Below are 60,948 nucleotides of genomic sequence, written 5' to 3' on the forward strand. Positions count from 1 at the left end.
TACGTTGATGATGATTGGAATTTGATTATTTCATGTGGATTTTTTAAAGGCTAATTTTGCAAATTTATTGCTTTTACTATTTTTTTAAGGTTTGATGTTATCGAATGTATTTTGTTAACATTTGTGTTTGGGATTTAGAAACCACTAAAATCCACTAATTACATACCAATGCAGGATTAATGAAATTTATAAATTCACCATCCGGTGGGTTTCGTAATAAAAAATAATATTTGCCCTAGGCATGGACAGGTTTGGAACTTCATTTAGTGAACCTGAGTTTGGTATTAAGCGCAAACCCGTACCAAACCTACTTGTTACTAATTATTATAAAATACGAATCACGTTTAAATGTAAGCAGCGGCGGAGCTCAAAATAAAACTCCTAATTTTTATTATTTTTATTCATTTATACATGATTTTATTTTGACATTAATGTTCGTAGGACTTACAAAATGACATTTTAATCCAAATATGAAGTTATGAATTAAGTGTGCGAAGACCAATTTATAATTTTTATACTAACTTTTCGTATTTTATATAAAAACTCCAAATTTTTTTGCCAACTCTGCACTCTGCAGTATCGTTGCACCCTTTACCTATATGCTTCCTCCGTCTTTGAGTGTAACTGAGCCAAAATAATATAAAACGCCAATCGGCAATGGACCGATCAACTCGTCAAACATACAACAATAATTGAGAAAAAAAAAAAGAAACTAGCCTGAGGTTATTTTCAATAGAATTTAGGCTATGTAGTTGTATATAGTGATAAGGTCAAGTGATCATATGTATGTACGTAAATTCTTGTTTTTGGATTAATTATTTGATGCAAATCCAAAGAGATTAATATAAAATAAGAAAATTCATAGAAAATTGAAGGCATAATTAATATAGAAATCCAATACAATAACAAAAGACATTACTCTTAACATACATAATATATGTAGTTGCCGATGGGCTTATTGATTTGCCTTGCAATATTAGAAACCGGCTATAATAATTAATAAGACGTTATTAATATTAATTAATTTACTATAACTATCACCCAACCAGAATTTACGGGGGACTGGATTCTTCATCAGCACCAGCTTCTGCTTCAGGTTCAGGTTCAGCTTCTTCGGCATCACCAGCACCTTCTTCAATCGGATCACCGCCTTCACCAGCGTCGATCTTGGGCCTTTTCGGCGCCTTGGGCTTTTTGCACGCTTTGGGTGATTTGATTTTGCATTTCCTTCCCTTACATTTCAAAACTTGGCCACCGCCTATTGGAACTTTCATTTTTGGCGCCTTCCTCCTCCCTATCTTTTTCTTTGCTTCAGCGACGTCCGATACAAGGGCCCCTATAACGAGGATGAGAATCAGAAAAGCCTTTACAACTCTTGCCATTTCTTGGATATTGGACTCCCTTAGGTCTCAAAGCTTAGTAGCTAGCTTTATCGAACTTATAGCACCACATTTTCTAGTATAAGAAAGTCATAATAGATTTTAATTAACGCCACTTTCGGTGTGGCACATACTCTAGGCAAGTATCATTTGTTTGATGGAATTGGAGTAATGCTAAATTTTGAGGCAACCATGAGGATGGGAACGCGAGAACATATCATGAGACATGAAATTAGAAGTAATTAAGATAGGGTTAATTAGGATTCATATTGAGTCCTTGATGCCCTTAACTAACCTAAAAAATAAATACAAAAAATCAACTATGTTAACAACCATAGAAATTGATAAAACATGCATGGCTAAATGGATTAACTCAATTAATTTGTTACTTTTAAAAAATAAAAAAAGATGTTTGATCAAAGTCATAATGTGTTTGATGAAATGCCTGTTGGACAGAACATAGAGTGATCTCAAGCTTCTGACCATATCTTTGTTGTGAATAAGCTGTGACTCACCAAGAAAGTGATGATTCAGCACTAGCATTGCAATCACCAGTTAGAATGAAAACAAGTGTAACAGTTGCAGGAGGGGAGGATCCCAGCACACCTTCTACATCAAATTGTGTGGCCATATGATTAACTTCTGAATTAATATATAGTTGTACCTAGTACTTCGTTAATTTCTTGAGTAGAAAGAAATGTTTCACTATATAAAATGCAGTCGCATATTCATGACAAAACAACAATAATGATTTAACTACTGCTTGCTTCCACGGAACTGCTCAAAATACATTCTAATAAAACTTTCACAAGTACGAGTGCATATTGCTTGGCTAATGCAATGACATAAATGGTTTCATGATCAAACACCCAAAATAGTTCATGGAAAAATTTGGGATGACAAATTTAAATTGGCTTAATTTTGCCGCCAACTCAATAGTACTCGTCCTGGCAGATTTATAGTCCTCAATTTTCCTGTACAACGCCTGCCATCTTATTCCAAGACAATGATCTGGACTACAAGGATCCATAACTAACTTCAAAGTGTAGCATTCTCAAGAAAGTCTGCCAGAAATTCAACATTCCAGCTGTATACTATTTGAAGCCAATCAAATCAGCAACCCTAAGCTTTGGTTCCAGCGCTATTAGTTTGAAGGGAGCCTATATAGTGATGGACAAGCTTCCAAGAAAGCAGCACAAGCAAGAAAGCAATATTCACTTCTCAAGGTCGAGAAATCTAAATGCTTGAGATTTGGTATTTCAGGAAGACTATCGATGAGGACACTCTCAGGCGCGGTGCCGGTCACCAGCCCTATCCTTAGCCACCCAAGAACACTAGGAAGCCGGTATAGATTGCATACAAAGGTACGACAACAATGGCCATCTTTCGACATCTCAGCAAGACTTGGAACATGTTCAAGACAAACACTTACAGAATATTAAAATAATATGAGATTCGCTGCATAAAGTTCAAGATGCTTTAAGTTGCACAAAGACTTCAACTCTTAAGTACTTCAAAAGACCAGAAACTCGGATGCGTGTCGGACTTCTTATCCCCTTAAAGCTTAACACCTCAAGAAAGGGACAGTAACACAACAATTTTTCAAGAGCCTATTTACTAAGTTAGATGGACCTCCGCTAAACGAAGGGATGAAAGGGAACCGAAGCTGGAGCTAATATCAAAGTAGTGATGGAAAATTGTAAGCGTTGTCCACATTCCACAGTACCGGGTAAGAAAAGTCCAATTCAAGCCTTTGAACTCTCTTTTGAATGCCAAATTTAACCCAACTATCAACATCACAGTCCGAGCCTATATTGGAACAAATCTTTAACTCCTCTAGAGATTGATTTTTAAGTGATCCCAACACAGGCCAGCAACCTTTGCTTTCTAATTACATCCCCTTGGGGAGCATAAGGTCTGTTGTGCGTGAAATGCGGAATTAAGCGCACCAACTAATTACCAAAAAATAAAAGACACAAAATTTAACATGGTTCGACAGCATGCCTACGTCCATGGGAGCAAGAGAAAAATAATTGTATTACTAACAATTATTTATAACAATTATTTGAGTACAAATTTGAGTAAAGAAACCGCACTTTTCCAAAACTCAAATACATCCAGTACTCTCACACACACTCTCCAATTGCTCACACTCACAGAACTCTCAAAAGCTTAAAAACTTATAAGCTTAACAAATTTTTGGGATTCTTAACAAATGAAAAACTCCCTCTATTTATAGGAAGTATTTTGCACTATTACAAATTCGGCGCTCACCAACAATTTGTCAAATTGTCAAAGTTGTTGTGAATTTGTCAAATTGTCACATAATTCACCAACTTATTCGGCTTCATTTTCCATGATTCCATCCACATGCTTCCAACATTGCAGCCAGAAGGTTATGCATGTCAAAAAGTTGTTTTGACTTTTCAACATAAGGTCCTCATATCGATCACATCATTCAAGTCCAAAGAACCAGCGAAATATGTCCACAAATATCTCCATCTACTTGAAAAAATGCTGGTTTTGGCAGCCTCTTTAATTGTTGAGCGAGGGAAAACATATATCAGAATGTCGTCGTGTAATTTAGTGATTTGCTTATACCATCTTCTAATTCCATCTTTTTTCTTTTTTCCTTGGAAGAGCATTTCCGCTGCTGCAACTGCAGTTCCTTTCAAGTCGGTTTTCATTGTCTGATCTTGATAGGCTTCTAGGGTTTGATTAGAGAAATTAGGAGTGACGAGAGGAAGAATGTAACAATTCAGAAGATAAAAGAGAAATTCAATAGCGAATTGAAATTAATTTTATTATTACTTGTTAAAAAATATGATGTAAAACTAATTATTGATAGTAGCTCAACATTATCATAATTCTAATCTAATTATAACCTAAATCCGAATTGAAATAAGAAAACCCACTAAGAAAGAAATTAAAATAGACTACGTAACAACATGTTATTATTTTCTTTTAAAAGAACAATAAAACTTCAAAAAAAAAAACGAATGATCCATTTAATTTTTCGGATTCTGCAATTTGCTTTCCTAAGAGATCACGGCACGATATATCACTTTCCTTTAGTTGAAAAATAAATTACTAAACCCTATAGTACTCTAAAAGGAAAAAAAAAAAGTAGAACTCAAGAATAATTAGCTATCAATATCTCTCTCTCTTTTTTTTTTTTTACCGTATTGAAAATAGAAAAATCCTTGTGCTCCATACAAACTCTATTTATTCATATATTAGGAATCTCCAACCTTTGTCCAGGTTTATTTGTGTTTCATATAGTACGTAGAGAGGGGTGAACACAGTTAACAGTTATCAAATAACATAACTACGGAACAAAATCAAATAACATATCTAAGGACTATAGTATAAAAGACATGTATGTATTATATGTAGCTTCCGATAGGTTTATTTACCTTATAACGTACGAAACCGTTTATTATTCAAGACATTATTATATATATCAATTCATTAATTACATCATCCAGCTATTTTTTTTTTCTCTTTTTTCACTCGACACTTTCTTCTTCACCGCCTGCAGCTTCAGCTTCAGCTTCTTCACTAGTTCCACCACCTTCTTCAGCTTCACCAACTTCACCAACGTCCTTCGAAGGTTTACTTGGCGGCGGTTTGGGTGTTTTGAGGGCTTTGCCTTTAGCCGGCTTTTTTGCTTCAACAATGTCCGATACAACGGCCATCAGAACAAGGCTGAGGATCAGCATCACCTTGATAACTCTTGCCATTTCTTCTATGTCGATGCTAGCTTTTCCTTTCTTTGTTACACAGTGAGTACCAACTAGCAATTTCCGTCCTTCTTATAGCACAACATTTTCTAGTTTAAGAAAGTGTCAGTGGATTTTAGTTAACGCCATTTATGGTCTGGCATATACTCTAGGCAAGCATCATTTGTTTGATGGAATTAGAGTAATGCTAAATTTTCAGCCAACCCTTAAGGATGGCAATGCCAGAACATATCATGAGGCATGAATTTTGAAGTAATTAAGATGTAGATATCGTATTGGTGTTGAGTGTTGAGTCCTTGACGCACTTACCTAGTCGAAAAACCAAATATGTTAGCAGCCCTACAAATTTCTAAGACTTAGGGTATATTAACTCAATCAATAACATGTTTCCATTCTTTCGTATACAATTAATTTTTCTCACTAATTCAGATCTACCACTAGTTCATGTAGTCTATAAGTAGGTTCATTATCGGATTGATGTCATGCACGAAATTTAAAATTAACGTGAAGAAATGAAGTGCTTGATATGAAGACGCATTTCTTTTACGAGAAGTGAAAACCGTTAAGAGAATTGGAACATTTCGTTTCCATGTAAAACTCCTCCTCAATTCGTTCCACATCAATATAATCGATAACTACCTTCTCCAACTGTGTAGCACTCTCGAACAAGTCTATCAGAAATTCAACATTACCTGTATGCAGCTCGAACCCAACTAATTCAACGACCCTAAGGCTTAGATGTGGATGATGCTTCTTGATCTTCCGTTCGTATGGAGATAGTAAACACCGTGAACTCAATGTGAGTGTATATAAAAAAGGGCATACTCTCAAGAAAGCTGCACAAGGAAGGAAGCAATCTCTACTTATTGCAAAGAAGATATCCAAATGCGCTCGAGATTTGGTAATTCAGGAATACTGCAGAGGATACCCTGATCAGGCTCATCGCCACGCTCTAATTTTAGTGTCCTTAGTTGAAAAACAACATCAGAAAATCGGAATAGATCAGGCAAAAGGGATTCACAACAATCGCCCTCTATAGAATATTCAAATGTTATGAGATTCGGTGCATCAATTTCAAGTTCCTCCAAGTTGAGAAAAGAATTCAACTCTTAAGTAAATCAATTTGAGTGAAGGCCCAAAAATTCGGATACTAAATAGACTCTTTATCCACTCAAGACTTAACTCCTTAAGAACGGGACAGTAACATAACAAATTTTCCAGAGCCTCTGTTCTTAGTTTAACCCCAGCAAAATGCAGAGATGTAAGGTAACCAGATTCAAAATGTGATGGAAAATTGTACCGATTAAACCTATTTATATGAAAGTCCAATTCAAGCCTTTGAACTCTCTTTTGAATGGTAAATTTCATCCAATTATCAAACATCACAGCTCGAGTCTAAATCGAGAGAAATCCTTAACTCCTTTAGAGATTGATCCTTAACCTTTATTGATCCCAGAACTTTATCTATAGAACCCAGCAACCTTTCTCTTCTTACATACCATGGCAAATCGAAGCACCTCATGTCAGCCAAATCGTCAAAGTCTAAAGCACCGGTAAAATATGTCCACAAAAATCTTCATCTACTTGATAAGAAGCTAGTTTTTACCGCCTCTTTAAAGCTGCCATAAAAGCTGCCCTTCTGTGAGGCTGTCACAATAACACACCCGCAGTATTGGCTTTAATCCAGCAAGACAAAGTGGGGAGCCCCAACACAGGAGTGACCCTAAGGCGCCCTTCAAAAGATAACCTGGACGCCAATAGGTTTAAAATTGTCCATATTAGATAGCGAAAAAACGAAGCCTGGACAAGAAGGCCAGGAAGCTGAAGACGACCACGACAATTAGAAATAATATTTGGCATCCAAGTTAAAAAGTTTCCATAGATCACATCTTTACGAGCCTTCCAAAGACCAAGCAAAATACACAAACCACCAAGCACCCAAACATTAGGTTACTCTGTCACCATTAAGACTAAAAACAAGCTCGATGCAAGAGGACAGATGGATCAGAGAACAGCCATTGGATCAAATTGCAGCCATATATAAGATTAATACGAAAAAGTTGCATGTAGTGTACTTTGTATTTTTTTTTTTTTAAGAACCCTAGTACTTTGTATGTTGAGTAGAAAGAAAATGTTCAAATATCAGATGTAATGACACGGTTAGTAAGATTAAACTTTCATAGAACTGCTCAAAATATATAGCTTCTGATAAAAATTTCATAAGCAACAGTTATGACTAGTGCATATATTTGTTAGCTAATGCAAGAACATATGGTTTTTCATGGTCAAACAGCCAAAATAGTTGAAGAAAATTATGGGATCACAAATTCTAAATGAGGGAATTTTGCTGCCAACTCAATAGCACGCGTCCTGGCAGATTTATACTCCCATGAGTTTTTCCTGTAAAACTTCTCCCCAGGTTTTCCCAGAAGATAAACTCTACCGGGATCAATAATTATCTTCTCCAATAGTGTAGCACTCTCAAGCAAGTCCAACAGAAATTTAACATCATCTCTAAGCCACAAGAACCCAACCAATTCAGCAACCCTAAGGCTCAGATGTGGACTATGCTTCTTGACCTTCCGTTCATACGGAGATATAGAACGTGTTGACTGCACTGTGAGTTTATATAACGAAGGACATGCTTTCAAGAAAGCAACACAAGGAAAAAAGCCATATGTATATATATGAAATGAGATATCCAAATGCTTGAGATTTGGTAATTCAGGAATACTGTAGAACACAGCCTCAGGCATATTGCGAATCTCTAATTTAAGTGTCCTTAGTCGCCCAAAAACATCGTCAGGCACAAATGATAGACTAAAACAGCCCTCTCGAAGCATCTCATCAGCAAGAATTGGAACTGGTTCAAAGCAGGTAGTACTTAAACCAAATCTGGTCTCTTCAAATGATATGAGATTTGATACATCAACTTCAAGATGATCCTTTAACTTGACCAAAGAATCCAACTGTAAGTAGTTCAGTTTGAGTGATAGACCAGAAACTCGGATACTGGTCAAAATTCTTATCTTCTCAAGAGTTAACACCTCGAGAAAGGGACAGTGACATAACAAATTTTCCAAACCCTCTTTATTTAGATAAACCGATGCTAAACGTAGGGATGTGAGGGAACGAGATACAAAATGTGATGGAAAATTGTACCACGCACTCTTACATAGCCGCAATTGTAAGTCAAGCCTTTGAACTCTCTTTTGAATAGCAAATTTGAGCCAACTATCAACATCACAATTCGGGTCTATATCGAGACAAATCCTCAACTCCTCTAGAGATTGATCCTTAACCTTGAGTGACCCCAAAACTTGATCAATACAACGCAACGACCTTGGGTCTCTTCCATCCCCCAGCGGACCGAAGCTCTTCATGTAGACCAAATCATTGAAGTCTAAACAACCAGAAAAAAATGTCCACAAATACCTCCATCTACTTGCTAAGATGCTTGTTTTCGCAGCCTCTTTAATTGTTAAGCGAGACAAAATACATATCAGAATATCGTCCGGTAATTTACTGATACCATCTTCTGATGCCATCTTTTCTTTTTTTCTCTGTAAATCTCTTTCCACTGCTGCCATTGTTATTCCTTTGGAAGTATGTTGTTCTTCTTCTGATCTTTGCATTTGGAGTACCAATTTTTACTTTTTTAGGGTTTTATTATTATTATATACAGTTGTTTTATTTTTCTATTTTTTTTAAATTATAGTTTTTTTTATAATAAACATTTTAATATTATAATTCGATTTACATAAGCCCATAGAATACACAAATAAGCCCCAAAAATAAATTCCATATAATACACCCTATCACTCAAACCTATCTTTAATTTTTCTCTCTCTCTATATATATATATATAACCAAAAAAAAAACTTGAATGATTCATTCTTTTATTTTCTTTTCAATTTTTTTTGTATTATTACATAACTGTAACCATGCTTGAAAAAAAAAACACACAACACTACCTTAAAATAGGGATGGCAAAATCCTCAACGGTTTAGGCTCAATGGGATCCCACCTTAAATAGGATGAATTTTAAATAATTTTTAAGAATGAGAAATAACAATCCTCAAATTCTAATAGGATGGGGTTTGGTTTTGTACTCCCCAACACATTCCTCATTATATGTAAATATTTTTTTTCCAATTACAATGTTAATTAATAGATTTTATGTTTATTTTACCTAATATAAATAGGATATAACTAAAAGAAAATCCTATAATATAATTATTGTTTATCAAAATATTTTTATAGTTTTGATATCATTTCAAGTTATTATTTCAAACTCTTAGAAATTTCTTAATAATTTAAAAACCTTATAAGAATTTTTCCATAAAAGAATTCTCAACTGATGCTATTCTGATATCTTCCCATTATTCAATCTGTGGAGCAAACAAAGCATCAAGACTTGGACTGCCTCTCACTTTCGATGGTGCATCTATTGCTGAGTTTTCTCAGCCTAGTTTGTAATGAATTTCATAGTTATAACCAAGTAGTTTAGCCACCTACTTTTGTGGTAGGCTTGATTGTTAGCTGCAGCAAGTTCTGGGAATTTCGTTTCCACTTTAGAGGGTGGAGTCCTCCAGAAATAGAAGGGTAAAGAGTAGAGACTAGAGAAATTAGAGAAATAGAGGATTTGTATTTTTGGATTCAGGGAACTCCCTTTTTTTCTTGTTCATTCATTTCCTTAAATACTCCTCCAAGAGAGCTACAGACAAAACATATTCACAGCACAAACTTTACAGCACAATATTTTCTTCAACAAACTTGACAGCACAATATTCTTTCTAACAAACTTGACAGCACAGCAAAGCATAATTGCAATAATAGTAAATAACAAATTCAGCATAATATCTTGAAGAGTATCTAAGTGCTGTAATCGGTTGCACCATCATTCCCGCATAAAATCTTGAAGCTTGAAGGGAATTTTAGGCTGTCTCTTAGGCCTAGCTTGAGCAATCGGCTGTGCAGTGGTTGTATCATTACCACCCTCATGGAAATGAGCCTTGTCCTCAAGGCTAATATGAGGAAAAGTGGCGTGGAAAGGTTCCCAATTCTCCCATGTAGCTTCATCAGGTGTCGTGTTAGACCACTGCACTAAGACTTGCTTGACCCTTTGCTTATTTGTCTTGATAGTTCGCTGGTCCAAAATGTATAGAGGTATGGAATAAGGTTCTGCAGTTGGTGGTGGGTGGGCGGGAATAACTTCAGCAGGGTTTGGACATAACTTGAGGATTGAAATGTGGAACACGGGATGGATACGAGATTCAGGTGGTAACAATAAGCGATATGCAACCTTTCCAACTCTTGCCGCTATTTGGTAAGGACCATAATACTTCTTGGCAAGCTTGTTACTTAGACGGTGAGCAAGAGAAGACTGTCGATAACGTGGAAGCTTAACATAAACCCAGTTACCAACCTCAAACTCCTTATCGCGACGATGACGATTTGCTTGGATGCGCATTCTTTCCTGTGCTCTCTGAAGGTTCAGCTTGACAGTAGCCAATAGAGCTTCTCTATCCAATAATGCAGAGTTTAAAGAATCAATAGGGGTGTCTTCGCCGGAATATCCTACAAGAGGTGGTGGGGGCCTGCCATAGACAACTTGGAATGGTGAAAATCCTGTCGAGCTGTGTGTACTGGTATTGTACCAATATTCGGCCCATGGTAAAGCTGCAGACCATCTATTTGGATAGTCTCCAGTAAATGCTCGCAAGTATGTCTCGAGACAACGGTTGACCACTTCGGTTTGCCCATCAGTTTGCGGGTGATAAGCAGTGCTAGGCCGTAACTCCGTTCCCTGCAATTTAAATAGTTCTCGCCAAAATTCACTAATGAACAGAGGATCACGATCAGTAACAATGGATCTAGGGAATCCATGAAGTCGAACGTACTCACGAACAAAATATTCAGCCAATTTCGGTGCAGTAACTCCCTCCGGCAAGGCACAAAAATGACTATACTTGGACAGTCTATCAACAATGACCCAAATAATTGTCTTACCGTTTGATTGTGGTAAAGAAGTAATGAAATCCATTGAAATGTCTTCCCAGACTCTGGATGGTATGGGCAGCGGTTGTAAAAGCCCCTTGGAACAAAAGTTTTCTGGTTTGGTTTGCTGACAAATTGAACATTCACGAACATGTTGCTGTACCTCTCGGCGCATTTGCGGCCAATAAAAATTTGCTGATAATCGAGCATAAGTCTTTTGTTCCCCAGAATGCCCGCCAATCACCGAGCCATGGAATAGGTTTAGAAGGCGTTTTCTGAGCTTCATACTGTTAGGAACAAAAATTCTACCCTGATGGTAAAGTAAGTCTTGTTGAATAGAAAAATTATTATCTGTGCAAACCCCTTTCTCAATTAACTGCAGAAGTTGTTGGGCCGTGTCGTCCAAAGCAAGGGCATCTCGAATTTCAGTTAGGAAAGTGCTAGTAGTGACTGAAATTGACATCAGATTACCTTGTGCTTCACTTGTCCATCGTGAAAGAGAATCGGGTCCACTATTTTCCACCCCGGCCTTATGCTCAATTGTAAATTCAAACCCTAACAGCTTTGTCAACCAAGTTTGCTGCTCTGGTGTCTGTATCGTTTGTGTAAGGAGTTGCTTAAGGCTTTTATGATCAGTGAATATGGTGAAAGGTCGGCCCAAGAGATATGGTCGCCATCGTCGAACTGCTGCTGTGATTGCATACATCTCACGACTATACGCAGATGCAGATTGAAGTCTTGGTGGCAACTTCTTACTGAAATAAGCTATTGGATGTCGATTTTGGGAGAGAATCGCACCCACAGCGAGGCCAGAGGCATCCGTTTCCACTGCAAAGACTTTGGAAAAATCTGGTAAGGCTAAGATAGGAACTTCAGTCAGAGCACGTTTGAGACGCTCAAAAGCTAAGTCAGCTGCTTCACCCCAGTCAAATCCGTCCTTCTTAAGCAAATCAGTTAATGGGCTTGTAATTTGGGCATACCCCTTTACAAAACGTCGGTAATATCCTGTGAGTCCCAGGAAACCCCTCACAGCAGCAATTGTTTTTGGTTTAGGCCAATTTAAGACAGCTTGAATTTTGGTGGGATCAACACTCACTCCTTGGGCTGAAACAAAATGGCCGAGATACTCTAGTTTAGCTTGGCCGAAACTGCACTTGGATAACTTAGCGTACAATTGGTTTTGATGGAGCAGCTGGAGAACAATTTTGAGATGGTAAAGGTGTTCCTCATGGGATCGGCTGTAAACAAGAATGTCGTCAAAAAAAACTAGAATAAACTTACGAAGATAAGGTTTGAAAATAGAGTTCATTGTGGCTTGAAATGTGGAGGGGGCATTGGATAGCCCAAAGGGCATTACGAGAAACTCGTAATGACCTTCATGTGTTCGAAATGCAGTTTTTGGAATGTCGGGTGGGTGGATTCGAATTTGGAAATACCCACTCCGTAAATCAATCTTTGAAAAGATGATGGCCCCATGTAATTCATCTAGTAATTCATCCACTGTAGGTATTGGAAATCGATCCTTGACAGTGATGGCATTTAGAGCTCTATAATCGACACAAAATCGCCATGTCCCATCTTTTTTGCGAACCAAGAGGACGGGTGAGGAGAATGGGCTGGTGGAAGGTTGTATAATTTGATCTTGAAGCATTTCTTGAACTTGCCTCTCGATTTCATTTTTTTGGTAATGTGGGTAGCGGTATGGTTTAACATTCACAGGAGTAGATTGTGGGAGAAGAGTGATTTTGTGGTTGAGGGGTCTATTAGGTGGAAGGCCTTTTGGGATGCTAAAAACAGCTGGATATTGGCTTAGTAGTGTTAGGAAATCTTGGTGAAGAGTAGAATCCATGGATTGGTGAATATTTTGGGTCGAAGGTGGACTGCCTGGTTCGAGTTCTAAACGGAAGTACTGAGCTATTGAGGTAGTCTGTTGTAGTCTTTTTAGTTGGTGGAAGGATATAGGAATGGGGTGGGGCCGAATGTTTTGAGCTCCTTCAAGTTTAATAGGCTGCCCTTTATATGTAAATTCCATAGTTAGGGCTTTGTGATCAGTGATAATTTTCCCCAACTTCTCCAGCCATTGTACTCCTAAAACAGCATCAGCTCCACAAAAATCTAGTATATGAAAGTCAGCTTTAAATTCAACACCCTGCATCTCGAATTTAACTTTCGAACAGTGACCCTCGCTACGAATCCGTTCCCCATTGCCGACAGCTACCAAAAACGTCATTGTCTTCTCGATAGCCAAATAAAGGAAGTGAGCCAACCGCGGGTGGAGGTAATTATGTGTACTCCCAGTGTCAATTAATACTGATAAAGGTTGATTGTTAATTTTAGCACTGAGTCTGAAGGTTTGGGGACCAGTTGTTCCAATCAAAGCATGAAAAGAAATTTCGGGGCTTGGATTTGCTGTTTCTTCGGTAGACACCGTATCCTCCACCAATATTTCTTCTTCTTGAAAACTTTCTGATGGTTCCTCTGTCAACAATAACAGAAAAGGGCGAGTGCGACAACGATGACCGGGCTTGAATCGTTCGTCGCAATTGAAGCACAAGCCTTGGGCACGACGGGTTTGCATTTCGGCGGTCGTGAGACGACGAATAGGAAGGGCTGTCTTTGGTGGGTTTGATGGGTTTGGTGGTGGGAGGGGTAAAAGTGGGGGCCGTGGGTCTGGCCGTATATTTGTTTCGTTGCGTGTAGGTATGGGTATTGGTGTATTGGATGATTTCCATGAAATGGGTTTTTGGTTATAGGACAGCAATTTATCTTCAATCAATTTGGCTAAAGCAATTGCATCAGGAAGGTTAGAAGGTTTGTGAATAGCTAACTCATTCTGAATGGTTGGTTTTAAACCTGAGATGAAGCAATCTAAAATGGCATCTGGGTGAAGGTTGGTGACTCTGTTGCAGATGTTTTCAAAGGCTGATTGGTAAGCCTCTACAGAGCTTGTTTGGGTAAGTTTGAATAAAGTGGCTCTGTGATTAATATAGGAGGAAGGGCCAAACCTGCTTTCAATAGCTCGGGTGAGAGCTGCCCAAGAAGATAATTGTTGATTCTTGTGCATCCATTGGAACCAAGAGAGTGCTTGGCCAGTCATATAGAAACTGGCGATGTCAATCCGCTGCTCCTCTGGGGTTTCATAGAAAGAAAAGTATTTTTCAGCTTGAAATATCCAATCTAAGGGGTTAGATCCATCAAATGTTGATAGATCACATCGTATAGATCTTGTGCTTTGTGTGGGTTGTAGTTGAGCTTGTATAGGTGGTGTGTTTTGTGGCGTAGGTGGTGCAGAGGCTGGTGGGTTTGTGGAGGACCCAATCTGAGAGGGTGCCATCATGGTAACTCTGGCAGCAAGCTCTGCTATAGAGTTTTGTAGTGCTTGCTGTGCACCTTGTAGGTTTTGTTGTGAACTTTGGTTAATCTGCTGCTGTTGTATTATGATTTGGCGTAGGTCTTCAAGGGATTTTTGGGTCGATTCTTTGAGTTGTGTAACCTGTTCTTCAAGGGCTCGATATCGTGTTTGCATACCCTCGTTTGCCATCTCTCAACGAAAGCACCAAATGGTAGGCTTGATTGTTAGCTGCAGCAAGTTCTGGGAATTTCGTTTCCACTTTAGAGGGTGGAGTCCTCCAGAAATAGAAGGGTAAAGAGTAGAGACTAGAGAAATTAGAGAAATAGAGGATTTGTATTTTTGGATTCAGGGAACTCCCTTTTTTTCTTGTTCATTCATTTCCTTAAATACTCCTCCAAGAGAGCTACAGACAAAACATATTCACAGCACAAACTTTACAGCACAATATTTTCTTCAACAAACTTGACAGCACAATATTCTTTCTAACAAACTTGACAGCACAGCAAAGCATAATTGCAATAATAGTAAATAACAAATTCAGCATAATATCTTGAAGAGTATCTAAGTGCTGTAATCGGTTGCACCATCATTCCCGCACAAAATCTTGAAGCTTGAAGGGAATTTTAGGCTGTCTCTTAGGCCTAGCTTGAGCAATCGGCTGTGCAGTGGTTGTATCATTTTGTTGTTTTGGTGTTGTGATGGGCTGCTCCAATAAAAACTTGATGCTTCATTGGTCTGTTTGAATAAAGAATTTATGTCCCAATAAGTAAGGACGCTAAGTTTGTATAGCTTGGACAATAGCAAGCATTTCTTTGGCATATATGGAGCATGATCGTTTAAACACTCCCAAAGCTCGTCTCATGAATACAATCGGTTTGCCTTATTGAGTGAGGACCGCACCTATCCCTTCACCTAAAGTATATGGTTCAATCACCAAGGGTTTATAGAAGTTTGGCATACCTAAAGTTGGAGTTGAAGTCATGCCCTACTTAAGAGCATTAAAGGTACTTTCAGCTTCCTCAGGCTATCCAAATTGGTCTTTCTTTAACAAGTTGGTGAATGGACAGGCCAAGATGCCATAATTGCGAACAAAGTTCCTGTAGTAACTCGTGAGACCTAAAAATCCACGTAGTTCTAAAACGTTAGTAAGTCTAGGCCAATTGAGCATGGCCTTGATTTTTCCTTGACCCACTTTTACTCCCTCGGAAGTAACAATATTACCCAGGTACTCTAACTCCTATTGCCCAAATGGACATTTACCGACTTTAATAAAAAACTAATGATGCCTCAATATTTCAAAAGCTTGTTTAACATGTTCCAGATGCATGGTCCAATTAGGGCTATAAATCAATATGTCATAAAAAAGAAAATTAATACAAATTTGTGAAGGTATAGGCGAAAAATGACGTTTATAATTACTTAAAATGTAAGTGGGGCATTGTAAAAACCAAAAGGCATGACTAAATATTTATAATGACCATTGTGAGTAAGAAATGCTATTTTAGGAACATCTTTAGGATATACATGTACCTGATGGTATCTGACTCTGAGGCCAAGCTTTGTAAAATAGGTTCCTCCATAAAGTTATCTAATGTATCATCAACTGTAGGTATGGGAAATCCATCCTTCCTGGTTATGGCATTAAAGGCTCTATAGTCAACATAAAAACACCATGTGCCATCTTTTTTTTAACCAATAAAACAAGAGATGAAAAGGGACTAGTCCTTGATCTTATAAGCCCCAATTTTAACAAGTCATGAACTAGTTTTTCAATTTCGGCTTTTTGAAAATAGGCATACTTGTAAGGTGACACATTCATGAGCTCTAATCCTTCTTTGAGCAAAATGTGGTGATCTATTTCTCTTGGTAAAGGTAATTGTTTAGGTTCGGCAAAAATATCAACAAAGGATTCTAACAGGCACTGCATATTTGGATGGGCATCTTGTTGTATTATCTCTTTAGATGGCTGTACACAAATGGTGAAGATAGAACTTTCTTGCCTAAGTTCCTTCGAAATTGCTTTCAAGGATGTAGCTTGAATGGGTTGTTCATTGACCCTTCGTAACCTTTGAAATTGATTCTGTCATTGGAACTCCATAGCCATTTGTTTCCAGTTGCACACTATAGTTCCCAATTTTTCTAACCATTGCACGCCTAGCACCAAGTCTAACCCGGTTAATAGTAGAGAGTATAGTGTAAGAGAAACTAAAATGCTTTGAAGTAAGATTTGCACATGCTCAAATCTCCTTTAACATTTTAATGGGCTACCGTTAGCTACTCTTACATTGAAAGGCTCAGTAGGTATAACTGGCAGTTGTAACAAGTTGGCTATTTTCTCACTGATAAAGTTATGTGTAGAGCCACTATCAATTAATACCACGACTTTATATTGCCTAATTCTAGCTGAAAATCGCATGGTTTTAGAGGTGGTCCATCCTATTAAGGCAAGTAAAGAAATTTTAGGTTTAGGCGGAAACCTAGTTGGTGCTGCATCAATTATATCCCCATCTTTCCCGTCATCCAAAGAGTTTTCTTCTGGCAATAGAGTTGTGGTCTTTAACACTTATGTCCTATAATAAACATTTTGTCATAGTTAAAACAAAGACCTTAAGACAAAGACCTTAAGCATGCCTTCTTTGCATTTCGTCCCAAGATATACGTTTCGATGGAGTTGCTAGTTTCGTTTTTGTTAGGGCTGGTAGCTCCAGTGGTGATCAGTTGGATGATAGTGGCCAAGTGATTTTTTATTGGTGAATTATTTGCTCATCCCATATGCGAGCAATGTTGATTGCCTTCTTTAGAGAATTTGGATTGAACATCCTTATATTCTCAGCAATTTCTGGTTTGAGCCCTCGCATGAAAGTCCCCATCAATTCCTTTTGTATCCACCCTTGAACACGATTACCTAGTTTTTCAAACTCCTTTTGGTAATCCCATAGTGAACCATCTTGTTTTACCCTCACACTCGAAAGGTCTAAATCGTGCATAATACTTCCTCAAAATTAACCCATGTCACCACTTTCCTTTTTTCTTTTTTTTTGTAATCTCTGTAACCATTGTCACCATTGATTAGCCTCTCCTTTTAGGTGAAATGAAGTCAATAAAACTTTTTATGTCTCTGTGATACCTTGATATTCAAAGAATTGATTAACTCGGTTGAACTAGGCTATTGGGTCATCAACCGAATATCATAGGAACTCAACTGAAGTTTGGCTATCTTGGATGAGAACATCTATCGACTTCCTTTCGTACCTTCTCGATGTCTTCCTTGTTGCTACTGAATTGGCCATTATGGTCACCCTTACTGTTGGATCCTACTTCAGTGGTAAGTAACACTTCAGATAGCTTATTAATGGACTCTTCCATATGGCGCAATTTATCAACTACACTACTTATTCCATATTGAAGTCTGCACACTCTCTAATTGTTTAATTCGTTCTTTATTGTTTGCCATTGTAGTCACGGCTCTGATACTAATGATAGGTCCCACTCAAAGCTTGATTATAGTTGCTAAAAAAAAGAAATGATTCTCTTATGGCAAGAATTAACCCACTAAATTGGATGAAATTACTTGTTGCCTTCATTGAATTTTGATGGAATATATATACGTAAAGTTGAACCACATCTTGTAAACTCTAGATCGCGATTGCTACAAATAAGGGGAAAACATCTCACAAATAAACAACTAAATTGCATGACCTATTCTTATTTAAACATGTGAAAATTGGCCAACAATGTGGACTCATTCTTCAACAACAGTCCTCAGCAGCGCAACAGCACATCCCTCTTACATGTACCTTGGATTTCTGACAGGAACACGCTGAGATCACCTTGGCCTATCAGTTTTGATGTTGAGGAAGAACATTTTAGGGTTTCAGGTTAATAATTTTACAATAGATCGGTGTGTGAGCACTAGATGTGTGTCAAAAGTATTATCGTTCTATTTATTTATATTAAATTGTTCTTATTAGTAAATTGAGTTATTAGTTTTTTTTTGTAATAAAAAATTTATAAAACATGAATGCTTGAAGTGGATTTTAGAGTGCACAATAGACTCACCTATACATATGGTTTTGTGATATCAAACAATCAAAATATATAAAGTTAATTTAAATTAGGGTATCATGCTCAAATTCTAATTGGAAAAAACAATAAAACTGGACAGAAAAATAGTAATAGTAACACTCAAGTGATTCATTCTTTTCTTTTCATTTTTTTTATTTTCATTATAAGTTTCAAGTTTACAATTTATGAATGACTATGTGCTGCTGCTTGGAAGATTATTTCATAAGTGTATTTTTGCAGCTGTGTTATTACATTGGTGTCGCCATTAAGGGAAAAAAAAACCACAAAACAAAACAAAGCAAACGAAAAAAGCACAACGCCACATCAAAAAGCTTGATCCGGCAAGTAAGCCAAAAAGGGATCAAAACGCGTGATGGGGTAACAAATAAGAGGAACTGCCATAGCTCCTGCAAATCCCAGCCCTACACTTATATCAACTTTTTCTCCACCTTTGACTTTCCAATCAAAGCATTGCACAAAGGCCCCAATCGTGGCATGCATCACCGTATACGCAAGCGAAACACCTGAACATCCCCTCCTTCCTCCACCAAACGGAATGTAACTAAAATCCTGACCCCTCATTTCCATCTGATCATCTCGATCATTCATCTGACTAAAGTTGACCACAAACCTTTCTGGTATAAATTCGTTCGGTTCTTTCCATATTTCTGGATCCCGCATGATGGCATGTATATTTATTAGGGTTTTAGTCTTGGCTGTGATATCATAGCCGTTGATCTTGCAATCATTGGTGCATTGTCTGTGTATGATGGGGCCTGGAGGATGTAGTCTTAGGGATTCTTTGACGACTGCTTGTAAGTAAGGGAGTTTTGGGACGTCTGATTCTTTGACTAGCCTGCTTGACCCAACAATTGACTTGATTTCATCTCTAAGCTTTTTGAATACATCAGGATGGTTAATAAGCTCTGCTATGGCCCATTGTACAGCAGCTGATGTACTATCAACACTCGCCATAAATAATTCCTATCATGTAATTGAAGGAAATTATTAGAAATTTATTAGTAACTGCTTGTTTACTTGGGCTAAATTTAACTTACCATGAACACGTAATTAAGTTATCAACTAGTAATGGCACAACAAATACAAATAAAAACATATTGTTCTATCCTAGGAAATACATACCAAATTACTATCTATCTTGATTTGAGTTTTATGAGCTTTTAACTATCTTTTATCATGAATGATGCTTATACCATCACGTGAGAATAAAATTATGTTATATATGCATTAATTATTACGTTCAAAACCATCGTAAATTCATTTTGTATATATGAATGGTGGTAAATTAGCACTAGAAAATACTTTCTTGTCCATGTGTGTATTAATTATAGTATATAAATGACTAAAATTTAATTACTTTTAAATTGTATGTTAATACTTAGGAATCACAAACTTGTATATACTTTATAAAAATATTTTTTTTAACTAAAAAATAAATTTTACTTAAGGATAAGCTAAATCTTGCCGGAATCATACTCCTCCCACAAAAAGAGATTTACAAGAGCGGAACTAGGTACAAGCCTCAAGGACCTAGCAACCCAGGCTGAAAACAATTCAGAAAAACGTAAAATGAAGGTTTGAATTGAAATTTTACCATGACCACGATAATTTTACATTCAACCCCTTAATTTCTGTTTTTTTGTTATAACCTACAAAAGTTTAAGATTTCTCCATTATGACTCCATCACTGGCCTTTTCAATTTTACAAATATTATGTCATGGCCTAGTTAAGCTTATAATTTATCCATTATAACCACTTCTAACCAAAATCATGGTTCCCACTAAAGGTTAACATATGCAAAATCTTTTCGTTCATCAATATTGAAAAAATAAATAAATAAATATCATTTATAGGCCATGTAGTTATGAAGCTCGTAAAGCCTAATTGGTAATAAATACTTTTCAAGGACTACTCAACTCACTGTATGTATTTCCGAAGATTAATTTTTAAAAATAATCATTATCGATATCGAAAATAAAAATTAAATAAATTAAGAACTCACCAATAAGAAATGCTTGATCTGGTTTCTTGTTAACTTCACTTCATCATCTGGATCACGATAAGTCTCCAACAAAATATCCATCATATCTTTATCTTCATTTTCTCGATCATTCATTTCATTTTCTTCATAACCCTTCATGATCTCCTCTATAAGTTCATCATACCGCCACATTGCATCTTTAAGATTCTTCCCGTTTCCGAACAAATCAATCTTGTTCAGAAACCCAAACAATTCATTAATACCGAACTTGGTCGCTAGCTCCATGATCTCCACAATCGAATCCCTCATCCTCTTAGCTTCACTACCATTGTTTTCACAAAACCTCCTATTCATAATCATTCTAAATGTTAAATTATTTGCCATTGCCGCTAACTCTAAACCCAAATCACAAGGCTTCCCTTCTCTAGAACTCTTCATTAGAGATTTCAACAGTCTTTCAATTTCTTGCTCTCTTAACTTGTTGTACCGATCCATTTGGGGCCCTGCAAAAAGTTCTGTAGCACATAGCTTTCTCATAAATCGATAGTACGCACCGTAAGGGCCAGTGATAAAACCTGTGCCTCTGTAAATGTTGTATGCACTAGGCCCAGATTCATACCTAGAGGAAAAATTAATGTCATGTGTTTTAAATATTTCTTTGGCAATGGTAGCATTTGAGACGACAAAGAATGTTGATGCACCAATGCGGATGCGCATGAGAGGGCCATAGCGGTGAGCTAGGGTTTGCAAGGACTCAGGTAATTTGGAGCTTAGTAGATAAAGGTGACCAACAATTGGTAGAGCTGGTGGGCTTGGTGGTAACAGATCTATAGATCGAGATTTTGTGAATGTTTTGATAAGCCAACACACAACAACTAGTGAAATTATCGAAATGAAAATGGGGATGCTATTTGAAATGATAGGATTAAAATTCCAGGCCATAGCGACGTCAATGATGTGGCTGAAGAGGAAAGATATAGGTATAGTGTAGAAACTTCTAATTGAGATATACAGTGTGATTTTCAAAAAATACTTGCATACATAACAAGAGATAGGATACTTTATTGATCTAATTGATATATATATATATATATATAATGTGTTTGTAGTTACGGTATTTAATTAATTGAGAAGAATATATTCAAAAATATAAAATTTAAGTAGATCATACGAACAAAGTTGAAATGCAAATTAAAAATGTGACTTACCAGACTCCCTAGATGGAGTCTACGGAAATTATATGGCCGATCGTTTTGAATAAATTTTGATTAACGAATTACAATGTTTCTGAGTTACTCAATATTTAAGACCTTGAGTTGCGGGTAAACCTAGGACAGTGTTCGAAGGAAACAATGACAATTGGTCCGATAGTTTCATTGGACCTGTAGTTGCGGCTAAACTCTAGCTAGTTGGTGTACTAATTTGTTAATTTATACCATAACAAATGTTTCTTTTTGGGTTCTTAGTATAAAAGATTATAAATCAATTATGTGTACCATTTGAGTTTGGCGTCATTAGTGCGTTGAATGTCTCGGGATGTCCTAAATGGCAAAACCCGTTCACCAATGACTCCTTTAGAAGAGTGTAGCAGTTTTCTTTGTCAAATCTTGTCTCTTTCACACTTGTACTTGCAATTACACGATCGATCATGTGTTTGATTGACCAATGGTTTGCCCAAAAGAAGGAAACCGTAAAGGGTTTAACAGACAAGTCATCTTCGTGAAGATCATTTCTTCCTTCATCTCCCAGCTCATTATTTGGCACTAGCATGTGCAATGAAATGATCACACAGGCAGCACGTGTCAATGATCAATTTGTGTTCATATAACCCCTTTTATATTTTTAATTACTTCAAACATTAATAAATCCCCCTGCTCCTTCATTTTTTTCTTTTTAATTTGTGATGCAGCATAAAACATGAGGGACCAAATAATGGAATACAGTAGGTGTGTTTTATTAGTGGATTACAGTTTGTGTGTTTTATTGAATAGAATATAGTAGGTGGAGCTTAGTATGAGTACTATAAACATGTGCTAAATCCATTGTAAAAATCAATCAATCTTCAATTAAATTTAAATATTCTTCAATACAAATTGTCGTTATAAATTTATAATATCCTCTTCTCTCTGTGAGAGCACAAGTTGAAATGAAATCTAGCAAACTGCTGCGTCAATTGGTATTAGAGACTTCCTCTATATCAGGCGGAGCTTTCCTGCTAATCATATCTTCCATTTCCATCCATCACAAACTACAAAATAGGAAAAGAATCAAGACCAGATCACCTGGTATTATAACAGAAAACTCAAAACATAATGCTAAAGACTAGCTCCACTAGTTTATTAACAGAACTAATGACCAAGTCTTACAAGGCACACGTATCATTCCTCCCCCCTTAAAGGATCCTTGTCCGCAAGGATAAAATCTAGGTAAGACTTGGTAAAACGCCACTCATTCTCCCAGGTTGCGTCCTCGTTGGGAGCTCCCCTTTATTTAACCAAAATTTCAGAGTTTGACCGATACTTGCCCTTTTGAATGACTTGGCGGTCAAGTATTGCTTCAAGCTGAGGAAGAATAACAGAGTCGTATGATACAGGAGGAAGTTGATTTGAAGCCGAGGTGTGAACATGTCACAAATGCTTCCAAAGCATGCTAACATGAAACACGTTATGAATTTGTGAACTTGGGGGTAGAGCCAACCGATATGCTATTGTCCCTACCTTCCCAATAATCTGATATGGCCCAAAAAATCGAGGAGCAAGCTTCATAAAAGCACGAAAGGCCACTGACGTCTGTCGATATGGTTGGAGCTTGAGATACACATAATCACCAACCTCAAAGGATACCTCTTGTCATTTTAAATCTGCCTGGCTTTGCATTCGTTGTCTTGCCAAAGAGAGGTTGTGGCGGAGCTCTCGTAAAATTATGTCGCGATCCCGAAAGTACTCATGCACTGCTTGGACACGGGAAGTGCCAGGAACATAAGTAAGCAAGTGAGATGGAGGAATACCATAGACAACTTCAAATGGGGTCATTTTGGTGGCGGAATGGATGGACGTATTATAGCTGAATTCAGCCCAGGGAATCCATTCAACCCATTTTCGTGGCTGATCTCCAGCAAAACATCGCAAGTATTGCTCTAAAGTACGGTTCACTACCTCAATTTGGCCGTCTGTCTGAGGATGGTAACTAGAACTCATACTAAATTTAATTCCTTGTAATTGAAATAATGCTTGCCAAAATGAACTTACAAATACTTTATCCCGATCACTTACAATGGTTGTTGGAATGCCATGGAGGCGAACCACATTAGCTACAAATGCTTTAGCAATCGTGACTGCCATGTATGGATGTTTGAGAGCCACAAAATGAGCATACTTGAATAAGCGATCAACAATTAGCATGATGACAGTATAACCATTTAACGACAGAAGTCCCTCGATAAAATCCATTGATACTTCAGTCCATATCTGAAGAGGAATGGGTAGTGGTTGGAGCAAACCGGCAAGACACATAGAATCAGATTTGTACCTTTGGAAAATGGTACAATGCTGTTTAAATTCCTTCACGGTTTTACGCAAGTTTGGCCACTAAAAGCTGAGTTTAATTCGAGATAGTGTCTTATGGAACCCAAAATGCCCACCAACTGAAGATCAGTGACAATCAACCATAACTTGTGCAATTAAAGTAGAAGTGGGATTCAAATAAATTCTGCCACTTTTAAACCATACTCCATCTCGTTGTGTCAACTGTTGTGATGAATGGGAATGACTCAATTTTTTATAAAAAGAGTCATGTTGTACCTTTCCTTGCAATTTTTGCATGTGGTCCCGAAATAGACATGAACTGAAATTCAACAACACGAGAGAGTGAGTCAGCAGCCTGATTTTCAGGTCCGCGTTTATACTTAATTTTGTAGTCATAACCAAGGATCTTTGGAAGCCATCGAGCCTGTGCATGAGTGGTAATTCGCTGCTCAAGTAAATACTTGAGGTTTTTTTTATCGGTGCGGACAGTAAATGGTCTCCCGAGGAGATATAGGCGCCATTTCCGAATTGATTTGACAACAGCCAACATTTCTTTCTCATAGGTAGATAGTAATAATGTTGTTCCCCTTCAAAGCTTCACTATAGTATGCTATTGGCTGGCTGGTTATTCTGAGTGAGTACTACTCTAATTCCAATCTCGCTAGCATCACGTTCGATTACGAATTGTTGAGAAAAATCTGAGGCCTAGGATTGGTGGAGACTTTAGTGCTTCTTTTAGCTTGGTAAAAGCTAACTTGGCTGCCTCGTTCCACTTGAATCATTCCTTTGATAACAACTGATATAAAGGCGTTGCTATACATCCGAAGTGGCGGATAAATTTTCGGTAATAACCTGCTAGGCCGAGGAACCCTCGTACTTCTCTGACAGTGGTTGGCGTTGGCCATTCAAGAATAGCTTGTATTTTGGAGGGACTTACTGCTACTCCTTATTCTGAAATGACGTGACCCAAATAATCCACCTGAGAAACACCAAACCTGCATTTTGTTTCCTTAACAAATAGTTTGTTAGTTTGCAAAATAGAGAGGACAATCCGGAGATGTGTAATGTGATCATTCCATGTCTTTGAGTACACGAGAATGTCATCAAAGAAGACCAAGATAAACTTCCTTATATAAGGGCGGAAAAGATCATTCATGAGGCATTGGAAGGTGGATGGGGCGTTGGTCAAGCTAAAAGGCATTACGAGAAATTCGTAGTGCCCTTCGTGTGTTCTAAAGGTTGTTTTTGGTATATCTACATCGTGTACTCGGATTTGGTGATACCCAGCTCTTAAATCTAACTTTGAGAAGAATTTAGCTCCATGGAGCTCATCCAGAAGTTCATCAATTACAGGAATCATGTATTTATCTTTGATTGTGATGTTGTTCAATGCACGGTAATCCACACAGAATTGCCAATCACCATCTGCTTTTTTTACTAAGAGGACTGGTGATGAAAATGGGCTTTTACTCGGTCTTACCAGCCCTGATTGCAAAAGTTCTCTCACAATCTTCTTTATTTGTGTTTTCTGGTAATAAGGGTAACGGTAGGGTCTTACGTTGACAGGGTGTGTATTTGGTTGTAGTGGGATGTAGTGATCATGTGGTCTCTTTGGTGGTAGGCTAGTAGGTGGCTTAAAAACATTGGAGAATTCTGTTAAAATCTAAATTATGTCACCTGGGTAAAGATTCGGCTGGAAATTATTGGGAGAGAGAGAGAGATTTGGAATAGGAATCCACTACCTTGAATAAAGTTGAATTCTTTAACAGATAAGGCCGCTAAAGGGATGTGTTTAAGACCTTGGAATGTGTAGGTCTCTTCTCTAACTTTGTAGGTCATCGTCAACTACTTGTAATCCATCTCTATTGGTCTAATAGTCTCTAACCATTGTACGCCTAAAATCAAGTGACAGACTGCCACAGGAAACACAAAAAAATCAGCAGTAATTGATTTACCTTGAATGAAGATTGTGAGTGCTTGGCACAGACCTTTGCATTCGATTTGTTCTTGGTTGACGACCGTCACTTGGAACCTTTTATTCTGAAGAACAAGTAGCCCATATTTACAGCTTGATCAATGAAATTGTGCGTGTTGTCGCCATCTATGAGCATCATTACGGTTTGTTCTTCAGTTTACCTATCTCACGGAATGTTTACGGACGACTGGATCCTGAAATGGCATAGGCAGAAACTTCGGGCATGACTTTATGGTCCTCAGATTCAGGTTCGGCAGGTTCCTTAGCAAGGTTTATTTGATTTGAATCCTCTACATGAATAATTGCGGCCTTTGGCAGCGGTGACCGGGAACGAATTTTTCGTCACAATAATAACAAAGTCCATTTGCCTGTCGTTCTCGTGCCTCTTGATTTGTGATGCGTCGAAATGGAATCGTTGAATTGCTGGCATTTTGGTTTACTTTGGAAGTTGGTGGGGGGCCTAATACGCCACTGGAATGGTGTGGTATGATTCTTTGTGCTCCTGTAATTGCGGATGGACGAAAGGAAGTGCTCATTTTCTTTTGCAGGTTATTTCATTCCTCAACTAGCCGAGCAACACCAGTAGCATCAGTTAACGTTCGCGGCTGCTTGATCTTGACATCCAAGCCAATTTCATCTTTGAGACCTGCAATACAACAACCCACCAAAAAATTTTCAGGTAATCCGTCAATACAGTGGGATAATTTTTCGAAAGCCTCCTGGTAAGCCTCCAAAGTTGAGGTCTGTTTTAATCGTGTGAGAGCTTCAGAGGGATCTTCATAGTCTGTTGGGCCAAACCTTTGAAGCATTGCTTTTATGAATTCTTGCCAAGATAATGGTCCCTTAAATTTTGTTAACCGCCGATGCCACTGTAAGGCAATACCTTCAAGATGGAAAGAGGCAAGTTGAACTTGTAGGCCTGGTGCAATGTTTTTGAATTCAAAGTATTGTTCCGCCTTGTAAATCCAACCGTTGGGGTCTTCTCCGTTAAATCGTGGGAAGTGAAGTTTGAGGTGGTGATGTTGGTCATTTGGTGTGTGGGGTGTGTTAGTGTTTGTGGTATGTGAGGTTTCTCCAGGGTAAAAAGGGTTGATTTCAGGCTGGATGGTTGGTTGAGGTCGAGAGACTCGCAAAGCTTGTAACTCAGTTAACACCTTATGCAAGGAATCATTGATCTGATCAAAATTGGATTCATGTCGAGCTAAGGCTTCGTTGACATCATTGCGGAATTCGGCATTAGATTTACTGCGAGTGTCCATTGACAAACCTGCTCTGATACCAAAATGATATGGTATAATTTAGAATAAGAGTTAAGAAGAAAAAGAAAGCAGAGAGATAAAAGAAAGGAAAAATGTTTCTGTAATTCCCCCTTTATTCAACTTAGAACTGACTATTTATAATAGTCTTACAGTTGGAAACTAAACAAATAATGCAACAAAATAGAAAAAGAATCAAGACCAGATCAACTGGTATTACAACAGAAAACTCAAACCAGAATGCTAAAGACTAGCTCCACTAGTTTATTGAACTGATGACCAAGTCTTACAAAGCACACGTATCATAAAAGTGTAAGAGTGATGTGTGTGTGAGTGGAGAAGAGAGGTTACACAAGAGTGAAAAAAAAATTGTGTGATAAGAAAAAAAAAAGTTTAAGTGCGAGTTTGAGTTTAAAAAAAAAATAAGAGAGTTCAGAATTTTTTTTCAGAAAAGGGATAGAATTTAGGAGGAACAATTGGGGAGTGAAAAAAAAATTAAAAAGAGAGTTTTTTTTTAGTTTATTCTGTAATTTAAAAAAATGAGAATTGTGTTAGTTTAGTTTTGTATTTATATGTGTTTACTTATTTGAATTGTGAATTAAGAAAAAAAAAGAAAAAAAAAGGAAAAAAATGTCAAACGAGGAATCCAACCCAGCTATGGGTACATTCGTAACCAGAGAATTAATGGTTGCTCTTGAAACAAGATTACAGAATTTGGAAGTCATGCTTACAAATTTGACTCAACACTTCCTTAGGGGGCAAAATAACAATTTCCAACAACAAAGGCGAGTTGACATTGGAGCGGAAAACAATATTCCAAGACAGCACAATATTCCTCAGGGAAATTTTAGGCTTTATTGGAATAAATTTTAGGCTTTATCAAAATCAACTTTTCAACGAAGATTCTAGTGAAGACGATGAAGGACCGGTGCCACCAGAAAATAACCAAGGGTCTCGGCAAATTGACTACCGAATGAAAATTGAAATTCCACAATTTGATGGCCTATTCATGATTGAAGAATTTCTTGATTGGCTAGCTGAAGTTGAAAAGTTTTTTGACTATTGGGGGACTGAGGAGCATATGAAAGTCAAGTTGGTAGCCTACCAACTCAAAGGAGGTGCACTTGCTTGGTGGGATCAATTACAAACAACATGAATTCGACAAGGAAAGCACAAAGTCCGAACTTTGCAATGCATGAGAAAATTAATAATTGAGCATTTTCTTCCTCCAGATTATGAGCAGACATTTTTCAACCGGTATCAACATTGTCGGCAAGCCAACTGAACAGTACATGAGTATGTTATAGAATTTCACAAGCTTGCTGTACGCGTGGATGTTCGTGAGACTGAAAATCAAAAGATTTTGAGGTTCATTGATAGACTTCACACTAATATTCAAGATGAAGTATTTAAGCAGTCACATCACACTCTATCTCGTGCAATACAACTGGCCTTGAAGATTGAAGCATAACTCAACAAAAGAGGCACTCATATTCAGGTTTCTTCATAATCTTCTGCACCACCACAAAAACCTGACTGGAATAAAGGAAAGACAATAGCGAGACCATGTGAAGAAGTACCTAGGCCAAATTTCTCTCAACCAGTGGGACGATTACAAAATGAACTAGTGAACAAATCTAGATCCACCAATCCATATGCGGTTCCAAGAGGAAACAAATGTTACCGTTGTGGACAGACTGGTCATTACTCTAATCAGTGTCGACAAAGTAATCCAGTCAACTTGACCACACATGATGATGACATTGGAGAATAAGAGTATCCAGAAGATGATGAGCATGAAAAAAAAGATGAATCGGAGGAGCTCATCTATGAAGATGAAGGAGTATCATTAGTAATAAGACGACTAATGTATACCCCGAAGAAGGATGAGAATATTCAACGGCATAACATCTTCAAGACACGGTGCACGGTCATCCAACAGGTATGTGATCTTATCATTGATAGTGTAAGCAGTGAGGACATAATATCCAAGACCATGATAGATAAATTGCAATTACCAACTCAGCCACACTCATTTCCATACCGCATTGGGTGGATCAAAGATGTCAGCGATACAAAAGTGACCGAACAGTGTTGTATTCATTTCTCTATTGGTAAGTATAAAGACGAGGTAATGTGTGATGTTGTTGATATGGATGCTTGTCATATGTTATTTGGTCGTCCTTGACAATTTGATTTAAATACAGTGCATAATGGCAAAAATAACACTTATACATTTTATAAAGACAACATGAAGTTTATTCTTTCCCCAATGAAGCAGTCTAACAATCCAACATGCTCAAAGACCAGGAACAACCTTCTTTTGGTGCTCAAAGATGTTCTTATCTCACAAAGTGTATTGAACTCAATCCAACCTTTATTGGCAGAATTCACTGATGTTGTTCTCGCTGAATTACTAATCGGATTACCTCCACTTAGAGATATCCATCACTACATTGATCTTATTCCTAGAGCAAGTTTACTAAACTTATCACACTACCACATAAGCCCTAAAGAATATGAGATTTTGCATCAAGAAGTTGAAGATCTTCTCAAGAAAGGCCTGGTTCGAGAAAGTATGAGTCTTGTAGCTGTACCCACACTCCTAACCCCAAAGAAAGATGGAAGCTGGAGGATGTGTGTAAATAGTTGAGCAATCAACAAGATTACGGTACGATATCGATTTCCTATTCCTCGATTGGATGATATGCTTGATAGATTGGGAGGGTGAAAATTACTTTCTAAGATTGATCTGCAAAATGGGTACCATCAAATTCGGATTTGCCCTGGAGATGAGTGGAAAACAGCGTTCAAAACTCATGAAGGTCTATACGAGTGGCTAGTTATGCCCTTTGGTCTATCGAATGCTCCAAGCACTTTCATGAGGTTAATGAATCAGGTATTTCAACCTTTCATTGGAAAATTTGTTGTTTATTTTAATGACATCTTAATTTACAGCCATAGCGAGGAAGATCATATTTAACATTTGAGGAAAGTATTTGAGGTGTTACGAAAGAATAAGTTGTATGCCAATCTAAAAAAATGTAGCTTTATGAAAGATAACTTAATTTTTTGGGCTTTGTTGTGAGTTCAGACGAAATCAAAGTCGATCAAGAAAAGGTGAAAGCTATTCGAGAATGGCCGACACCGAAGACAATTTCAGATATTTCAGGTGAAAGCTATTCGAGAATGCCACAACAATCTTCTTCTCTAAAAACGACAGGTATTCAAAGGGTGCTAAACATATGGAATTAAAATACATTGCCATTAAAGAAGAAGTTCATAAATGAAGAGTATCAATTGAGCACATTAGCACCAACTTTATGATTGTCTTAAAGGATTAAACCCAAAGGTTTTCAGCGAACATGTTGAAAGGATGGGTATTATTGGATGTCTTTATTAACATTATATTTAAACTTTTATACTCTTTATATATTTGATACTCTGAGCTCATTTAAGTATTGTTTCTAATTCTTTTATATCATTTTTTATTTAATGGTATATACAATGAATGATGATATGATTGTTAACAGGTTTTGTCTTTGACTAAAACATTATTGTTGGACCGTCATTGTTTTTTTCCCACAAGTCATGTTAAGTATAAAATTAATATTGTGATACATAAAAAGAACTATGTCGAAATAATGATGTGGAACTGCTATGATACGTTTTAGTTTTTGTTTAAATGATAATTTTATGTTTGACCAATGCAAGTAAGGATTTAGCTTTTATTATGCGTATAACGTTTATTATTAAACCATTATTTTGAATGTGCCACATGAGCCAAGTGGGAGAATGTTGGAATATTTTATAATAGCCCATGTGCCACATTATTAAATTAGTAATATTTAGGATTTAAATAGTAAATAAATTATGGGCTGAAATCCTATTGGTCAATTGAGAAAAACAAACTGTTCACTTTGATGGGAAGTGTGAATTATGATTTTATTAAAATTAGTCCTCTCTCCACCCAATATAAAAAGAATATCAAGTTAATTTTCTTTCAATCAAAAAGTAAGGCACTCTAAAGGGGTCAAGAGAAAGAAATCAATTTTGGTAATCTTTAATTCTTGACAGTGAGATTTGATCAAAAAAATTATTATGGATCAATATATGTTTTCTCTCAATTATGATGATGTGAAAAATATGATATTCTAGGATTAAAATTTATTCAAATTAGGATTTATTTGCTTTACGGGAATTGTAAAAATTCCAACACGTGGCTCTTAATTCAGCGTCCTTTATTTCATAATTTAATAGATGCATTTATTATTTAGAATTGTATTTGCAATTGGCTAAACGTGCAAGTTTAGCCAGATAACTAAACTTGCCATTCTGAATTGAGAGAGGTCAGGGTAAGCCAACGTCAAGAGTGAACAAATTTATTTTGTACAATGTCAGCCTTATCCCAAGGGAAACGCAAAAGCAAAAATAAATAAAAAAATAAAAAAATCAAGAGGCACAAATAAGCTAAAGCAAGAATACAACATACAAAGATCAAGACTAACAAAGCCTATAATTCGGAAAACTATTTGCACCAACAGAAAGATGCACAAGACAGACCAATTCGCAAGACCATCAGCTGCATGCATTGTTACACTTCCGAAAAGCATGAGTATACCAAAAATTCATCCCATTTATTATCTTATGACAATTAATCCAAAGATTACGAACACACCAAGGATGCTTAATTTACCTTCCAGTAATTGAGAGAGAGGTATGTCAGATATACAAATGATTTTTAGTATAAATTTTTAATCATTAGATCATTAATTATATAACTACATGATAGTAAACTCAATACAATTTACAAATCAATTTAAATGCCACAACTAAATATGAAGGTTCACTTCTTAAGAAAAGGGATCAAAACGTGCGATAGGGTGACAAACAAGAGGCAGGGCTATTTCTCCCGAAAATCCTGACCCTAGATTTTCATCAACCGCTTTCCCACGGTTGATTTTCCAATCAAAGCACTGAACCAAGGCTCCAATTGTTGTGTGCATCACTAGATTAGCATATGTACTGCCCACACATCCTCTACTTCCACCACCGAAGGGTATGTAACAGAAATCCTGACCCTTCATTTCCATCTGATCATGATGTCCAGTATCACTGTTCAAGAATCTCTCTGGTAGAAACTCGTCAGGATCATTCCACGCATCTGGGTCCCGCATGATTGCATATGCATTAATCAGTGCTCTAGTCTTCACCTTTACATCAAAACCGTTGATCTTGCAATCTCTGATGCATTCTCTGTGAATGATGGAGCCTAGAGGGTGCAATCTAAGTGTCTCCTTTAAAACTGCTTGCAAGAAAGGGAGTTCTGAAACGTCCGATTCGTTGACCAGTCTTGTCAACTCCACAACTGAATCAATTTCATCTCTAAGCTTCTTGAACATCTGGGGGCGTTTCATGAGCTCGGCAATGGCCCATTGTATGGATGCTGATATGCCATCAACGCTCGCCAAAAATAGTTCCTATGAATTCATAATCTTTAAGAAATTAAGACTCATGGTAAATGGCTTTCTTAGTCCAAAGTTTGAGTTAATTAATTACCAAATTAGTTATGCTTTTTTAAAAGTTTCCTAAAATATGCCGTTGTATATCTATTTTTACTAGAATTTAAGTTATTATCCTCTTTTTTTTTTTTCCATGGCATTAGGTATGGCAAAAAAAAGTCTGGGGCCGTCCAAATCTAGGTCGGCCCGGCTCATTCCCGCAGGACTTGGACAATTATTTAGGAAAAAAAAACTAGGCAAGCTCAAATCCTCTATTTTAAAAAAATAATAATAAATTTAAATTTGAAAAATAATCAAAAATAAAAAAAAAATAAAACCTTAAATCCTTAATTTAGATATCAATCATGAATAAAAAACATAAAATTATAATATTAAACTCTCTTTTAAGTGTCAATTAATTAAAAGAGGGTTTAAATTAGAGAATTCAATACTAAAAAAATTAAATCTCTAAAATTTTATTTGCTTTGTTTTTATTTATTATTTTATTTTAAAATATTTAGTTTCTTTAATTCATTATTGATTATAACAACTTAATTATTATTAACTCATTTCAAGATTACAACTTTAAAAAAATTAAAAAATAGGTAAAAGTTTAAGACCGGCTCAGGCCCAACCCTTGCAATTCTACTCTAGCGGACTAGGGCCTGGGCTTGTAAAAGCCCCGCCCTAACCTCTAATTTTCCAACCTTATATGGCATATCAACTGTCTTTGAATTTTCAACTTATACAAGATAAAAAATATTATTATATCCCTAAAAAATTAGATCTAAGAAGTAACGACAAAAACATTTTAAGTAATTTTTTGAACATGTAAAGAGTAATTGGATAATTAACTATGGGCCCCTGAGAATTACTTGCTATATCGGGCTAGTATTTTTTTTTTCAATTATTATTTAAAAGACATGGTTGATCAAACCTAAATTAATGTTTTAGTTTCTATATCTTCACGATTCAGCTTAGAGTGTCCAGCTAAATAAAAGTGCTTAAAAACTATTGAGTGATGATACAACCACAAACTCTTATACAAACTTATTTTGTACAAATTAATTTGGTATTAATTCATTGGTTGAATGAAAATGCAAAATAATAAAAATAGATTATGTGGGCTAAGAGATATTTAATTCAACCAATTTTATCATGTCACGTCAGTTTGTACAAAATAAGTTTATACTAGAGTTTGTGGTTATATTATTACTCAAAACTAGTTGTGCGGGACTAATATCAGCTAGTTAAATGCAAGACATCATAATTAAATGAAAAGAAATTAATTACTTACTAAGACAAAATACTTTATCTGATTTCTTGTTAACTTCACTTCAGAATTTTCGTATCTACATGTCTCCAACAAAATACCCATCAAATCTCCATCATCATTTTCTTGATTTTTAATTCCATTGTCGTCCTCATAATCCCTCATTATCTTCTCCAAAAGTTCGTCATAACGCCAAAATACTTCTCTTAGCTTCTTCCCATGACCATGAAGATCCATCTTTGTCCGAAAGCTAAACACTTTACTAACACCAAGTTTGGCCGCAAGCCCCATCATCTCCACAACCAGCTTCCTCATCATTTTAGCTTCATTTTCAATTTCATTTTTCGAAATTCTCTTCTTGTTCATAATCATTCTGAATATCAAATTGTTGGTCATGCTGGTCACCTCTGTGCCCAAATTACAAGGAGGCCCTCCTTCTTCAGAATAATTCTTCATGATCAATGATTTCAAGAGTCTTTCAATTTCTTGCTCCCGGATTTTATTGAACCGATCAATCTGATGGGGCCCAGCAAAAAGTTTAGTAACGCAGAGATGTTTCATGAATCGCCAGTACGCACCATAAGGGCCCGTCACAAAACCAGAACCATCGTAAATATTGTACTTAGAGGGACAAGGTTCGTACCTAGAGGCAAAGTCAAGATCATGGGTTGTAAAGATCTCTTTAGCGATGGTGGCGTTTGAAACAACAACATATGTTGATGGTCCTATACGTATTTGCATCAAAGGGCCATAGCGGCGAGCTAGGGTTTGCAAGGACTCTGGTAACTTAGAGCTTAGTAGATAACTGTGACCGATTAACGGTAGAGCTGGTGGGCTTGGCGGAAAGTTACAGGATTTTGTGAATGTTTTGATGAGCCATCGTGCAATAAGTAATGAGATTATCGAAATGAAGAAGGGGAAGCAATAGGCGTACATTAGGTTAAGATTTGAGGCCATAGCTGGTTTCTTGCAGGAGACTTCAAAATGAATTAATGAGTTTATATGGTTAATTAACGAGCACCCCTTATCACATATAATTAGAGGAGATAATGTTCTTGACTTACCGATAGTGATATATGTATAAATAAATAAAATTATGACTGTATCTAGAGAGTGTACATTTTGGACTCTTGGGTGCTTTAAAATCATTAGTTTCTTTTTCATTCAATTTTATATTATTTGTGGATGAATATTTTTATGATCAGTTGAAAGGAGAATGTGACCACTTATTTTTCAATGGATTATGACGCAACCAGAAAATTACGCTAAAGGAATCCTGACATTTGTGCAATGGTACCACTATTAAGCATTTGCTATAGTTGCTACGACTGTTGTGAATATTGCTTATAAAAAATATGCATGCGAGGCAGGTAATGACGTGCATAATGCTATTAAATTAGAACTCAGTACTATGCTCATTAGTAAACCATTTCTTTCAACCGGAAAAAAATAATAATGATCTGTCAATAATATAGTTTGTTCATCAAGTCACTACCTGAACTTGTGAATCAATTAACCATGGTTAACTGGTTGCAAAACTAATATATATAAGCAGTGAGGTAGCTTCTCGGTGTACAATAACTTATTATTATAGCAACGGGCCAGGGATGGTTAATTATTTTTAAGCCAAAATGCTTTCACGAACATAAAAAAGTTGGTGCAATCGCACACCCTACATCACAGGCTCTTCAATGAAAGGTTGACGCTTGTGTAGTCGCACATCAGATCAGTTCCCATAATTTAATCCCAGCTCAATTAATCTTTGGGTCACAAAAATAGGGTTAATTTTGTCCTGCCCCCAACTGTTTCAACATTTTTCGCCACACACCCATATGTTTCGAAAATACTCACTCCACACCCAATTCCGTTAATTTGACCGTTATGTTTAACGGAGCTATTTGAAATTTAAGTAAATGTCCAAAATACCCCTTATCTTGAATTAGAGAAAAATAAAATGAGATAAAATATTAATTTAATAATTAATGTTTACATTAAAAAAATTTATTTAAAGGTAATTAATAATAATTTCATCAATTAAATTATCAAATAAATTTAATTTATCATCATCAAATAATATTTAGGATATGAATTTCCAAATTTGCCCTTTGACCGTTAGAATAAACGGTCAAATTAACGGAATTGGGTGTGGAGTGAGTATTTTCGAAACATATGGGTGTGTGGTGAAATATGTTGAAACAGTTGGGTGCAGGACAAAATTATCCCCACAAAAATATGTCCACAGAAAATTTTACAAGAGTAGGTTTTTTTGACACCCCTCAAAATTCCTCATAAATCCCCTTTTCGACAAATTAATTGATTCTTATTTTGTTTGGGAGTTTAAGTAAGCATTTAAATAAATTTTTCTTTTAGCAAATATTTTACGTCCACCTTATTTCATAATTTATATTTATATTTTTAATTTTTAACTAAAAGTATTTTTTAACAAAAATTGTGAGAGTTTAGAGTTATGGAGATAGAAATTATAATAAGAAAATAATTTAAGATTTTGGGATTTACATGTTTAATAAAAAAAACTGAAAAGGGATATTTTTTAGTGTGAAATTTTATAGGAAAATAGTTAATTTTAATATATAGTTTGTATTTGTAACTTAAATTAGAGGTATTTTAGGAAATAAAATTTAATTAAAAAGGGTTGGGGAAGGGTGGATTGGGGTGCTGGTGTTTGTTAAAACTTAAAAGATCCAATTTTGCAACGGGATGGCATTAGCAAGGGAAGGGGACATGATTGTCATCTCCATGCAACATCAAAAATTAAAAATAAATTGAAAAAAGTGGAAAGCTTAAATCGATACTATAAGTTCCTAACCCGATTGGCTTTCAAAAACACAAAAATAAGCCTAAATCCCACAAGACAGGAAATTTTGACATCCCTCGGGTTACGCTTTCTTTTATAACCATTAATTAACCATAATTTAAAAAAAAAAAAAAAAAGGAAAAGGGAAAAAAATATTCAATGATAAAATTTGTACTCATGTTTGAAGGCTTATCAAAAAGAAGAAATAAACAATGAAAATTAAGTAATTAAGGGTGCTACAAGAGATACGAGGTTGGAAATTTGCTCACTTAAATGAGGAAAAGATTGAATTGTGTTTTTCAAAAAAGTGAAATCAGTTAATAATAATAATTATTATGAGGAATATATGAATTTGTATAAGTTATAATTAATAAAGATTAATCGCTACCTAAGATTTTTCTAATTGTAGTTTTTCTTTAAAAAAAACTATTGTTCATATAATATTATACTAATTTACTGTTGGCCTATCAGGGTGCGTTTGGGATTGAGGTGCTGTAGTTTCTGTTGTCGAAAAAAAGCTGTGACTATAAAATAAAAATTAATAATATGTAGTAAATATAAATTTTAAATAATAATTTTGACAAAATTATTAAAAATATAATAATTTTTTCATTATACAAGTGAAAAATTATAGGGTAAATTTTAGGGACCTCCCCTGAGGTTTGAAGTATTAACACTTTAATAGAATGTATTGATGTAATTACACATACCTCCCTTGCCGTTAGTATAAAAATACGTATGGTGTTAGTATAAAAGGATAAATATGTAAAAGCTTATTTAAAATTCAAAATAATTCAAAATTAAAGCTTTGAGTTCTTGATGTCTGCGAAATCTTACTTGTTTTACACTATTATCTAGTGGTGTGTAATGACCAGTGGACAAAAGTAAAAAAAATCTTCATAAAATAAAGTTTGCACTTAGCTTTCTCTTTCATCTAAGCAACACCCAACCATTTTCGTCTTCCTAAGGCTGTGAAGAAGCAGCTGCATTTGTCCAAAACCTTTTCAAGATTAAAAAACATTTTAGCTTCAATTACGAACAAGATGAGTTCTTATGGTGGCCCAAGTCTTCCATGAAGCGACTACCAGCGGCGAATGACTTCATCCGCAACAGGAGTGAGAAAGAGATAATCTGTAGATGATTTTGTTGAACCTGGCTTAATTAAACATGAAAATGGGTTCTTTGTATTTTGAATTTTTTTTTTTGTGCATGTTGATTTCAACAACTGTGGGTTTTGATTTTCTTCATTTTGAGCTAATCAAAGTGTAATGATAGAAAGCTTTAGCCTTTATGTAAATTTTGATTTAAAAATTATTGGATTTATCACTGTTATGAAGTTATTCTGCACTGAGCAAAGGAATGAAAAGAGAAAAAAAATCTTTTCTCAGTATTTTTTCTTGACTTATCCTTGTTTTGAATTCTTTTGCGTCATCATCGTCCGTAATTGATTAATTTACAGTTGGAAACTAGAGAGACTCGAACAAAATCGTAGCTTATATGGCATCTCCTAGTTGTAGAGATATAGTGATTTTATTTTAAACTACTTTGGCATGTTTTCGGCACCTATTAGAATTTTCGACAATTTTGTGCTGGTTTCACAATTTTTTTTCTTGTTTTCTTTGCCACTCCTACTGCATTCTCTTTTTTGGTTTATTTTAAGTTGTGGTAGCTGGTGAAAAGATTGATTATATTTTATGGCAATTCATCAGTTGCATGTATCCATCGGTTCTCATCCATTTTATTTAATAATTTATTATTTTTGCGGGAAGAGTGTTTTAGTAATTTTAACAGTCAACTAACGGTCAACTTAACTGGTAATTAACAGCGAGAGAGGTATGTGTAATTGCATCAATACATTTTATCAAAGTATTAATACTTCAAACCTCAGGGGAAGTCCTTAAAAATTACCCAAAAATTATATTAATATAACTTTCAAGCTACAACAGCTAGTGTTTACCAAACACTTTTATGTTGTAACTTAAAAGTTACAGCTGCCCAACTTCAATCACAAACACACCCTCAATCTAATATAAGAAACATGCACCACGAAACTTGAGAAGCACAAGTAGAAGTCCTACGAAAATGAAGAAAAAAAAATAAGCATGTTAGGACTTCAATGCTAAGATTTTAGTTTCCCTCCTATTGACCAGTATAGATTGGAGGATTAAAAAAAAATCCTGTACTAATTAATTTGCCCATACATGTAACATATACGTGTTAAGCTTTTATTATTAATAATAATAAAATTAGGCTAATCCCAAGCATACTTACAAAAGAGCACGAAAGTTTACATAACAGACCATAACCACAACAGAAAATTTACACAACTTTGAAAAGACAAGAGCTTAATTAACAAAGTCTCAAGAATTTACGAACTAAACAAGTAGCAAACGATACATTAAAAAAAAAAAAAAAAAAGGTCCACTTATTTGAATAGTATTCATGCAAGCTAATGGCTGGCTACAAAAAGCTTCAAATGTGGAATCGGATAGCACACAAGTGGTGTAGCCATTTCTGCTGCAAAACCTGACCCTGTGCTCAAATCAACCTTCTCCCCATCCTTAACTTTCCAATCGAAGCACTGAACCAAGGCTCCCACAGCTGCATGCATCACTAGCATTGCAAGTGATGCACCGGGGCATCCTCTGCGCCCGCTCCCAAATGGAAGGTACCGAAAATTCTGACCCTTAAATTCCATTTGATGCTCGCCAATTTTCTCACCAGAGCTCTCCAGGAACCTCTCAGGCACGAACTCATCAGGATTAGCCCACAACTCAGGGTCTCTCATTATGGCATACACGTTAACCAGCACTCTTGTTTTGGCCTTGACGAGGGAGCCATTGACCATGCAATCTTCGGCACATTCTCTGATGATCAGCGGTGCTGAAGGGTGAAGCCTTAGTGTTTCGCGGATTACAGCTCGAAGGTAAGGCAGATTTTGGACGTCCGATTCTTTGACGAGCCTGTTGGGTCCAACAACTGCATTGATCTCTTCTCTAAGCTTATTGAATGCTTCTGGACGATTCAGGAGCTCCCCCATGGCCCATTGCATCGCTGCTGACGACGTGTCGGTGCCAGCCATGAATACATCCTGGTTAAAGCAAAATAGATTACTTTATGAAGGAAGGCGGCTAATTAGAACAGATTTTAAATGTTAAACTTACGAGCAAGAAAGACTTGATGTCCTTTTTAGTTAACTTGAGTTCTGCATTTGAGTCCCTATATATCTCCAACAAAATATCCATCAAATCCTTCCTTTGATCAGCATCAAAGCCCCTGATGGCCTCCTCTTCATGTTCCTTCAAGATCCTCTCCACAATCCGATCAAACTTGTGCAATGCAGACACAAGCTTCCTCCCGCTTCCAGAGAAGTCAAATATTTTGAAAGGTCCCAAAACATCGCCTACACTTACTTTACCTGCAAGCTCCAAGCAAGTCCTGACCAGCCCCTCAATCTCTTTGGCTTCGTTGTGGCTCCCCGAACACCGCGTGCTCATAGCCATCCTGCAAATAGTATTGTTTGTCAAAGTTGTTAGTTCACTGCTCAAATGACAAGGCTTTCCTTCTCTGTAACACTTCATCACCGACTCCACGAGCTTGATCTTCTCTTGCTCGCGTACGTCGATGAACATATCAAGCTGAGGAACTGCTAAGAGCCTTGTCATGCATAGCTTCTTCATGAACCTCCAGTAGTCACCATACTGAGCAAGAACAAATCTTGATCCTCGGTATATGAAGTACTCTGAGGAACCAAATTCGGGTCTAGAGGAAAAGTTGAGCTCTTGGGTTTTGAATATCTCTTTGGCAACATCAGCATTGGATACAACGACACATGCTGAGGCACCAAGACGAATCTGCATGAGAGGGCCATAGCGGCGAGCCAAGGTTTGGAAGGATTTTGGCAGGACTTTTCCTACAAGGTGAAGATGACCGATTAACGGAAGCGCAGGAGGGCTAGGTGGGGTTGAAGTTGGACTGAGAGCTGGTTTTAAGTAGGTCTTGATGAAAGAGTGAATCAAAAGGGCAGTGATGAACCAAATCAAGAACACGAGGTAGAATAGCAAGTCACCAGCAGTAGTGATAGCCATGGCATTAAGAATTTTAGATGACTTGTTGCCCTGAGCTTTTAGGTCTTTAAAGAGAGTGAACTTGTTGTAACAAGCTTATATAGAGATTTTCTAGTGGCAAAATGAAAATATTTTCATACCCCAGTTTTTTATTTGATTAGTAGAACACGGCAATCAAAATTAAGTTAGAAACAGGACAAACACAAAGCGTGTATATATAGCATTAGTATCCCCTCCTTGTATTTTTCTATCTAGCCTCTCCTTGTTTTTTAAATCTAATTGAAAAAATAGGCTCTATTGTAAATAAGCTTAAAAGAACTGGCTTAATTGTCAATGACTCAATATTAAAATTCAAAACCCAATCTTAATCACTCGTTTAACGAAAAGAAATATAAAAAAAAAACACCCTTGTCCATGGATATATCTTTGTCATTGTCACGTGTTACATGTGTTAACGATATATGTAAATGAATGCATCCAAATTGCAAAATCATTTCACATTTTGATCATAGAAAAGGGGAATCTTTCCCCCGGATTTGACAAACAAGAGGTGGAGGAAACCTTGTACGGACTGAGATGGGGCTAGATTATGAAGCATAATAAATCAATTAATATTTACAAATGAGATCATCGATTGATTGCAAAGTCTTAGACTTTTGATGAAATTATTGGCATCATAAACGTAATGTGAGAGGGAATTAGGTGTGGTCCTCATACGAACTTGATGTCATGATGTGGTCCTCAACATGACTAAGCACTGGGTAACTATCAATCTTAGGCTCCACTTTTGATTGGAAGAATTGGTTAAATTCTTAATTGATTCACCCTCCGCTGATGCATTTGAGGAGACACATCAAAGATAAATGGGTCCGATTTATTGACAATTTCTAAATTCCATCCACATCAAAATATTGGCCTTTATCACTTTGGATTGGAATCTCAACTGCAATCATTGAAATCTTCGTAAACTGAATTGTAACAAAAATTTGAAATCCCCAATTGTATTGACTGCCTTGATCTTGAATGTGAAGAATCGATTTGCTAAATAGTTTAGCAAATAAACTTGTCCAGAGGTACTCATATCAAACCTGAGCATCAATGGGCACCATTATCGACTGCCGATACTATCTTTACTTGAACCTCCTCTGACTCATCACTACTCTTTCTTTTCTCCTGCACAACAAGACCAGAATATGATATCAGCATTGCGTGTGCAAAGGTGCACGAAAGATAAACATGTCACTGCATCAAACTGTAGGCTTAAAAGTAGAGATTGTATATATAGTTCAAACTTCTAACAAACAGATTGTTCTAAACCCAATTAGGAAAGCTTACCATCTGTTATTCTGTTTGCTCTCTCCTTGATGTCTTGGGAATGTTTGTTTTATGTACATTTCTACCACTGCTGTGACTATATTACAGTAATCATTGTAAAATAAATCTTTTCTACAAACACTATACACATGCATTTTCCAAAAATGCCAAAGGCTTCTCTGCAACGGACAATGATATTCCATTTTTCCAGTGAAACATTGAAGTTTCCTACATGAAAGTTTTGCCCACGAAAGAATTTCAGATAGAAGGCTGCTATTAGTTCTTTCCCATCTAAAATCTAATTATCAGGCAAATACTACTTGCTCCATAAGAAGTGGAACTCTGATCAAGTAAATAAGATGTGATGCTGCCTTGTACTCTTGTTTATTTACATCAGCTTTCAACAACGAATTCAAATCTTGACTCGTCAACACATTTCTCTTCAGCAGGAATTGAAGGTGCTCCAGTTACACGAACTGCATGGAATGAGTCGTGAATCGTGAATTAAAAACTATGCATCTTTCAGAACATCATTATCATAATACAGAAAACTTAACTATGAAAGAGAGTTTTGGCTTCTCACACAACAATGAAACCACAAGGCTGAAAAGCCGCTGTGATTAAAACTGAGATTGACTGAAACAAAACCAAAGGAATTGGAAAAAAGAAATCAAAAAATCTCATCAAAGATGATTAAAACAAAATATCACAAAATTTCATAACTTCTAGCATTTGGTAAGAAGTTCCATTATGCAAACAAATGATGATGACAGCAAATATAAGTGCAAAGAGACAAGGGTAAGCGAAACATACTTTTAATGAGTTAAGACTCACCTGAGAAATATCGGAATGCATCTCTCCTGATAGCCAAAAGGCTTATCAGAATGCATCCTGAGAATATCATAAATTTATCCATCTAATACAGTTAGGAACAAGTAACAAAACTATCAATCAGAGTATCCAGGCAACCATTAAAAAATTGCATGTAAGAGTATAAGATACAAAACAAACTGAATTGGGACAGTGCCTGCTGAAAATTTATTGCAGGGATTGTAATACACTTTGTTAAAACTTCAAAAATGCATTTTGTGAACAAAACTTCCTTTCAGACAAATATTGTTATTCATTATTATCCTTGCAACAACATAGGCAAAGATCTAACAGAAGCAATGTAACAGAAACTGAAATACAGATATTATATACATCATTAAACGATAGTACGTAAATTCCTACTTCAACCTTCAAAGAATGAAGGCAGCAAAAGAAATGACTACAGATCGCCAAGCTTTCAGCAAGACAGCAACAATGTTAAACAAGCAACAAGCACAATTGCCTACTCATCTATACAGTGATCTTAGCTGGATCTCAACAAACAAAAGAAAAGTATGGAAACTATTTGCTAAATCAAGATATGAGATCAAATAGAATGTCATCAGAGGATGACCAATGTCGGAAATGGTACAGATCATCAGAGGATGATCAATCTCACTGCACAGGGCCCCTATCTCATCTTCCAATTTCTGGACGTTGCTGTCTCCTACAACAGAATTTGTGAGAGAATAACAGCAATCAACGCATTGACATCAGAGTGCGAACTCTTTTTTCCCTCTCAGCCTTTTTAGCAGTTGGGGTTCTCTTCAATTTATTCAACTCCTCCATTACAACCTTCTCAACTTTGTCAATTGAGTTCAGAAGTTTCTTCTGGGGTGTGAGAGACTCCAACTCTGCACCAGCCTGATTTGTGATATCAAGCAAAATCTTAGGCACTTTACCGATAGAGGGAGGACAAGCCTTCACACTTAAGGTTGGAGTTGGGGTCATCATAGAAATATTGTGCTCTGGCGGAGCACCTGACAGTGGCACAAAAGAATCATTGCCTCTCTGGCTGTGGGACATTGGACTCTCCATCTGTAGGCCTTCGACTTCTCCCAAATGAGCTCTTCTTCTTTCTATAGCCTAAAAAGCCAGAGTTAAAGTTATCATTAATTGGGCTCAAGAAGAGCCTTGAATAAGGACAGCATATACAGAACTGCCAAAGAAATTTTACTTATGACTCAAATGAAGTCCACTGCTGTCTCTGACTTAAGAATTGATGACCCCCAAAACAGAAGCAACTCTTTGGGGTTGGATTCCTGTTTTCAACAATAAACTCCCAGCCTCCCCCTAATTCACTGAACATGATATTTCCCAAAAGGAAATGTTCTGTTATCACCACAAGAACTGACCCCCATCAACATCAAAACAACTGTTTAAACAGACATGAACTGAACCAAAATTATCTATTTGGAAAACTTAATGTCCAATGATATTTCTGGCCCAAGAATTGACCACCAAAAATACAGGAGTAACTCAGTCACTGGGGTTGAGAATTCTTGGCTTAAACAGTATGTCTTCTTCAATAAACTGCTAAAATCAGGACCCATCCACGCCCTAATCACGGAAAGCAAATGTGACACCCCAACTACAAGATATGGGCAAAAGGAAATGCTATGACATCACCACAAGATCCAACTTGTCCCAATCAATGCAACATATTCAACATGCACAAACTGAAACAAAAATACGTATTTGCAAAACTGAATCAAAATATCAACATAAAGCATCCAACAAAATCTGAAGCAAGACTACATTCCATTTATGCCCAATATAAAGAATGGCGATACATCAGAACATACAAAAAGAAACGCAACATATTCACTTGCTAAATACAAAGCCATCAATAATCTGACAAAAGAAAATATATACAACAGCAGTCCCTCTTCATATCTATTATGGGTTCATATGATATCGAAGAACAGAAAGTAATTGAGTGACATGACCAAGTGGAAATGAAAAGGAACAATATTATCTCAAATGAAAAGATTGATATGGATCCTAAATTCGTTAAAACTGAACCTAATTCCTAAAGTGTGGGGCATATCTAACTAATGATAAAAGAAATTTCAAGTACCCAAGAATCCAGCACTAAGCAGAAACTCAAGTTCATTTCTATTTCAAAAAAACATAACCAAGAGTATAATAACACATTTCAAAATAAATAATAAAGAATCGGATTTCAGTTCAAAATCACTCGATAAAATTTCGAGCAATACCCTCACAACAGCAGTGATATCCCTAAGGGGCGTCCTCGGGTACCAAGAAGGTAACACGGTGCGGCCTCTCCTAGCAGCACTCCCCGCAGGCGTATTCTCTCTCCCGATTGGTCCACGTGTCACCGTTGCAGATCCAAAAGCATTCCTTCTTCCACGTACAACGCCACTCCTCGGGGTCCCCAATCCGCCACCTCTTCCAGCAACTCTCGTTTGTACACGTGGCGTCGCAGCAGCTGCTCTACCGAGTGGAGATCCGAGCGGATTCGAAGCGCTTTCCGGCTCGTCTTGAAGGATTCCGAGAACTCCCTGCCGTCTTTGGGCAAAGACGACCGCGACGTCCACCGGCCTCACGAGCCTGTCACGTGCCTCCGGCATTGTCTTTTCTTTTCTTGATTTCTCCTGGAAACTGCCGAAAAACAAGAAAAGTGATTAGCTTGCCAAGAAAATAAAGATCTCATAAATCCAAAGGACCATATTCGAAGAGACTGATAAACCTCACATTTTTCACGAAAATGAAAATTTTCCTGAGAAACGAACACTTTAGCTTACCTTGAAGAGATGAAGAGCGCAGAAGAACGAAGAACAGGACGACGATTTTGTTCTTTAAAAAGTTAAAGGGAGGAGAAGAAGGAGGCTAGGGTTTTGGCTGGGTATCTGCTGTGCATCAGAAAGATAAGAAGAAGAGAGAGGAGAGAGAAGCGAATTTGGCAAATTTTCGAAATGAAATTTTGGGCGGTCTTATAGAAAGAAAATGTGTTGTTGAGTTTCATCAGCCAAGCGAAAAAAAAAAAAAAAAAAAAAAAAAAAAAGAAGAAGAAGAAGCACGTGCGGGAATGAGATTCGAAATTCAAATTTTCTCAAGAGCGGGCAATGGGAACGAGCCGTTTTGGTGTGTACATACAATTACTCTTTTGCCCTTATCAATTTAGGCGGACTTCGGGGTTGACATGATTTTAATTTTTAAACACCAATTTATTGGTTTAATACAACTCAAATTCACCAATGGGCCTTTGATGATCTGATAGGAGAGTACCTGTACTAACAATAGTGAGAAAAAGAGTTCGAGAATAAATATCAATTATAATCTAATAATATTAAAAAAAAAACATATAAGTTACAATGTAAATTATTTAAATATATCATTTTTTTTTGAATTGTTACAATATGGGGAAAGCCTACTACAAATCTTGATACAAACACTGATGCGGTTTATTGGTCTAGTCTACTGAGCATAGATCATAATTCGATTCGTAATTATATTAAATGAATCAAATTGAATATTTATTTAATAAACTAATCAAATACAAATTCTAAGATTTCAAATCGTTTAATAAACGAATTAAATCTGAATCAGCACAGCTTTGACCATATTCATTTACAATTTGATTTGAATTCAATTCGTTTATTCATTATGCCATTCTTAAAAATGAGTTGAGTAACAGCACCACAAATCTAAAAAGATTTCCGCTCCATTCCATTTATGGTGAGAAAAGTGACTTGAAATTTTTGTTACCAAGCAAAGGGGTTATATAGAGAAAATGAGGGGATAGCTTATTACAGTGAAAACAATCTTTCCAATGCATAGCTTCGAAATCTACTAGTAATATTGGGAAGATATCTACCCTTATTTCATATTTCATCAAAAAGTGATATAGCACCTAATTCATGGAATTACATGGAGACTATATAACTAATTTTGTGGCAAAAAAAAAATCAAACTAAAAGCCAAAGATTAATAAAACAAGAGAAGAGAAGGGAGATCTAGGAAGAGAGGAGAAGGAAGAGAGAGCACGTCAAAATTAAATTGAATGCCTTTAAAGTCGTACGGTTTTAAAGTTTTTCCGCACTTTAAAATTCCTGACTAGAAAACTACTATATATAGATATATATATTCATGTGGCTTAATAAAGTCAATTTTTAATATTGTTAAATTATACAGTTTTATAATACATTAAAAATTAAGTCTATTAAACCACATGTCTTAACAGTGTGTTCACATTAAAATATATATATATATATAGAGAGAGAGAGAGAGAGAGTGTGTGTGTGTGTGAAAGTGACCAACTATATAAGCACATTGACATGACGTATATAGCATACGGTGAATAAAGGTGATATTGTAGGTTATAAAGACAACATTGTGAAATAATGTTGTTCGTCATAAGATGAGTGATATTACACGCTAGACTTTTATTTATTTATTTTTGGATTAAGATACTTAGAACAGCTTTTCGTGTAGTTATATCTTATCAAATTTGTGGTGCTTCCCACAAATGAGCTGATATGGAAACCTCCTCCTGGAGGGTGGTCTAAAGTCAATACAGATGCTGCAATTCAAGCACAGGAGCAGACTGTAGGGCTCGGAATTATAATCAGAGACTCAAACATCTAAGTTTTATGACAGCATAGCATATGCAGAAGCTGAAGCAATAAACTTGGGGATTGAAGTAGCAGAAGCAGCAGCAATCCAGCCACTGATAGTTGAAACTGATTGTTCAGAGGTAGTTAATCAAACATCCGGAAATAAGAGAAGCAAATCAGAGCTTTCATGGATCCTCTCGGAAGTTCAAAATCAGGTGCAGAGATTAAAGGAAATGAAAGTGCAGTTCACACCACGGATGTGTAATGGCATTGCCCATGATTTAGCCAAGATGGCTTTGAAAAATCAATGAACCTGTTAGGTGGGTGGCCACATGCCCACCTCATTTTTTATATCTTTTTTTCTTAATTAATGAAAGTATGCAAAAAAAAATAAAAAGAAAGAAAGAAATTTGTGATGCTTCTTGTAAAAATTGTTCAACTCACAGTATAATTGTCTAACAAAAATAAAAATTATCGTCCATTCACAAGAAATCAAATCAAGTAATTATTCAATGAAAGATCCCTCATCTAATTAAAATGAGGAACAAATAAAAGATAAAGAAAAATATATATTCTAATATAATGTATTTTCACCTTTAGTATAATAAAGTTCTTATTTTTTGTCTTTTAAAACTTTATCGGATCCATCATTATAAGTTTGCTTCATAAAGAGAGAGAACAAAACAAGAAATTAGAGGATTGAATTCCTCATTAAATTCAAATAACAACAACAATAACAATAAATATAACAAATGAATAATACAAAAAATTGAGTGAATGGTGAGCGTCTGCCTCTTGTGAATGTGATGTGAGCCCAGCATGCTGATGCGTTTGCAACTATCGACTTTAAAACAAGAAAAATGAAGAAAGTGATTTCCACAAATATACTTTATATTAAGAATTCTATATTCCTCCAGACAAACTAAAAATAGTAGCTTCCGTTTACAAATGCCTACCGTAGGAGAAAGGCTGTTCTCTAGCAATTAGGCTGGTAGAGCTAGTCTAATACTCTTCATGATCAAACCAAAAAAAGGAAAAAAAAAATCAATAACTTAACAGATGTCTCATCCTGTCCTTCCAGCATCAATACACTCTTTTTACATGAATATACCCTCTTCTTAAAAAATAATAGATCCTAAATGAACAAAATTTCCCAAAAAGAGAATCAAGTGTCGAAAAAATGTGAAGCAAAATTACGAAGAAAGGCAGCAGCCACGCTTGGATGCAGAATTCTGATCCTGGCCGGGAACAATAATTCTGGTACCTTTAAGAAGATTAGAGTTGCCTGCCACATCATGCTCATCATTGGCAGTAAGGGATTTCTTGCTGATTATCCTATAAATCTCCGTTAACACTGTTAAAAATGCAGTTTCAACATTGGTGGCCTCGAGAGCTGATGTCTCCATAAAGAAAAGGTTTTCTCTTTGGGCAAACTCTTGGGCATCTTCCGTTGGCACCGCACGAAGACTTCCCAAGTCACACTTGTTGCCAATGAGCATAATAACAATATTCTTATCAGCATGCCCCCTTAGTTCATCCAGCCATCTTGCCATGTGGTCAAATGACTGACGCTTCGTCATGTCATAAACTAACATTGCCCCAACTGCTCCTCGGTAATATGCGCTTGTCACAGCCCTGTACCTGAGAAGCAAAAAAAAAGACAATTTCAAGACACCAGAAATTAATATAAATTCAATAGCTTCAAATATCTTTATTTGACAAACAACATAAAAAAGTTTTCAACATAAATAAGTTAGGCCTGAGTCAGACACACATTAGATGAAGCGTGCACAATAACTATTTTCAGGAAGCAGAAGGAAAAACAATCAACTATGACCTCATACACCAACCTACCAGCCTCTGTAGTTGCAAAAGTGGGATGGGACCAAACTTCTTAAATCAAGATGATTGTCATGTTTCACAGATCAAAAACAAGTAAACCGTACAAGTCTATAGGTTAAATTTTTTGAATTCATTCTGTCATGGTTCAGCTTACATATATAGAGGGGGGGGGGGAAAAACATAAAGGTTATGAAATACACATGAAAATTTATGTAACCAATTTCAACAAGAATATATTAGGCTTCAACCTGGCTATCTTCAGGATAAGATGATCAACCTGGAGGCCACCAGATAAATTATACGTAGCAAAATAGAATCCGTTTATCTTTCACTTGGACCATGCCGATGCCAAACAGAACATTGTTCATGAGTCTTAAGTTACTAAGATATATATATATATGGTTGAAAGAATTAAGAGCCTATCAAGAACATCAGGTATCTGCAGTAGAGATGTGTACTCTTGTAACAACTGAATTTTTTGTTGGGAAGAATTTCATGGTTGCAGAAAAAAGGATCAATAAGCAGAGGTTCAGTAAAAATATCAGGAATGAGTTCTTAGGTTCTTAAAGATAGAAAAACTTATATTGGTAGTTTGTAGCAGAACCTTCAGTTCCTCAGCATTAATTCTGCTACAAATTAAATAGTAGATGAGTTTCTTTGATATGAAAAAAAGAAGATATGGCTTATCAGTTATCAAGCTGGCAAAACCCACAATAAAACAAATACATAGGGTAATCATGCCATGCAAAGTTAATACACCATCAGGGGGTCCAAATAATGTAACTAATAAACCTAGCACCAAAGAGATAGATAGCAGCATTGCCTTACAAGTCAAGATTGATCACACATGAACTGAAACTACAAGGTAGTCTAACTACTGTACATGGTCAGCGAATGTATGCTTACACTGCTGTTTGTGTGTACAAACACCAAAGGATCTAAAGTGAGGAGCAGCAACCTAAGATGACAGCTAATAATGCAAATGAATTTTGCCATATTCAAAGGCAACTTAAAAGTAGAAACTAGGAAGGGTTGGTTCATAAGTATTTACATATTGGGAAAAGTTGAAAATGGGTGCATTGCAGGAAAAATAAATAAATAAGTTGCTTGAGATTCATGAAATTAACATAGTACAAACTAAGGAGGGTTGAGCATAAATGTTCATATTGGACAATTCTTGCACTGCAGGGAAAAGCAAATAAGTTGCTTAAAAGTGGAAAATAGGTGCATTTGATAGATAATACCTTTTTGTTGGGGGGGGGCCCTACATAGTCAAGCAAATAGATATCATAATTCATGCCAGATAAAGAATACTCCTGGTATTAATTTGCTATTAGGTACATATACTGATGAGTTTATCATTAATAGTGAGGAGAATGAGTGATGTAAAATTTCAGTTCCTTGAATATGAAAGAATCTACTGAGACCCATAACTTAAGGTCCTACAAGAGCTGTAGAGACACTATTCTAATGCTGCAAAACATATGCTTCAGTCTACTCTTTAACCCATACTTGATTTCTCCCATCCCACTCAAAAGAAATCCAAGATATATCTCATTTAGTTTTCTATTAAATTCACTTTTGCAGTGAAGAGAGAAACAATAAATAGTCATTCTAACTGGAGATAACACAACAATCACTAAGCTGAGCAAGTCCTATAGAATAATAGACACGGCCTTCACGCTATAACCTAAAGCAACCAATTGCCGAGCAGTCACCTAGTCAACGAGAACCACATATCCCTAAAATCCTGGCAGTAAAGATTACCACACCCGATAAGCCTAACCAATATCCGCAGCTCCGAAGAAATCAATCCACCGATGATCCAATTATATCCTTCAAACTAGCCAGCTAAACAGCCTCACCCAAAATTTGCCAACACCACAATTCACTATTAAAACAAATTTCTTTAAATGTGATTCATAAAAGAGTTTAATTAAATCGAAAACGAAGGAATCAGAAAGAGAAAAATAACTCACCTTTCTTGGCCGGCAGTGTCCCAAATCTGAGCTTTGACAGTTTTGTGATCAATGGAAAGGGTTTTGGTTTGAAATTCGACACCAATCGTGGCCTTGGAATCGACGCTGAATTCATTTCTAGCAAAACGCGCCAGTAGCTGTGATTTCCCCACCGCCGAATCCCCTATTAATACAACTTTGAATACATAATCAATCTTTTGATTGTAATCTCCGTACAAATTTGACATCGTCGACGCCACCAAACAATTGCTATATAAACCTAATTTCCTCTAAAGATTCGCATAAAATCAATCATGTGGAGGCGTTGAACGACAAGATCCGAAGCTCATGATCTTAGAATAAATTGGAGAAGAAAAAGATATATCAAAATTGGAGAAGGGAGAAAAAAAAAATTCTCAGCAAATCAGAGAGAGGGAAAATGTGATGTGGAGACCAACGGCCAATGCGGGACCCATTAACGGTTTTCGTTAGCAGATTAAATGAAATGTTTTTGCTATATTCAGGGAAGGTGTGATTTTCGTGCGCGTCGACGGTGGCCGTTGATCAATACGTGAATCAAACGGAATCAGATAGATTTCCATCTGGCGGCAGCCAGCAATGCTCGAGGCTTTGTCCTTTTTCTTAATTAATACTTAAGCTTTGGTGGCCCGGTCCAAATTCAATAAGGCTTCGGGCCAGTTACTTGCAGATGGCTGCCGTCTGGGGTGGACTATTCGCACCCCCTCTAATTTCCTGAAAAATCCCGGTTTCTAAGCACACCTCTTAAATAATTTTACTTGTACCTTGCCTTTCATGTACGCCGAGTTAATTTCAAATTTACTCTCATCTCTCCTTTTCAAAACTTCCAAAATTTGGCTTATCTATATCGGGTTAGCTTGGTTGTCGTCACACCCATACTGCTTATTAATGCAGATAGGGATGGGTGTTTGGTTGGAGTTGAAACAAATTGAATTGAACTTGAAATTTTCTTTTTCGGTTTTTGGTTCGGTCCAATTTGATCTTAAAAATTGATTGTATTGAGAATTGAAAGTCTATCAAGTTTAGATTCAGTTCCGATTAAAACTGAAACCGAACATCAAAATTGAATCGAGTTACATTTAAATATTAAAAAAAATACTCTAAATTAAATAAAAATCAATTTTCCTCAAATCTCAAACTCATCCCCTCAATTGCAACATAATTTAAATTTTTGACCTGAAATTATAACCCGAACCTAGTTTGAATCAAACTAATTTTTAAATCTATTTGGGTTGAATCCTCAAAATCGAACAAGTTGCAACCCAAACCAAAACCCTTAGAAACCAAACAGAAATAAGAAACTTGAAACGTGCACCCCTAGATGCAGGGAGGCTGGGGCAAGCAACGTTGCCTGAACTGGTTAATCGGTGGAAGTAGTAGCCCACCAATGGTGTAACAAAGAGGGAAAGAGCAAACAAAGCAAGGATACCATTATCTATACAGGATAAGAATTCAGTGCTGAGATGAGTTTTTGTTGAGTACTGAATCAATAATTGTTATGTAAGAGAAATAAAAAATAAAAATTCAAAATAAATCTTGAACATTGATTCAGTGCTAAAAAAAAAAAAAAAATCAGTACTGAATCATAATCAATCTATACAATATCGAGTTCGTAGGATTAAAAGAATTAACAAGGTTTTATTATAAAAATTGCATTGCGTACAAATTTTATTCTTTATCCTTAGTGCTATTGTAGTCAATCGTGGTAAAACAGTAATAATTGAGATATTAACAGTTGAGTCGCAACTTGAGTCTCAATTATTATGTGAAATTTATTTATTAAATAATAAAATTCATAATTAATAAAAATATTATTATACTCTTTACTAAATAAATGATACGTCAGTTGGAACTTAATTATTATAATCATTAGCATTAATCATGGTAAAAACAGGGGTTTGATAAAGAATTTAGAGTGGTGCATCAACTCCTCGGGTTATTCAGCAAGTATTCCTTTAATTCTTTAAAGGCTTCGAGAAGCCCAAAAAATAAGTGATTTTACTACTTTGAACAGAGCGAGGAAAAGGCCAGAAACACTTTTCCATAAATAATATTGTACAAAGTGCTGTAGTATATAATAATATATAAAATTAAGATCATGAAGTAGCCCATATCATTTATTTTGATTATTTATATTTTTTAATCAATCAACCATAACATGCAGCGTCACTTTGTACGAGTATTTGTTCTTATTTAGAAACTCTTCGGAGGATGTGGATCCTATGTTCCTTTCGCTTGTCGTTACAATTACAGCCTCAGTGATTGCTTGTTTCCGCATAAACATTTACAACATGGCAACGACAGCAGCCGAAAAATTGAAAAGGCTCAAAATCAGACCATAACTCCTGCATTAATGGCGGTCCCCTGGATGAATACAAAATGGAACAGGCCATAAATGAGCTTGAGCTTGATCTTGATCATTCACACCCCCAAATTTGACTTTTCTATTAATTTTGATTGCGGTTGTTGCAACCTTAACAAATCATTGACACATATTGGATTTGGAGCTTCAATTCCTACAAACCCACAAGTTGTTCATTTTTATTTTTTCTCTCCTTTTTGAGAAAAATTCTAACAACTATGTCGGAAGATTTGTCTCCGGTTTTTTAGCCACTAGCCTTTCCTTCAACTTTGGGTCAACGTCAAACCAATATGAAGTAGCACAAATTGAAATTTCTGGCTTTGAAAGACTTATGTAGCTGAAACATGAAAGCTTAACATTAAAACAAGAAATGCATTTGAAAAAAAGGGAGGAAAAAAAAGTGTCCTGTACAATTATCTCTTTATTTCACATATTTTGTAACTGGGAACTGTATCAGCTAACAGGATCTAAATCTTGTGGAGGAAAATCCTATCTGACATTCTATTTCAAACCCATTGAAGCCAAAAACGTTTCAACTTTTTAAGCTCGTTTGTACTTTAGTGCATGGAAAGAAAAAGGAAAGGAGATCTTAATTCTATCCCCCTCAGAAGGGGGCCTTCTCCATTACTTAGCTTATCTCTGACTTTCTGTACAGGAACAAAGTCAAACAATTTGATTCTCGACTGGTTTCTGAATTTTTGAACACTTGCACTTGGCCCGGTTGTCGCTGAGAGTCTGCAAACAAGACAATTATCAAAATGTAAGATTAAAAATTGTACAGCAAGAATGTTGAAGTTGCAAGTTTAGGTTCTTCTGTTATTACCTTGAACTGATTTTGAAGGTCTTTGATATAGTCGACGGCCAAATCTAACATGTCTGCTGTGTTTGTTTGCTGGCAAGATGAAACAAAAACATTTTGAGTATTTGGAAATACTATTGTTCTGAGGTTTAAAAGATTGGAGAAGTAATATGTATTATTACCTTGTCCATGTTTGGAACAAGCTCTTGCAGTTTCCTCATTCGCTCACTGATACGGGTTCTTCTCACCTGAAAACATTTAGCCCTTATAATTAACTCAAACAAAATGCCCCTTTTGCTCAAGTTAGTTAGATAGATTATAACTGTTTTCTGAAATAGATATTTTTACCCTTTCAGCAATGCTTCGAGGATGAGTAGCACAACCACGCTTTGCTCTAATCTTACAAGGAACAGAATCTTGGAATTGCAGGAACTTTTCCACAGCAGCCATCTCTGCTGAAGTCTTAGGCAAACTCAAATGGTGAGACAACATATGAACTGAATTCCCAAGCTCCCCATTCTGAAGATAGAATTTACCAAATAGATTAAAATCTAACAAGCAACAAGATATGGAGAAAATTAAAAACTAATATGCACATCCATACCCCTTGCTCTCTTTTCATGTCGGTAAAACTCTCCGTGAAATGGGATGAATCATTCCAAGAACCATATGAGAATCCAGTGCTATAAAACTGAGTATCACCATTCCCATTTCTCACTTTTCCATGTGTAGGGCCATCACTCTCGACTTCAGAGACCCGTGACAACATGCCCAAAGAAGAAGGTATCCTTGAAGGGATGCTAATCTGACTTTTCAGCCTTTTCGTAGATGGACTCAGGTCTCCATTAGAGCCATTCACCCCACCATAGCTTCCCACTTCTTTCGTGCTCGCATAGCCTGCAATTCATTAGGTCATTTTTCTGACTCCGAGTTATGATAAAATTATTCTTCTCAGAAGAAATCTTCCCTATAGATATATGCCTCATAGGGCAGCATTAAGCAAACCAAATTTACAAAAATATGACACCTAAAGGAAACTGAATTTTGACTCTCAGTAGTACACATACACTTCTTAATCTATACAAATAACTATCAATTCATCAATACTATATTATCTTAAGACAAAAATGCCAAGAAACCTATAAAGGGATAGCCAATTCAATATTGAAAATTGAAACTATTCTCAAAACAAGAAGAATTTCAAATATAAAATCTAAACAAAAACATTCAAAATGAAACAAAAAGAATAAAGAAAGTAAGAAGACAAATCTCATAAAGCACAGTAACAGAATTATTGAACTGAAGAATGAAAATACCATTTTGAGCAGACAGCTTCGCGAAAAGTCCAGCAGGGGAGCTACTCTGCCTAACAAGATTGGAATTAACAGATTTCACTCGTGAGCTTTGATCCAAAAACAAATCATACGAGTTATGATCCATAGCAGAGCTCTGCCTCGGATAATGAGGCGGCAAACCAGAACAACTTTGCTGAGAATTCCCATAACTGACAGGAGATTTAACCTCAAATTCTTGAAAGCTTGAGTTGTTGCTATTATCACCACCAGAGTTCATGAATCTTGAGATTAATCTCTCTGATTCAAAACTGCTCTTATTAACACCACCAGATTCTAAACTGTCAGTGAAATTTACCAGAAGCGCGGTTGGAGCAGAGTTAAATCTTGACAACCCAGGATTGGATTGCTGATGATAATTATGATTAGTACTTGAATCCATGCCACAATCACTCTGTCTCCTCTGTTTTTGCTCTGTTTCGGTCTGTTTCTTATTGAGAAAGGACTGTTTTGGTTGAGTTAATAGAGCCAGTGAAACATTACAGGTAAGATTGACAGAAATTTATTCATCAAGAAAAATTCTGGGAATTTGCTTGCATCGCTTTCTCAAGAAATTTTTTCAGCTTGAATTGTAAGCAGAGTGAAGATAAGATCTTGAACAGGAAGCAACCAAAAGAAAAGGGCTTATCTGAAGCTTCAGAGGATATATAAGCTATAGTATGAGCAACAAAACACAGACCCCATTTACAGAAAAGGTAATTAAAACTTGGGAGGAACGTTGGATCAGCTAAAAAATGAGAATATTAATAATAATAATAATGAGAAAGTAATAAAAGATCGCTAAGAAGAAAGAAGGTTCCTTCAGGTTTTGTATTGAAAGCAGAAAGCGAGGAAGATCTTGAGAAAGTTAGAAAGAAAAAGAGATGGCACTGGCGGTGTTCGTGGCGGTGAAAGATATGAAAGATTTGTTGAAAGGGAAGGTGATATTTATTTATCTTCTTCTTCTTGTAGCCAGTGCTCAAGTACATCATTCAGGGACCTTTCTCAAACAGAGAAAGCTTCGTAGATTTTATTTTATTTTTTTTATATTTTTATTATTTGCCCAAAATACCCTTTTGATTAACCAAAGAGAAAGTGATTTTTTTTTCTTCTAAAATAATGTTAAATTCGTCACTAAATTAGTGACTGGGAAATTTTACTTTAAACACAACAGTGGGCGGCTTCATTTTTTTTTAATGTAAAACTGCATGGTTTATAAAAGTTAGTTTTTAACTCTTTTAAACTATATGATTTTATAATTTATTTAATAATTAATTTTTTAAAATTGTACAGTTTAAAAATGCGTCCGTATTAAGAAAAACGTGAATGTCCGCACCTGACAATGATTATTAAACACAATATTACAGTTACTTCTTTTTTTTTTTAACTTTCTCTTTGGTTAATTCTTAATTCAAACTCCAAAGAGGAACCAAAGCATAGACGACCATACGCAAAAAGAAAATGAATCTCAATCCACTAATCTTGATTTAGATACTATTTTTTTTTTAAATCTAAAATACATCGAAAGTACCATGTCGTCCATAAAATAAGAATGCTATGAGATATATACATTTATTTAAAAAAATCATCTTATAAGTTGTGGTTATATTAAATTCAATTACATATGTCACGCGTATATCATTTGATTATCATACATTAAAGATATTCTAGAATTTCTCTTAATTTTAATCACCTCAATCCCAATTTAGTAATTCTTTATAATTTAATTCTCAAGTCCTTTTCAAATGGAAAATCCTAGTTGATAAATACGCCCATTGAATTCTAAATCAAAATTTAACACAACTTCTTTAATATTAAATTATATGGCATATTATAAAAAAACTTAAAGTTGGGACCTGCCTCAGAGTCCCCCCCCCCCCGCCCCCCAAAAAAGTGCAGTAGAAATCCGTCAAAAATTCAAACGTTTATCATAGTTAAAGTCATAGTTGAGAGATTCAAAATTGAATATAAAAAATAAAATAAAATAAAGTACTTGCAATTAAGTAATGGTTAATTAAAACCCGAATCAACTTTAAAAATACATATTATGATAGCATAAAAGTATTCTTAGATATTCTACTATATAGTTCGAATATCATCAAATAATTACATTTTAAAGGCTCTAAAAATATGGTCAAATATTTTTTAAAGTTAAATTCTTGGAGTTAATAATTTTTATTGACTTTTTCATAACTAACGGTGACAAGACCGTGGGGTAAAATTCCCATCAGGCCTCTTTATGTCGTAGAAGAAATTTCTCTATGATTAATTATTCAATTAAGAAAGGGGAAAAAAAAAAGGAGTAACTGTGCGGGAGAGAGATAACGGGGAATAACGAAAATAAAATAGACGGCGTTAAGAGTTGGGAATGGTGTCAATCACGGATAAGGCATAACCGCACGAGGTGTGAAAGCAAAAGCCAGAACCTAGAAAAAATGCTATTGGAGGATGATTGTGGCTTGACGTCACCGTATTGTGCCCGTGAGCACCAGATTCATGCCGCATCTGATTCCCGCCCGTCGTTTTCGCCCTTTTCATCGGTTTCAATGATATCACAGGCGCCCGCCGCCTTTCTATATTTGTACCTTCCTATATATTTTCCCCCACTCTTTTCTTAATATTTACCAAGTTGCCACTATAGTTTATTAAGGTCAAAACTATATATAATATGTAGATCTTCTTCTTGTTGTTCTGGAATTATCTCAGCGTTTGAATGGATCCGGTTTAGTCTACTGAATTAGGGGGGATAAAATATTAAAAAGTTTAATATTTTATTAAGAAATAATCTAAGATTAAGAAGAGAAAAAAAAATGTAAATGTTGAATGCGAATCAAATTTATTCTATTCTATTCCCCACTTGAGATAATACAATTTCTGTTCTAAGAAAAATAATTGTGGTCATTATGCATTCTTGAAATATTTATAAGTTGACCCTATTGTTAAAGGCATTTCCAAAATAAAGAGAATATCGCCTATAAAAATCTTATGACTAGGTAATTTTCTAGGGAGAATAATTTAAAGTTTTTTTTTGTTCAAAAACAGAATAATAATTTAATTCTTCTAAAAAAAAGGACTTAATTTGATTTCCATTAAAAACAAAAAGAAAAGCACTTTAATTCTCTTTCTTAACCCTGCCTAATATCTCTAAATTCTTCTCTAGAGGAAAAAAAAAAACAAAATTTGATATGCTTAAAATCAATAGAATTTGATAATTTGATAGTGTCTAAATTGTAGGGTAAATACAAATAAAAAAACATTTACAAATAAATTTCTTTTTTTATCCCACTATAATATTTTAGAGAAGCTAAACCTAATAATTATCAAGACACCTTTTGATGATCAGAAAGTGAGCAACTATCAACAAAATTTTATTATTTAAAAGTGTCTTAGAGCGTAAAAGAAATTCTTTAAATTAAAGGGAAATTATCATTTGTATACCCTTAGTTTACTCCATTATCAAAAATACTATAATATTTTGAGGGTGTATCAATCGTCCACTATAAGTTGACAAAATGTATCAACTGACCACCAAACCGTTAGTTGCCGTTTAAGTATGATAACGTCAGAAGGGTAATTTGGTCTTTTCATATGATACAAGTGATAATTTAAGGGTATACAAGTGATAAAAAGAGAATTTAAGGGTATACAAGTGATAATTTTTAAGGGTAAAATCGTCAATTCACTGTAACTCCGTTAACTTTCAAACGGCAACTAACGGTTTGGTAGTCGGCTGATACATTTTATCAACTAAGGGTGGACGATTGATACACCATCAAAGTATTGTAGTATTTTGATAACAGAGCAAATATAGGGTATATGAATGATAATTTTCCTAAATTAAATAATTCATATTTAGTCAGATAATGATTATGATATAGAGATATTAACAATATTCTAACGAGGTTAAGATGGAAGCGAACGAGAGCAGTAATAGGTTAATTTCATTGATGGTTAATGAAAAAAAAAAAGTATTCTCATTGATGGCCAATGAAAAAAAAAGTATTCATGTGTTTTTTAAAAATAAAATTTATTAAGATTTTCTTGAAATAAAGTGAACAACTATGAATAAAATTTTATTATCTAAAAGTGTCTTAGAATTTTAAAGAAATTCTTTAAATTAAATAATTCATATTCAGTTAGATAATGATTATGATATAGAGGTATTAATAATATTCTAACGAAGTTAAGATGGAAGCGAACAAGGGCATTAATACGTTAATTTCATTAATGGTGAGTGAAAAAAAAATGTGTTTATTTATTTTATATAAAAAATTAAATAAACAGATGGTGCTAAATAATTCCACTTTATTATATTGCTTGTCAAACTCATGATGATCCTTAGATTTATTATAATTAAAAACAAAGATAGACATCAGGGATCAGGAGGCAGGAGTTTGCAAGTGGTCCCTCTTTCCTCTCACGGAAATGGTGATAAAAATTTTTAAAAAGTAAAAATCACATAAAGTTTTTATAAAACTGACAGCGATAGAAACAAGACCATGTTTCACATTCAAAGGCCTAAGTAAAGTAAGGCAGTGTTTGTGTGGAGGGAAACATGGACACGTGGGATGGCATTTGCTTCAAAGCATTTTGCCTTATTTTATTTCATCTTTCAATTAATTAAAGCCAAATAGTTTTTTTTTTGGGCTTTAATAAATCCCCAAAAAGGGTAAAAAGGGCTTTTAATTTTTATTTTTAACAAAAAGCCCTCTCTTTTCTGTCTTCTTAGTTGATAAGAGTGATATCGTTTTAGATTTCTCCTTTATTACTTTTGAGATATGGGCAAATGGGTCCCAAAATCCCGAAACCAATGGCCTCGTTCTCTCTGTTGATTCTTTTGTTTCCTTTGGGGATTAGGGTTCTTGGATTTGTTGACTTCTTTCCCAAGGATTCTTTC

General features: G+C 35.8%; 7 protein-coding genes across 7 annotated transcripts; all 7 read right to left on the reverse strand.

Moving 5' to 3' along the window:
- Window positions 1–7,434: 7,434 nt before the first annotated feature.
- Window positions 7,435–8,712, reverse strand: LOC107178585 (F-box/FBD/LRR-repeat protein At5g53840-like). The gene has a single exon (XM_015533936.2). The coding sequence runs from the start codon at window positions 8,710–8,712 to the stop codon at window positions 7,435–7,437; it is 1,278 nt and encodes a 425-aa protein (XP_015389422.2).
- Window positions 8,713–18,749: 10,037 nt separating this feature from the next.
- LOC102618288 (3,9-dihydroxypterocarpan 6A-monooxygenase-like) lies at window positions 18,750–21,602 on the reverse strand. The gene is made up of 2 exons (XM_006490011.3): window positions 20,564–21,602; window positions 18,750–19,523 (listed from the first exon to the last, which is right to left on the reverse strand). The coding sequence occupies exons 1-2, from the start codon at window positions 21,482–21,484 to the stop codon at window positions 18,864–18,866; spliced, it is 1,581 nt and encodes a 526-aa protein (XP_006490074.2). The 5' UTR covers window positions 21,485–21,602; the 3' UTR covers window positions 18,750–18,863.
- Window positions 21,603–32,063: 10,461 nt separating this feature from the next.
- LOC107178573 (beta-amyrin 24-hydroxylase-like) lies at window positions 32,064–35,051 on the reverse strand. The gene is made up of 2 exons (XM_015533923.3): window positions 34,096–35,051; window positions 32,064–32,777 (listed from the first exon to the last, which is right to left on the reverse strand). Exons 1-2 carry the CDS (start codon window positions 35,026–35,028, stop codon window positions 32,151–32,153), a joined length of 1,560 nt encoding a protein of 519 aa, XP_015389409.2. The 5' UTR covers window positions 35,029–35,051; the 3' UTR covers window positions 32,064–32,150.
- Window positions 35,052–39,097: 4,046 nt separating this feature from the next.
- Window positions 39,098–41,136, reverse strand: LOC102631425 (3,9-dihydroxypterocarpan 6A-monooxygenase). Its single transcript, XM_006489970.4, has 2 exons — window positions 40,051–41,136; window positions 39,098–39,977 (listed from the first exon to the last, which is right to left on the reverse strand). Exons 1-2 carry the CDS (start codon window positions 40,972–40,974, stop codon window positions 39,336–39,338), a joined length of 1,566 nt encoding a protein of 521 aa, XP_006490033.2. The 5' UTR covers window positions 40,975–41,136; the 3' UTR covers window positions 39,098–39,335.
- Window positions 41,137–41,799: 663 nt separating this feature from the next.
- On the reverse strand, window positions 41,800–46,108 carry LOC102606822 (protein POLYCHOME). The gene is made up of 5 exons (XM_015533924.3): window positions 45,909–46,108; window positions 45,360–45,765; window positions 42,851–44,223; window positions 42,289–42,743; window positions 41,800–42,126 (listed from the first exon to the last, which is right to left on the reverse strand). Exons 2-3 carry the CDS (start codon window positions 45,732–45,734, stop codon window positions 43,837–43,839), a joined length of 762 nt encoding a protein of 253 aa, XP_015389410.2. The 5' UTR covers window positions 45,735–45,765; window positions 45,909–46,108; the 3' UTR covers window positions 41,800–42,126; window positions 42,289–42,743; window positions 42,851–43,836.
- Window positions 46,109–48,593: 2,485 nt separating this feature from the next.
- LOC102607112 (ras-related protein RABA4d) lies at window positions 48,594–52,057 on the reverse strand. The gene is made up of 2 exons (XM_006489972.4): window positions 51,542–52,057; window positions 48,594–49,361 (listed from the first exon to the last, which is right to left on the reverse strand). The coding sequence occupies exons 1-2, from the start codon at window positions 51,766–51,768 to the stop codon at window positions 48,914–48,916; spliced, it is 675 nt and encodes a 224-aa protein (XP_006490035.1). The 5' UTR covers window positions 51,769–52,057; the 3' UTR covers window positions 48,594–48,913.
- A 2,265-nt stretch (window positions 52,058–54,322) lies between these two features.
- On the reverse strand, window positions 54,323–57,065 carry LOC102607398 (transcription factor bHLH130-like). The gene is made up of 6 exons (XM_006489973.4): window positions 56,037–57,065; window positions 55,325–55,617; window positions 55,069–55,239; window positions 54,903–54,968; window positions 54,745–54,813; window positions 54,323–54,656 (listed from the first exon to the last, which is right to left on the reverse strand). Exons 1-6 carry the CDS (start codon window positions 56,452–56,454, stop codon window positions 54,585–54,587), a joined length of 1,089 nt encoding a protein of 362 aa, XP_006490036.2. The 5' UTR covers window positions 56,455–57,065; the 3' UTR covers window positions 54,323–54,584.
- Window positions 57,066–60,948: the final 3,883 nt, after the last annotated feature.

This window comes from Citrus sinensis, chromosome 9 (assembly GCF_022201045.2).
Source record: "Citrus sinensis cultivar Valencia sweet orange chromosome 9, DVS_A1.0, whole genome shotgun sequence".
Lineage (NCBI taxonomy): Eukaryota > Viridiplantae > Streptophyta > Magnoliopsida > Sapindales > Rutaceae > Citrus > Citrus sinensis.

Coding starts and splice junctions, on each gene's coding strand:
- LOC107178585 (XM_015533936.2), bottom strand. CDS start 8,712: ATGGCAGCAGTGGAAAGAGATTTACAGAGAAAAAAAGAAAAGATGGCA.
- LOC102618288 (XM_006490011.3), bottom strand. CDS start 21,484: ATGGCCTGGAATTTTAATCCTATCATTTCAAATAGCATCCCCATTTTC. Junction 19,524..20,563: donor AGATCAAGCATTTCTTATTG/GTGAGTTCTTAA, acceptor ATTACATGATAG/GAATTATTTATGGCGAGTGT.
- LOC107178573 (XM_015533923.3), bottom strand. CDS start 35,028: ATGGCCTCAAATCTTAACCTAATGTACGCCTATTGCTTCCCCTTCTTC. Junction 32,778..34,095: donor AGATAAAGTATTTTGTCTTA/GTAAGTAATTAA, acceptor ATGAATTCATAG/GAACTATTTTTGGCGAGCGT.
- LOC102631425 (XM_006489970.4), bottom strand. CDS start 40,974: ATGGCTATCACTACTGCTGGTGACTTGCTATTCTACCTCGTGTTCTTG. Junction 39,978..40,050: donor ACATCAAGTCTTTCTTGCTC/GTAAGTTTAACA, acceptor TGCTTTAACCAG/GATGTATTCATGGCTGGCAC.
- LOC102606822 (XM_015533924.3), bottom strand. CDS start 45,734: ATGCCGGAGGCACGTGACAGGCTCGTGAGGCCGGTGGACGTCGCGGTC. Junction 44,224..45,359: donor ATATCACTGCTGTTGTGAGG/GTATTGCTCGAA, acceptor CTGGCTTTTTAG/GCTATAGAAAGAAGAAGAGC.
- LOC102607112 (XM_006489972.4), bottom strand. CDS start 51,768: ATGTCAAATTTGTACGGAGATTACAATCAAAAGATTGATTATGTATTC. Junction 49,362..51,541: donor GACACTGCCGGCCAAGAAAG/GTGAGTTATTTT, acceptor TTTGCTTCTCAG/GTACAGGGCTGTGACAAGCG.
- LOC102607398 (XM_006489973.4), bottom strand. CDS start 56,454: ATGGATTCAAGTACTAATCATAATTATCATCAGCAATCCAATCCTGGG. Junction 54,969..55,068: donor CTCGAAGCATTGCTGAAAGG/GTAAAAATATCT, acceptor AAATGTTTTCAG/GTGAGAAGAACCCGTATCAG. Junction 54,657..54,744: donor ACCTTCAAAATCAGTTCAAG/GTAATAACAGAA, acceptor TCTTGTTTGCAG/ACTCTCAGCGACAACCGGGC.